General features: G+C 43.4%; 1 protein-coding gene across 1 annotated transcript; it reads right to left on the bottom strand.

Annotated features, from left to right (window-relative positions):
• Positions 1-1267: 1267 nt before the first annotated feature.
• LOC142380616 (uncharacterized) lies at positions 1268-57212 on the bottom strand. The gene is made up of 26 exons (XM_075466529.1): positions 57088-57212; positions 55605-55866; positions 55345-55370; positions 49796-50057; positions 49441-49561; positions 48747-48756; positions 47959-48253; positions 47301-47335; positions 46515-46800; positions 39702-39745; positions 39231-39510; positions 39110-39150; positions 35829-36105; positions 35070-35110; positions 34492-34765; positions 34224-34267; positions 31000-31285; positions 29822-29865; positions 29629-29702; positions 29212-29426; positions 28868-29121; positions 23602-23730; positions 22101-22239; positions 9296-9325; positions 1554-1601; positions 1268-1340 (listed from the first exon to the last, which is right to left on the bottom strand). Exons 2-26 carry the CDS (start codon positions 55855-55857, stop codon positions 1276-1278), a joined length of 3573 nt encoding a protein of 1190 aa, XP_075322644.1. The 5' UTR covers positions 55858-55866; positions 57088-57212; the 3' UTR covers positions 1268-1275.
• Positions 57213-60948: the final 3736 nt, after the last annotated feature.

Here is a 60948-nt window from a genome sequence, read left to right as displayed (position 1 = left end):
CGTTTCACAAGAACACAAGTACGGACAAGAACGTATATTGAGAAACGGCCATTATGCGTGTTACTTTAGCAGCATGTTTAGCCATGTTTACATTCAGTGACGGTGTGGTTATCTCTTTGTGTGTACGTTCTGTCAGCACGTAACTTGATATGTTAAACAGGTCGAGTTACTGTTATACGTAGAGTCTGCTAGCTTTAGCCTAAAAGCCACAAGTGACGTTGTGCAGCCCTAACCAGGACCTGTGCGTTTAGTCCGCTTACAGTAAAGTTGGGACACACGCACAGTACAGAATGAAAAATCAGAAAGCTTTAGTACAGGGTCAGATAATAAGCTATGTATTTTTGTTCTGCTTGTTTGATAGTTAAGACCATACTATTTTCTTAACACGGTAGACTATACTTATTTTTTCTTTTTTTTTTTGACTAAAACTAGACTAAAACCTTTTTGACTTTTCGTCGACTAAAACTATCATATATAGAAGTGACTAAAATGTGACTAAAACTAATAAGCATTTCAGTCCAAAAGACTAAGACTAAGACTAAATCTAAGATGGTTGTCAAAAACAACTCTGGTTCTCAGTCAGGTTTCAGGTGATCCTGACAGCTAATTCGAGCTCTTTGGTCTAACTCTGAGATACTCATTAAGTTTTGTGTTTTTTTTATATATATATGTTTTATATGTAGAAATGCATATTTGCAAAAGGGGACTTTAGTATGTAAATTTAAAAGTGGCTCTTGTGGAAAAAAATAGTGAGTATCTCTGGTTTTGAGCCTGTAAAACATTCAGAAAATGTTTGTTTTTAATGACTTTCATGCCCACAGTTTCTCCTCCTTTTAACCCAGTGAGACGGTCAGTGTGGCAGGCCACATTTCACCCGCCCAAACTCCAATTTACTCCAACTTTCTTTTAAAAAAGACAGCGAGGGGGTCACAATAAACCTGCTAAACTCCATCCAAAACCTTCGTGTGAAAGGGGCGGAGCCAAAATAGATGCGTCTCTGAGCTCCCTCCAGCAGTAAAACCTCATCTCATCTGTGTTCTTTAGCTCCACTGTGTTCCACACTTCCTCTCGTGGCCTCGTCCTGTTTTTGGTGTGTTTAGGAAGTTAAAACGAGTCATTTTTAAGCTGTGTGTGCAGTTCTCAGACTGAAACTGTCTTCACACCCTCTGCTGTGCATACGTTCCATCTATCAGCACAGACCCGGTTTCAGAAGTCTGATGAGAATCAGGCTCAGACTTGAAGTGCTGAGACTTTCCCCAATTCTTGTGTGGTGGTTTATGGAAAGAGTTCAAACCTGTTAAACTTACCATCATCTGAGGTCCAGAAACCAGATGCTCCAGCTGCAAGAAACATGTAACAAGCTCAACTTCTTCTTGGATAAGCAAGGTGTCAGTTTCTGAATCACTGAGTGTCTAAAAGCTGAGATATTAACCGATAAGCAAACATCTGGATCGACTAAAATGTACCATTAAGATGTCGATGGCTTGGTCGTACAGTTTGATCAGACCCCAATTCTGCTGCACAAAGTAAAGATTTAAAAGCTGTTAACTCACCCTCAGCTGACGTAGGGCCACAAGCTGCTCCACCCGATGATCCTGCAGCTGCAAGAAATTTCATGTGTTCTTTGAGAACTGCTTCGTGTGACGGAATAAACCCCAAAGCACATAAAACCCCCATAAAAGCAAGTTAAAACCCTATAAAAGCAAGTTAAACGCCCATAAAAGCAAGTTAAATCTCCATAAAAGCAAGTTAAACCCCCATAAAAGAGAGTTAAAACCCCATAAAAGTAAGTTAAATCCCCATAAAAGCAAGTTAAACGCCCATAAAAGCAAGTTAAATCCCCATAAAAGCAAGTTAAAACCCCATAAAAGTAAGTTAAAACCCCATAAAAGCAAGTTAAAACCCCATAAAAGTAAGTTAAAACCCCATAAAAGCAAGTTAAACCCCATAAAAGTAAGTTAAAACCCCATAAAAGCAAGTTAAACGCCCATGAAAGCAAGTTAAACCCCCATAAAAGCAAGTTAAAACCCCCATAAAAGCAAGTTAAAACCCCATAAAAGTAAGTTAAAACCCCATAAAAGCAAGTTAAATCCCCATAAAAGCAAGTTAAAACCCCATAAAAGCAAGTTAAAAACCCGATAAAAGCAAGTTAAAAACCCCATAAAAGCACATAAAACCCCATAAAAGCAAGTTAAAAACCCCATAAAAGCACATAAAACCCCCATAAAAGCAAGTTAAAACCCCATAAAAGCAAGTTAAAACCCCATGAAAGCAAGTTAAACCCCCATAAAAGCACATAAAAACCCCATAAAAGCACATAAAACCCCCATAAAAGCACATAAAAACCCCATAAAAGCACATAAAACCCCCATAAAAGCAAGTTAAATCCCCATAAAAGCAAGTTAAAACCCTATAAAAGCAAGTTAAAACCCCCATAAAAGCAAGTTAAAACCCTATAAAAGAGAGTTAAAACCCTATAAAAGCACATAAAAACCCCATAAAAGCACATAAAACCCCCATAAAAGCACATAAAAACCCCATAAAAGCACATAAAAACCCCATAAAAGCACATAAAAACCCCATAAAAGCACATAAAAACCCCATAAAAGCACATAAACCCCCATAAAAGCAAGTTAAATCCCCATAAAAGCAAGTTAAAACCCTATAAAAGAGAGTTAAAACCCCATAAAAGCAAGTTAAAACCCTATAAAAGCAAGTTAAACCCCCATAAAAGCAAGTTAAATCCCCATAAAAGCAAGTTAAAACCCCATAAAAGCAAGTTAAATCCCCATAAAAGCAAGTTAAAACCCTATAAAAGAGAGTTAAAACCCTATAAAAGAGAGTTAAAACTAGTGATGGGTCATGCCCACAAGCACCGGCTCTTTGTAGTGAATCAGAAGAGCCGGCTCGCATTCAAGTGAGAGCCGACTCCCAGTTTTTTTCCATTCGCTGCTCAGGTTTCACTTTCAGTGCTCAGTCCCAGCTCTGGTTATGACAGAGCTTTGTTATGACTGGCCAGCATGGGACAGCATGCGGCATTCACGTGAGAATTAAGCAGTTTGATTCTGGTTTTGGTTCTGTTCTGTGGATTTGTTTGAAATTTTTTGGTTCATTTGTCCAATAAAAAAGTTTAATTGAGGATATTATTAATGTTAGCTTGAGTTTGGTTCTGTTCAGTGGATGTGTTTGAAGTTTATTGTTAATTTGTGCAATAAAAAAGTTTAATTGAAATAAACAAATGTCAAAGTGGTTTTGTCACAGAATAAATGCAAAGAATTAGGCAATTATAAGGTCTCGCATAAAAACACTGAAAGCAAAAGGGTTTTCAACACATAAACCATGATTTTTTTTTTTCAAAGTTAAGGTAAATATAGGCTACAAAAGATCCTAAATAAAGAGCCGTTTGGGAGTCGAAAGAGCCGGCTCTCGGAAAAGAGCCGAACTTCCCATCACTAGTTAAACCCCCATAAAAGCAAGTTAAACCGCCATAGAAGCAAGTTATAACCCATAAAAGCAAGTTAAAACCCCATAAAAGCAAGTTAAAATGCCATAAAAGCAAGTTAAACCGCCATAAAAGCAAGTTAAAACCCCATAAAAGCAAGTTAAAACCCCATAAAAGCAAGTTAAACCCCCATAAAAGCACATAAAACCCCATAAAAGCAAGTTAAACCCCCATAAAAGCACATAAAACCCCATAAAAGCAAGTTTAACCCCCATAAAAGCACATAAAAACCCCATAAAAGCAAGTTAAACCCCCATAAAAGCACATAAAACCCCATAAAAGCAAGTTAAACCCCCATAAAAGCAAGTTAAACCCCCATAAAAGCAAGTTAAAACCCCATAAAAGCAAGTTAAAACCCCATAAAAGCAAGTTAAACCCCCATAAAAGCAAGTTAAAACCCCATAAAAGCACATAAAAACCCCATAAAAGCAAGTTAAACCCCCATAAAAGCAAGTTAAAACCCCATAAAAGCAAGTTAAAACCCTATAAAAGCACATAAAAACCCCATAAAAGCAAGTTAAACCCCCATAAAAGCACATAAAACCCCATAAAAGCAAGTTAAACCCCCATAAAAGCAAATTAAAACCCCCCAGCTCTGTAGCTCAGGCATCCTGATGATGAGATTTTGGGCTGACGAGACGGTGACGAGATAAACATAGCTCTCTGATGACGAAAACATGACGAGACGTGTGTGAGTTTTCGTTGACGAGACGAGAATGGACGAAAATGTTAGTGGGTGATCTGTCAGACGTTTAAAATGCGTGACATTTCTGCTTATTGTGTGTGTCAATTAAAACCTAAAAAGTATCTGCTGCGGCACCTTAAGGCTCGCCACAAGGATATTTTTTCGAAGGTAAGTTACAAATGCTGTTAACATAATCGATCAATTTCATAGTAAGCTAATACATTAGTACGTTTTCCACATACTCCTGGCGCAAATGGGCTGCTAACTTCAGGCTAAAGTTAGCTTTTGTTACGCTAACGTCAATTCAATGGCCGTTTCTCAATACCAAGAATGCAAAGAACAGACTTGTGTTCTTGAGGAGAATGTTCTTGCTAGTCAACCTCGGAAGAATGAACTCGGGAGATCACAAGTACACATGCTCCGTTTTCAGTTTTGAGACGATGCGTTCTTCGTGCCCGAGGCAGCCTGCTCTGATTAAACAGCTGGGCTTTTTCACCCAAGTGCTCTCTCTCGCTCTAATGTGTGTGTGTGTGTGTATTATTACTGTTATTACTATTATTATAATTATTATTAATATCATTATTATTATTAATGTTGTTCTAATAAACAGTAGCCTAACAGATACATCAGACTCACAAGTGTTCCTCTACAGAACAGACACACACCTTTGAGACGCAGAATTCTTCCGAACAAAATTGTAAATAGCTGGTATTAAGACAAATTAACGATAAAATCGGGATCTAAAGGGCTACTTTGTCGCCTCAAAATGTTTTAAACGTGGATAAAGTGATATATTTAAAGAGTTTAGAGCTAAAATGAAATCAGCTTCAGCCTGTTGATTTCGGCTCGGGTAGGAGAAGAGTGCATTGTGGGATATTTGCGCTGACAAGTTAGCACAAGTTAGCTACCGATGCATCCTCGGTAAAATGGGCGTGTCGAGAACACAGGCGCGTAGTCTACGGGGGGGACGAGTACGATGCATCCCCCTCACTTCTACTGGAAAGCCATTCCATCCCCGTCAAAACCTCACTAAAATCTACTTTTGTAATAAAATAGTAAACGTTCGCCTGTTGTAGGAAATTAAAAATGGTTGCTGTCGTTAGGCCTATATCACTGTAAATCCCAGCGCAATAGGTGCGCATCCTGCCCAAAGCGCTGCGGCGGTGCTGACCAGGGTTGCCAATTGCCGCCTTTTTTTTATTAGTCTTCGGCCGCTTCTTTTGGGCTTGTTTTCAGGACGCCGTTCGCTTATTTCGCGTTGAAGATCTGGCAACACTGGTGCTGAGTCTGACTGCTGAGAGCTCAGCGCAGTCATTCAAACAATTTCTCAGGTCGTTGTGCTGTTCGTGGTGCTGCATATACCCACTTGACGCCTGAAGAGTCGCTGAAAAGGTAGAATGTAATCACTGTTTTAGATCAGCAAAATTCACTGCCTGCCATGAAGGCAACATTTTCAGGCATCATAGGTTAAGCCATTAACAGACGCAAGTTTCCTGGCTAGTTCATGACAGTTAGGGCCATTTCAGACCAGGGCGGCAAAGCGTGGCGGAACGGAAGCGATTTTCACCGGCGGAGGTGAAAATACATGGAAACAGATCTGTCCTTGCACACCGACGCGGCGGTAGTCGGGCGGTAGCGGCGCGGAGACGCCTCCGTCCCGCGCTGCTTTTGGAAAATAGAACTCGAGCGGAATTTGGACGGCAGCGACCGGCGTAAAGACTGCCATGGTTTCGCTGCCGCCACGCCACGCTCTGGTCTGAAATCGGCCTTAGGCTAAGTTTACCTACTAGCATAAAGTTCCCAGTCATGCCGATTTCAGACCAGAGCGTGGCGTGGCGGCAGCGAAACCACGGCAGTCTTACGCCGGTTATCAGGCGGTGTGTTCAACTTGGCTTTTCACACCGGACAGTCCGCGGCCGCGGTAATTCTGCTCCAGCCCTGGCCGCATTCCCCATTCATTTCAACGGCACACCGCCGGCTGCCGCCGGCCGCTGCCGTCCAAATTCCGCTCGAGTTCTATTTTCCAAAAGCAGCGCGGGACGGAGGCGTCTCCGCGCCGCTACCGCCCGACTACCGCCGCGTCGGTGTGCAAGGACAGATCTGTTTCCATGTATTTTCACCTCCGCCGGTTAAAATTGCTTCCGTTCCGCCACGCTTTGCCGCCCTGGTCTGAAATAGGCTGGCCTGAATTAGCCTACTTTAGTTTTAAAACTGTCCTCTTTTTTCGTGCAATATAGCCAATGATGCAGAAAAGGAAAAGACAGGGGACAATAGACGGCTTTTTCAAGAAAAAACAAGTAAGTTGTCTTCTCCACTCCCCCTCTGCATACATTGACAAGCTTGCAAGTTGCAAGCGTGTCACAGGACATGGTTCCAGCAATCCATATCCTTAGTTTGTTTGTCTCTGATGAGACAATGATAAACAAATTTGCTTTCGATGGTGTCAAGCCTGTGTGGTGGTAAAAAGTGATTTGTACAAAGAAAAGTGCCCCATGCTTAAAGTCAAGCATAGTAGTGGGAGTGACATGGTTTGGGGCTGTATGGATGCCATCAACAGTAGGAAGCTGAATTTCACCAAAAGAAACATGCTTGTCAACATGCACTGTGACTACTGAAGCAGATCATGATACTCTCCATAGGATTTCAGTCAAATCAGTCTCTTTTAGCCTGGTGCAGACTCAAAATGTAAAATTTCAATGTAAGGCAAGGATGAAACGCACAACGATGACCTCCCTTTTGATGCCTTTTCATTTCATGACATTTCGGGCCAACACGGCCCATTCTCAGGGAGTTTAACATAGGGGTGTACTCACTTTTGCACCAGCATAATTTCACAAAAATGGACAAATATGTAATTTAAGTTATATTATTGACCTTTCTTTTCTGTTGTAAGCTGAACAGATGTTGTATTAAACTTACTCTATGCACGTTTTGGGAATAACTGTGTGTGTGTATTAAAATATTGTTCAAAATGTTACTTTTCAACAGGGGTGTACTCATTTTCACTGTGCACTGTATATAATATCTGAAAATGTGCCCAAACAAATTCTTGCACTGGTTTAACATGGCTATAACCTACTACATGATGTGCACACAGAAGTACAATGACAGAAGTATGACTTACTGGGTTATATAAAGGTTTTTGTACAATATATCAATCAATCAATCAATCAATTATACTTTATTAATCCCCAAGGGGAAATTCCAATATATCCAGTGTAGAATGCAATATTGACACATCTGTCATAGACTGTTACTTAGAATTATGTCAGACAAGTTTTGTTTTCAGTGACTGTATAATCTGTAAGACCAGACCATAAACACAGAAGCCCAACATTACATAGATTACATGGAGAACATTTGAACTTGAACTTGACCACTGGTTTGACTGCCTGCACTCTGTGTCAACAAGTAACAAATGCTCTAGCTAAATGTCATTAGAGCTACAATTATTGAACATTCATGCAAAAGCCTCAAGTGGCTTTACAACTAGTGACTACTGCTATTAGTACTGCTATCAATTACAACTAATAATGACACACTACTTGAAAGAACCAAATGTGTTTTGTCTCTGCTCATTATGACAAACTAATCATAATGCAATCATTTTCCTGTCCAACAGATCCTGGTGCACACACACACAAAGTCGCCCACAGTGTATCTGATCGCATTTCTTCCGTTTTGTAGGCCTTGATGTATGTACAAGTTTATATAATTGATCATCGCTATTTGGAATGATTTCTTCGCCTGTTTCAGAACACCCCCACTTTTGGAAAGCTTGATACACCCCTGCGAGAACACATCTGGGAACTTTCACCGTTCTCGGCGAAATGCGAACTTGTGTATTGGGACAGTACTTGGGCTGCGACTGATGACGTTTCACAAGAACACAAGAACACAAGTACGGACAAGAACGTATATTGAGAAACGGCCATTATGCGTGTTACTTTTGCAGCATGTTTAGCCATGTTTACATTCAGTGACGGTGTGGTTATCTCTTTGTGTGTACGTTCTGTCAGCACGTAACTTGATATGTTAAACAGGTCGAGTTACTGTTATACGTAGAGTCTGCTAGCTTTAGCCTAAAAGCCACAAGTGACGTTGTGCAGCCCTAACCAGGACCTGTGCGTTTAGTGCGCTTACAGTAAAGTTGGGACACACGCACAGTACAGAATGAAAAATCAGAAAGCTTTAGTACAGGGTCAGATAATAAGCTATGTATTTTTGTTCTGCTTGTTTGATAGTTAAGACCATACTATTTTCTTAACACGGTGGATTATACTTATTTTTTCTTTTTTTTTTGACTAAAACTAGACTAAAACCTTTTTGACTTTTCGTCGACTAAAACTATCATATATAGAAGTGACTAAAATGTGACTAAAACTAATAAGCATTTTAGTCCAAAAGACTAAGACTAAGACTAAATCTAAGATGGTTGTCAAAAACAACTCTGGTTCTCAGTCAGGTTTCAGGTGATCCTGACAGCTAATTCGAGCTCTTTGGTCTAACTCTGAGATACTCATTAAGTTTTGTGTTTTTTTTATATATATATGTTTTATATGTAGAAATGCATATTTGCAAAAGGGGACTTTAGTATGTAAATTTAAAAGTGGCTCTTGTGGAAAAAAATAGTGAGTATCTCTGGTTTTGAGCCTGTAAAACATTCAGAAAATGTTTGTTTTTAATGACTTTCATGCCCACAGTTTCTCCTCCTTTTCACCCAGTGAGACGGTCAGTGTGGCAGGCCACATTTCACCCGCCCAAACTCCAATTTACTCCAACTTTCTTTTAAAAAAGACAGCGAGGGGGTCACAGATCCTGACCAATATGGAGCCAAACTGTGTTTATGTGTCCAGAAAGAGATTCTGATGGGTTAGTTCTGTTTCTGGTCTGCCTGAGGAGGTCTTTAAGATTAGTCCCAGCACTCAGAGGTGCAAAGGGCCAAAAGGTTGATTATCTAAGGGAAAACACATATGGAGCCTGGCTGAATGACACTTTTTAAGCTTTTTTTTTAGGATCACACAGTTATCAACATCAGCAGATTTGCAGTTATAGTGAGATTACAGCAGAAAGTTTGTGTAAATGCTCTTCTTTCTGCAGCATCTTACCTTCGACAGCACCAGATTTCGGATGGTCAACTGAAATAAAACAGAGAGAAGATAAAAAATGTAGTTTTTATATTTATAGTTTTAAATCAGAGCTTTGAAACCTTGAAAAGAAATAAGGACCATGGTGGACGCGCTGGGTTTCAGCTTATTATTAGCTTATTACCTCAGAACCAGGACACAAAATTAGATGTTTTTCATTTAGGATACTTAAAGAAATGATTCTTAAAGGGACAATTAAAGCCTTTCAAACAGTTCAACCTTCAGAATCACACTGAAAAAAATGCCCCTCCAAAAATAAGTAAAAAAAAAACAAGACGTTTTTGCTTGAAATAAGCAAAAAAATCTGCCAATGGAACAAGAATAAAATAAGATGTGATGTAGGCGCCAGATGCCTATTTTATACCTAGCTTTGAATTTGCCCCGTATTATGTGTATTTGAAAACAATATATCTTATTATAATTTCATATTGATAAGATATTTGATGTTTATTTGATTTCATGATTGATACAATTAATAATTTAGGTTAAAAACATATGTACAAGGTTAAAATGTGGATTTAGAATAATTACAGGAAGTTACATAGTAGATCTTTAATCACTTTAGAACTCAGTGCGAGGTGCCTGTGACAGTAGGCATTATTAGATTGACACGGCAGGTGGAAGGTTGGTGCCTCACGGTTTTCTGACCGTGCCGTTAACGTGCGTGGTCTGTGGAGCCCTAGATTTAGATTTGTAAAAGTTTAGGAGGCATATTTTTGTTTGTATTCATTTATGTTGTTTTATTTGTTTTAAAATAAAAAATACAAAACGTGACTTCGGTGGAAGATAAGTTATCCTTTCTTTGGATCCTGGAACACGCGTCAGCCACAAAGCTCCAACCTATTAAGAATTTGGTTTAGTTTTTTGAAAATACCCTACATTTAGTCAGAAAACTGTCAGGATCTGTGTTTTGGTCACCTTCTTCTCTCCTGTGTTTTTGGTTTTCCCTGGTTAATTTGCCCCAGATGTTTTGAGTTCCCTTGATTACCCTCGTGTGTATTTAAGTTCAGTTCTGTCCCTTGTTCCCTGTCGGATTATTGAATGTCTGTGCTTCAGTTCGGTGTATGTTGGCTCCCTTTTCCTTGGATTATTAGTAATAAAATACATTCCTTTTCCACAACGAGGAGTTTCCTGTCGTTTTTGGATCCTACTCACCCTCAAACCGTGACAGAATAATCAGACCAAAAGATGGATCCAGCAGCAGGACCAGGACAGATTACTCTTTTTGAGTACTTTCGCCGGGAGGCTATGAGGTACGAGCGTCGCATGGAGAAGGAGGCAGCGCAGTGCTCACCTTTCTGGGGCACCCGGCTGGCGATCGCACCTCCCGGGTGCGGCCCCCGGCGATATTGGGACTGTCCACCTCCTCAGAACCGGCCGTCTTTGGGACGAGGAGGACGCCGGTGTAGCAGTCACAGTGCCGTGTGGATTAAGAGTTTTTCAAACTTTGACAAAACCAACATTCCTGTGGGGGATGTTTACGTATGTGGATATAAACCAGATCTTCATTTTCTTTCCACAAAGGAAAAAGAGACAGAAACTGCCTAATTTACAACACCCTTAAGAGCTTTTGGGGAGATGAACTCACTCTTGGAAAAGTGGGAGACTTACTATCTTATCTAGACCATAACTCGAAAGTTGACACTTTAACACCCCTTTTCACCAGGAATCCGACCAGATGGCTACACACATGAACTGAGAAGACTCACTTTTAGTCGAATCTTAAAACTATATTAAATGTGTTTGATAACCGTGTACAATTTCTTTCAGGTTTCCCGCTTGATCACAAGACGCATATAGAGACAATTTGTACGATTCTGGCTTAAATATTGACAAAGAACTGATTTTGGTGGAAAATGCCCAACCTGCCTGATGGAACCACATTGCCCCCTAGTGGTCTGCAGTGTTGATTAGTTGAACATTTAAATCCCAGAGGACTCAGTAAAATGGACAATATATGCAGCTAGTAACTTCTAACGATGTCCCTTCGGTATCTATTTGGTATTTGTTTAGTGTCCCCATTGTTAACACAGAAATTAGCATTGTGTAATTCACTATTCATATGTCACGATTTCATAGATATTCACCTGAATTTTGAAAGTCATAATTGTCTTTATCATGTGTGTTATTTTGATGTCTTTATATTACAAGTCCATGTTATATCTTTAATCTGCATATCTTAACAAGATGTGGTGTTTTCAGAATCACAGAGACAAATGTTCTATGAGATGGGAGTAATGGAGAAACACACAGTTCTTTGTCTCATCCAGAAATCCCCCTAGCACAGATCACCTTACAGAGACATGCACACAGTTCAAGCATGTCATTGGCTGAAAAAGTAGTGTAAGCCCCGCCTCCGAGAGTCAAAACCCGGAACAGCGGAAAACACAGGCTCTCTTGTGCTCGTTTGCTGGCTCGCTTGAGGCGTCTGCTCTCTTGCGCTCTTGTGCCCTGGCTCTTGTTCCAGAAGGGTTCCAACCCAGAGTTTCAGAAGGAGATTTGAGCAGAAAACAGCTGCTCAGAGACTTTTAGAGATGGTTTAAGCAGAAGAGAAGAGCTCGCCGGAGTTTGGGAGTTTTCCATAATCTCAGGAGAGAACGGAAGGACGTGTGGATAACGATGCAGCGGACGACCGGAGGAGACCCTCCAGAACCCAGTGAGACCCCGGAGACGAGAAAGAAAGATCCGAACAAAGAAACAGATTGAAATACTCTGAAGATGCACGTTTTACGTGTTTGTGTTCGTCCCTCGCCATCCACGTCCTTCTACGTCGCACGTCCTAACCTCCGCTGTTTCACGCCATCATCACCTTTTCCTACCAAGAAAGCCAACTCCAAGCAACCTTTTATTAATCTTCTGTGAACTTAAGTTCACTTCATCAGAGAAAGCAGCAACGGACCAACTCTGACACAACGATGGATTTGATCATCCCACAGTAAAGCCCTCGACATCATCGTCCCCGTTTCCCGGTGAAAGAAGCAACTGAGAAGCTAAAAAGGTCAGCCACCACAGCCAGGAAGGCCCAGAGAGCGGAAGAGAAGTCCCCTCGGACCCCGCGTGGCCGCTGCCTTGGTCCGAACCGACTGAACAGAACTTCAGCACAGTAAGACCGACCCGTTTTCACCTTAAAGTGGGTTTGATGGATGTCTCGAGGCTTTCACAGAATGATAAATTAATCCGAAATGTCAGTACAGTATTTAGATTCAAATAGTCAGCCAACCCAAACTATTTGAATAAATCCAGTATCTCCCCGTTCCCCATATTTTATTTTATATTCACTAAGTGTTTTATATAATCACCCATATTCAATGCATCTCCTGTTTGTTTAAAGGTTCATGTCTAAGATCATATCATTGTAATAAACAGCTCATATATCTATATATATGTTATAATCACAGATTGTGTCGTATGCTTTCTTTACGTAATGTCTGTCCAACCAAACGAGAACTTCACGAAAGTAGCGAGATATGAGACTGAATATTAATTGAATATTAATTTAACACCAGGATCGTAAGATTTCGAACAGTTTTCCGACCTGACTGTGACTTAAAACTAAGTCAAAACCTAGGTTGGTGGTGCCCCTGAATTCGAGGTAAGGTTTATTTGAGACTGTAAGAACATCTCATAAATCCTTATATTTAATAGGTATATAAATACCCGGTAACGCTACACCGGTCTGGTCGACGCTCGGCAGAGGCATCTGCAGTGGGTGACGCCTCCCAGGTCCTACGGGAGGGTCACCTCGCCAACGGCAGGAGATCTCGGGGGAACGCTCCTCACTGTTCCCGGGGAGGTTCCAGTGCTCCTCACCAGGGGGTCCCTGCCGCCGCCACAGCCCCGCGCCGCCTAAAGACACCAGAACCCGCTCCTCGTCAGCTCCGAGCACCAGAACCCGCTCCTCGTCAGCTCCGAGCACCAGAGCCCCCCATGACTGCACCTGCCCCAGCTCCTCGTTATCAGGCTGCACCTGAGCTGGAGGTGAGCTCAGGGAAGCCGCAGGAACTGCTCGGGCTATCAGCTTTCCTCTTGGGCGTCCTCCTGCAGCTCCTGGAAGAGCCTCAGCCGCTGCTGCCCCCTACGCCGAGCTCCCATGCCTCCACGTCGCCTCTGCCTACGCCGAGCTTCAGCGCCTCCAAGTCGCCTCTGCCTACGCCGAGCTTCAGCACTTCCAAGTCGCCTCTGCCTACGCCGAGCTTCAGCGCTTCCAAGTCGCCTCTGCCTACGCCGAGCTCCCACGCCTCCACGTCGCCTCTGCCTACGCCGAGCTCCCACGCCTCCAAGTCGCCTACGCCAAGCTCCAGCGTTCCCTCGTCACCGCAGCTCCGGGGGTCCATGCGGGAACCTCCGGACCTTCGTCTTGGCTTCGGTCGGCCTCCCGGCCGCCCTCCGGACCTTCGTCTTGGCTTCGGTCGGTCTCCCGGCCGCCCTCCGGACCCTCGTCTTGGCTTCGGTCGCCCCAGATGTTTTGAGTTCCCTTGATTACCCTCGTGTGTATTTAAGTTCAGTTCTGTTTCTTGTTCCCTGTCGGATTATTGAATGTCTGTGCTTCAGTTCGGTGTATGTTGGCTCCCTTTTCCTTGGATTATTAGTAATAAAATACATTCCTTTTCCACAACGAGGAGTTTCCTGTCGCTTTTGGATCCTACTCACCCTCAAACCGTGACAAAAACCTTCTGCTTCGTGTGGAAAAGGAATTGGAAGGACTCGTGGAACCGTGGACAACGTTTATCAAGGTCAGAAGAGTATCTGTGAACACTGGATGGAAGGTAACTAGCCACGAGACGAGTGGATGATCATTCTGGTAAGCTGCAAGTTGTTTTGCTCTTTCGGAAGTTTGCCATCATGGATGAAGTTACTGAACAATTAACTAGTGGAAAAAGAGAATCGAAAATGACAGAGAAAGCTGTTGAAGACAAGCTACATCGTTTAACACAGTCAAGGAAAGCTAAGCTAGGCCATCTAACTAGCCAAGTTAACCGGATTGAAACGCTGATGGAATTCGATAATAACGTGGACACAGTTAAACAGAAATTGCGTGTAGATTTTCAAGATTCATTTGAAGAGTTGTGCAAGATAAATGATGGTCTGCAACAATTAATGGATGAGGAAGAGTACGAGAGGGACCAAAAGTCATGGTTTAACCCAAATGCTAGCCGAATGCAGGGGTTCATTGAACATGTGGAAATATGGATTAAAGCAGCGGCGGCCCGCGCTGAACAAGCAAGACGCTGTGACGCTGAAATTCGTCCTTCAGACAGTGCATCTGCTGTATCGGTTGCCTCGAGCAGGAGGAGTAGAGGGCGTGAGACAGTAGTTGGAAGCAGATTGTCCACTACTTCCTCAAAGCTTAAGCTTAAAGCAGAGATGGAGAAAGCTACATTGCTTGCACAGGCAACGACTTTGCAACAAAAACAAGATTTACAGTTGCAAGAAGTTGAATTAAAAGCTAAAAAGGAACAATTAGAAGCGGATTTAAAACGCCAGGAAGCTGAAATAAAGGCTAAAAAAGAACAATTGGATTTGCAAACGCTCATTGCAGCTTCGGATGCAAAAATACAAATTTTGAAATATTATGAAAATGAATGCTCTTCTCAAGTGAGCCAAGCATCACGCCATTCATCACGCCATTCAGTAACAAGTGAGTCTGGATATATTCAACTGCCTGTAAGTCGAAATCCAGTCACTGACAATACAAGTACTCATGGTCAATTCATGCCACAGCCGCCTCAGCCTATTGCTGCACAACAGAGTCAGTCCATTGGTGCACAGCAGCCTCAGCTTACTGGCACACGTCAGCCTACGGCTACACCTGTAGCAGATGACCATGCAGTTGAAACACTCTGCAGTGTTATGACTCGTCAGAATACAATAACTGAGTTGATGGTGAAGCAACAGAAAATGATGACTCTGCCACCATTAGACATTCCCACCTTTAGTGGTGACCCCCTTGATTACAACACATTTGTAAGGGCATTTGAACATGGCGTAGAATCACGCACTGAAAGCCCTAAGGATCGTCTCTATTTTGTAGAGCAATTTACAAGTGGACAACCTAAAGAGTTGATAAAGAGCTGTCTTCATATGAAGCCAGATGAAGGCTACCAGAAAGCAAAGAGGTTGCTAAAAGAACACTTCGGCAACGATTACAAGATTGCTGTAGCCTACATGAACAAAGTGGTAAACTGGACGCCTATCAAGCCAGAGGATGCTGAATCACTGAATGTTTTCTCACTCTTTCTGACAGCATGCCTCAACACCATGACTGAAGTGAGTTACATGGAGGAGCTTGATAATATTGCAAACTTGAAGGCTATCGTTTCGAAGCTTCCTTACAAGCTACGTGAAAGATGGAGAGGTGTTGCATTTGGAGTGCAAGAGCAACCAGACAAGAGAGTCAAATTTAAGGATTTGGTGGAGTTTATTAACAAACAAGCCAAAATTGCACTGCACCCAATCTTCGGAGACATAAAAGATAGCACAACAGCTAAAGCACCTACACCTAAGCAAAACGATAGCAAAGAGCAGAAGAAAAGCATAATTAAGAAGTCATTCACTACAAGCGCTAAACAGTTGGACAAACAGGAGGCAAACACAAAGCCAAAGGAAAACACAAATTCAGAAAGGATTGCAACAAAGATGTGTCTCTTCTGTGACGGTGAACACAACTTGGACATGTGCAGTAAGCTTAAAGGCAAGCCACACAATGAGAAGATCGACTTCCTGAAGAGCAAAGGATGTTGTTTCGGCTGCTTAAAGCAAGGCCACATGAGTAAGTCCTGCAAGGCAAAAGTCAGCTGTCAGGTGTGTTCGCTAACGCATCCAACGTTGCTGCACATTAAGAAAAAGGACACCGTTGCTGAAACAGAAACGGAGACACAGAGTTGTGAAACGCAAACTATCCTCAGTGCCTTCATCACCGCAGAGTCTGAGGGTGGTGAGCTGACTGGGGCCGGGGAAGACGACTGTACGCTGGCTATCATTCCTGTTCAGGTCAAAGCCAAGAGGAGAAACGCGGTGGTGCAGACGTACGCCTTCTTGGACCCAGGAAGCTCGTTGTGATACGATTCAGACAAGAGCCTGTTGCGATCATGGCCGACGTGGAAGCAATGTTCCACCAGGTTAAGGTGTCTGAGGAAGACTCCGACCTGCTCAGGTTCCTCTGGTGGAAAGGCGGTGACTGCAACCAGGTGTTGACGGAGCATAAGATGACCGTGCACCTATTCGGGGCCACGTCTTCACCGAGTTGCGCCAGCTTCGCTTTGAAGAGGTGTGCTGAAGATCAGAATGGGCAGTTCAGACCTGAAGTGGTTCAGACCGTCTTACAGAACTTTTACGTAGACGACTGCCTCAAGTCTGTTGCTACAGAAGAGGCAGCTGTATCCATGTGTCAAGACCTAATGAAGATCTGTGGCTTCCGCCTCACCAAATGGGTAAGCAACCGACGGAAAGTGCTTGACTCCATTCCCAAGTCTGAATTGGCAACAGAAATGAAAACATTGGATCTGGATCATGACGAACTACCTCTGGAGAGGGCTCTCGGTCTCAACTGGTGTGTTGAGTCAGACACATTCAAATTCAAGATCACCATCCGAGATCGCCCATTCACCAGGAGAGGACTTCTCTCAGTCATTGGTTCAGTCTATGATCCATTAGGCATTTTGTCACCCGTAGTCTTGCCAGCGAAAGCTATCCTGAAAGAACTATGCAGATTGAAGATTGGATGGGACGACGACTTACCTGAGCATGTGAAGAAGCAGTGGACGGACTGGCTAGCTAGTCTTCCTGCCTTAGAGCACTTCTCAGTGGCCAGATGTGTCAAGCCTGAAGAATTTGGAAGTTGCGTATTTGGTCAATTACATCACTTTGCGGATGCGAGTGAGGATGCGTACGGGTCGGTCAGCTACCTTCTCCTGCGCAACGCAGACAACGAGACACTGCGCATTCCTGATGGGCAAGTCCAGAGTAGCGCCTCTTAGGCCTCCTACCATTCCCCGGATGGAATTGATTGCGGCTACGGTGGCCATTAAGATGGATGGTGTCCTAAGAAGAGAGCTACAACTGGATCTCGCAGAATCAGTTTTTTGGACTGACAGTACGGTAGTACTCCGTTACCTGCAGAATGAAACCACACGTTTCCGCACATTTGTGGCAAACAGAGTTTCCGCTATCTTGAAGAACTCTGATGTGGAACAGTGGAGACATGTCAGCACTGACGTGAATCCAGCCGACTGTGCCTCTAGAGGGCAAAGAGTGGATCAATTCCTGAAAAACACCACATGGGTGTCTGGACCTCCACAGTCCTGAAGAGAGTTGGCCCAACACTCCATTGAGCCACATACAACTTACGTCAGACGATCCTGAGATCAAAAAGGTCACAGTGAATCGAGTGGAAGTGGAAGAGAATGTCACTCCATTCAAAAGACTAATCAACCACTTCTCATCCTGGATCAAATTGAAAAGAACCATGGCGTGGTTCCTGAAGTTGAAGGCCATACTGCGAAGCCTCTGTCAAAAACGCAAAGAGCTGTGTGCAGTCAACACTGAGGACAGTGCAGTTCAAAATGAACAGCTGATTCAAAGCCAGATTGACAACTTCAAGGCGAGCATTAAACTTACTCAGCTTTCAGTGGAAGACCTGAAATAAGCAGAACTTGACAGAACCAAATTCTGTCAGAAAGAGAAATACTCAGAAGAGATTGCGGCTTTGCACAAGGCTCAGAGTGTGAAGCGCAGTAGTCACTTGTACAAGCTGAACCTAGTACTTGAAGATAACCTGTTGCGAGTAGGCGGAAGACTGAGTCGGGCAGCTATGCCAGAAAGTAGCAAGCAGCCGATCATTTTGTCCAGAGACTTTCACATAGCAGACTTCTTCCTCCAACAGATTCACTTAAAGACTGGGCACGGAGGGCGCAATCACATGCTCTCTGAGCTGCGCCAAAGATTTTGGATTCCAAGCGCCAACATGGCCATTAGGAAAGTGATTGGGAAGTGTGTGACGTGTCGCCGCTTGCATGGGAAAGTTGGAACCCAACTTATGGCTGATCTTCCACAAGAGCGAGTGATCCCAGATGACCCACCTTTCACTCAAGTTGGTGTGGATTATTTCGGACCACTGGAGGTTAAGCGTGGACGAACCATTTTGAAGAAATACGGAGTCATATTCACTTGTTTAGCCATTCGCGCAGTGCACATCGAGGTAGCCGCGTCGTTGGACACTGATAGGTGCATTAACGCGATTCGGCGCTTCATAACACGAAGAGGACAAGTGAAAGAGATTCGCTCGGATAACGGGACGAATTTCGTTGCTGCCAATCGCGAGCTGAAGGCAGCCATTGCTGATTGGAACTCTTCAGAGTTTCAGCATCTGTTCCACCAGCATGGGATCAAGTGGGCGTTCAACCCTCCCACTGCATCGCATCACGGTGGGTCATGGGAGAGGTTGATACGATCAATCCGGAAAGTGTTGAATTCAACTGTGAGAGAACAGATCCTCGACGAGGAAGGCCTTCATACGGTCCTGTGTGAGGCGGAGTCGATCATCAACAGCCGTCCGATCACCAAGGCATCCAATGATCCGAATGATTTAGAGGCTCTGACGCCTAATCATTTGCTGTTGCTGAAGACGACACCCTTATTGCCTCCAGGATTGTTTAACCAGGGCGACCTCTACTCAAGACGAAGGTGGAAACAGGTACAATACCTGTCCAACTTGTTTTGGAAGAGATGGACTAAGGAGTACCTACCCCAACTACAGGAGCGGCAGCGCTGGGCCACAGCATCCAGGAACTTCGCTGAAGGAGACGTCGTTCTTCTCGTGGATGACTGTGCGCCTAGAAACTCCTGGATTATGGACAAGATCATCGAAACAGTTCCAGACAAGAGCGGTCTGGTCCGCAGAGTCAAGATAAAGACAAAGACAAAGACTAACGTCTTGGACAGACCCATTACGAAGATCTCTCTGCTTGTGGAGTCTGACCGGGCTAGTGGTAAAGACTAAGCCCCTTCGAGGAGCCATGTGCTAGCAACCTCTGGCTCTACTCTCTCTCTATTTCTCTACCTCTTTTCTCTCTTTTCTTTCTTCACTGCAGATAGAGCAATTATGGACTTTATAGCCTTGAAACTTTAGACAAAGGAACAATGGACATTTAGTGTACTTAATTAATAGTATCTTGGTTATGTGACAGAAATTTGCATACTTCATATATATTGTGGATACTTTTCATATTTTACTTAGGAAGAAGTTGGTAATTGTTCTATGTTACTTTGTTATTAGAACAATTAGGGGCCGGTAATGTAGGCGTCAGATGCCTATTTTATACCTAGTTTTGAATTTGCCCTATATTATGTGTATTTGAAAACAATATTTCTTATTATAATTTCATATTGATAAGATATTTGATGTTTATTTGATTTCATGATTGATACAATTAATAATTTAGGTTAAAAACATATGTACATCTGTGGAGCCCTAGATTTAGATTTGTAAAAGTTTAGGATTCATTTATGTTGTTTTATTTGTTTTAAAATAAAAAATACAAAACGTGACTTCGGTGGAAGATAAGTTATCCTTTCTTTGGATCCTGGAACATGCGTCAGTCACAAAGCTCCAACCTATTAAGAATTTGGTTTAGTTTTTTTTAAAATACCCTACATGTGATATGTAGGACTTTTGAGTTAAAAGTGATCTTGAAATTAGCTTGAGGGCGGGTGTGTTCTGTGGGGGGCAGCGGATGGGTCCAAGTAGGTGGTCCCCTTTGCTGCACTCTGCAGCCCTCCGCCCTTGTTTTATTTACACCTTAGACATTACTAATCATGAGACACACACACACACACACACATTAGGTTTTGGGGGGCGATAGCACTGAGTGGTATCTGGTGGGCGGGGCTCTTTGGGTATGTAGGCTGCCCGGAGGGCCACGCTCCCAGTTCCACAAGGTTGCTTGCCCCTCAATTTTAAATGCTCACTATTAGAAAATATCAAAGAGCCAGAGGGGAGAGGGGAGGGGTCTTCCCGCACCCCTGTTGCCTGGTTGCTGCCTGGGGTGGGGGGACCTCACCCACCTGTGGGCACGTCTTGACTCCTGGGGTGCTTGCACAGGGGCACTGGGGCAGGCGCTGGCCCACTGCAGTTGGCTGTCTGGGGCGCCTGGCCCTCTCGGGTGTTGGGCGGGGCCCCTGCCGGGGGGTTTTGGTGGCGCTCGGGTTCGCGGGGGCCGGTTCCGGTGCGCGGCCCATGTCTGGGTGGCGGGGGCCTGGCGGGGCTGGTAGGCTGCCGCCTCTGGTTGCCGGGGAGGCTCTGCCCGATGCTTGTGGGGGCTCTGTCCGTCCGGGGGCTTCCTCTGCTGTCTTCTGGGGGGATGCGTGGTTGTCCCTATGGTGGGCTTCCCGGGTTCTGTGCTCCTTAGGGGCTGTTGGTGGCCTGGGTCTGGGGGCCCTCTCGGCCTGCTTCTGATTGGTGGGGGGGGGGGGGGGGGGGGGAATGATTGTGACACTATACACTGATATTTAAGCATGGTTATTATGGGGGATCATCTATGTGTATTGCATGTTCATGCACACACACTCACACTCATTAGCCCAGTAGCATGCTCACTAAGCAGTTGTTGTACTGTCCTGTGGTTTAAGATCACCTGTGTATTATATGAGATTGCTGCTGCTGCTGCTTGTGTTTTTGTTTTTTGTTTGTGTGTTTGTTTTCTGCTTGTCTGCTTACTTATTAAGGCGTCACACTTTTATGGATGACTGTTTATGAACGAGACTCCAGTTTTGTGATGAATGTTACATGAGTTAGGCCTGTTAATGTGTTCTTAAAAAGAGAGAGGAGAGAGAAATGAGTTATGTTCATGTATTCTTAAAAAAAAGAAAAATGTTACTTGTTTAAGTGAGATAACAAAGGAAGATTATTTTGATTTAGCATTTATACTATTTTGGTTAATTATTTATATTTCAAGAAAATGTTTTTTATTCTTATGTTGAATTCAACTGAGGTTAAAAAAAAGAGAGAAAGCCTGATAATTTTATGTTCAAGTTAAGGATATTAAATGAAATGATTTTCATGTAATAACCACTGCGTTGCTCTACTTTTGGAGAATCATCGCCCGCGTTGTATGTGTGAGGGGGTACTCGTGGTGTGACAAGAAGGCTCAGGGGGTACTCAGGCCAAAAAAGGTTGGGAAACACTGATCTACAGTATCAAACGCAGCGCTGAGGTCCAACAGAACCAGGACTGAAACATTACCAGAATCAGTATTCAACCTAATGTCGTTTAACACTTTGACCAGAGCTGTTTCAGTGCTGTGATGACGTCTGAAGCCTGATTGAAAGTTATCAAGACTTCCACTTTCATTCAGAAAGTCATTGAGCTGGTTAAAAACAACTTTCTCAATAATCTTGGATATATAAGAGAGGTTAGAGACAGGTCAGTAGTTGTTCATCATAGAGGCGTCTAGAGTTCTCTTCTTTAGGAGTGGCTTAATGGCAGCTGTCTTTAGTGACTTGGGAAAAATGCCTGATGCCAGTGAGCTGTTAACTATTTGTAGGAGATCACTTTCTACTGAGGTAAAAACAGTTTTTAAAACTTTTTAATGCTCTTTTTGGGAAGTCCAGTTAAAAGAGCATTACATTGATGGAGTCTGCTGGAGATGAATGCATGGATGAGTTACTCCTGGTCTTTTTGGGAGAGGAAACCTTTAATTCTGTTGATGTTTCTGAGATTGTAAATGTTAAAGGAGATTTAAGGTCAACTTATTTCTCTTATTTCTTTCACCTTTTCGAATCTCACAGCTCCAAACGGGTTTGTCCCTTTTTGAGTAGACGTAGAGCCGAAGGTCAAAGTTTTGGTACGGACGCTCGATGAACACTTCAAAGAAGTTTGGGTCTTGGCTGTCATACCTGAGAGTTAATTTCTGAGAAGAAATGTGACAAAAAGTTATTGATTGTGTCAGTCTGTCTGAATCAAACCACAGAAGCAGAGGAAAATGCATCAAAATAACCAGTCACATCCACAAATACTTTCTTAACCCATTGAGGCCGGGAAAGCATTGCCGCATTTCTACCTTTAAAGCCGGGGGCGCTGTTGCGTTATTCTACCTTTAAGACCGGGAAAGCGTACACGTCTTTTTTCCTGTATAAGGTTGTTTTGCACCAATTATTGACCTCTGCGCCAATTAAATGCATTATAATAGACACTTGAGAGTGTCGTCATGTTCCTCGTGTCATTGTTTTGAAGTTAAGTTACATCGAACAAGCATGGAGGACTTTCAGTGGGAAGACATTTCAGATGGGAGCGATTGTGAGGAGTTTCTTGGCTTTGATGATGCTGATGAACGTGCTGACCCAGTTGATGGAGATTTATGGCGAGCACATATGTTTGAGGATGATTTTGAAGGGTTTGAATGTGAGTGGAAGACTGACAATTACCACCGTAATCGACGGAGAGATTTCAACCGCACACCAGGGGGGAAAGTCAGTTTACCTGCAGATGCCACACCGTTGCAGGCATTTAATCATTTTTACTGAGGAGCTTTGGGCGCATCTCGTTTCCGAGACGAATAGATACAGTGAGCAGGTACTTCAGACTCCAGCTCGAGCAAAGATGGCAAGGTGGTCCCACATAACTGTGCCGGAGATGAAAACGTTTATTGGAATGTGTATGGGCTCCTTGTGCTGCCAGTACGAAGAGATTACTGGCGATAAAATAAATAGATAAATAAATAATTTAAATATAAAATTAAATTTTATTTTATATTATCACTGTTTTCTAATTGAAAATAGCGCTGTTCCTGCACTTTACTTTTTATTTTATTTTATTACTGTTTTTTTTATTGAAAATAGCGCTGTTCCTGCACTTTACTTTTTATTTTATTTTATTACTGTTTTTTTTTATTGAAAATAGTGCTGTTCCTGCACTTTACTTTTTACATTTTCTATTTTCGTGAAGGTGTATGTAAATAAACTCAATTTCCAAAGAAAGCCACAGGTGTATGCTCTCAAATACTTTTTGAATTTTCTTTCTATCTGCTACAGAGGCTGAGAAATCAATCATTTAGTAGGCGTTGACACAATTGCTGAATATCCAGAAAAACTTCAGGTTTTAGGGGGTCTTTCTGAAATCGCCCACAGGTTTTACAGGCATTCTTTTCCAGGCGTTTTAGGCCTAAATGGGTTAAAGTATGACATTTGTTTATGAATGAAAGTCGTGCTGATCCTTCTGAAAGTACAAACATCTGGAAAACATCTGACCATCTGAAAGAGTGCTGTGACTGTACCTTTGGTTGAATCCTCGCTGCGTCCATGGAAGCTGTGAGGGTGAAGCCTTGGTGAATCTTCAGGGGCGTGTCTGGGCGGTGCTTTTTGATGACTTCGTATCCACTGGATGATTCTTCCTTGTGTACTTTCTGTAAATATGGAAAAAAACATCAGTGCAAACCTGGTTCGACAGTCTCTACAGAGCATAGAAGTGAGCAGCAACCTTCGTGCAAACATGCAGGATCTGTTGGACCAGAAGTTAAAGGGGACAGAGAATCAAAATCATCTTTTTCACGTTTTTGGTGTTGCCAACGTTCCAACATAAAAATGACGTATGCTCCGGAACGTCTGCTCCCTCCTCCTCTCTCCTCTCCCACACTCTAGACTGTTCGCAGCAGCACACCGACTCATCTACCACTGGCATTGGCTCACACCTCCCACAAGAACACCTAAAACAGGGGTGGCAACCGGTCAGGGCCGCATTTTTTACTGTGTTGCCACAAAGAGCCACATTATTTTGAAAAATGACCGAATTCTCTCCGTTCCATCCGTCTGTTCTTGACTCGCTCTCGTCTCGGTCACATCAGCGCTGATATTAAACCCACGAACCGAGCAAAAATGAGTCAAAAACAGACGTGTTTGGAAAGCTTCTTCCCATGAGGAGACAGAAGAAGAGGCTGTGACCACCAAGAAAAAGAAAGCTGCATTTTGAACACATGTTTAAGCGTTACCATAGCGACCAGAAAGCGTTAGGAGGCAGAGAGGATGTTTTATCAGGACGCTGCTAATAAAGTTACATACAAGTACACAGTGGATTCAAGTTTATTATTATATTTACCAAATACCACAGAGTCTGTGTTGGTTGTATCATTTTATTTTTGTGGTATTTATCCGCCACGCCTGAAAGGCCGGTCCATGAAAATATTGTCTGACATTAAACCGATCCATGGAGCAAAAAAGGTTGGAGACCGCTGCCGTATTGAACTCAAACGAAGCAAAGACGCACATAAAAAAAAAAAACCCACAAACACAAATTTTGATATGAACATAAGAGCCGCATGCGGCTGAGGAGCCGCGGGTTGGCCATCCCGGACCTAAAATATAACAGATAAAGGCAAGGGGCTTGAAATAATCTTACAATTGTCACAGAACTTCACTGGTCAGGAGCTGGGCTATAGCATATGAGCAACAGCGCCTTCCGCCTCGCCATCCGAACTTTCCGTGGAACCGTGTGGCTCCAACTCATCCAGGTATGGCTAGTAAATTAGGGCATAACGCCCCTCACATTGTCCTCCAGCATTTGGTCGGACTATGCCACTTCGAAAAATGTGTCAGGATCCGAGGAGGATTCGGAGGAGTTGTCAGAATCCCTGTTGTAGCTATGACAGATGTCAGGATCGTTCCGGAGTGTACGTCATAGGTCACGTGACGGACTAATAGGAAGCTCGCCAGCAGTTCGCAAAAATCGCACTTTTAAAAGGCCGTACAAACTCAATTTCTCTATCATAATGATTAAAACCAGCTTCAAGTGACTATTTTGTATGTGTACTTTCAATGTGTTTATGTATATTACAGTATTTTCCACGTGTCATGAGGTCTTTAAGTGACGTATCTTTTGGCGCAATCGCCCCCCCACACCCAAATCCACAGCCACCCCCTTTCAGACACGCCCCTTCACGGAGTACAGTTTCACAAACCTTGCACGATTCCGAGCAGGCTTCAGTCGGAATTTAATGCTCAGTAGAGGGTCAGTTCCGACTTTGCAACAAAATCAACCCCAGCAATCAGTACAGAATGTAAGTATCACATTTTATTTTGTTTTAAATGTGTGTTGTGCCATATTCCTGTTGTAAGAATTGCACGTTAGCTCTGGCTTGTTCATCTAAAGGGAATGAGCTAACCCCTTAGCATCTAGCTATTTACACTATTATGCAGGCGGTAAGTAAGCCTGCAAAGGCCAGCTTGCTTGTTTCAATGCATAACCTTTGGAAGTCACAGTAACCGAAGTAAAACAAAACAAATGAAGCCAAAGGGAGTACTTTCTTTTCAGTGAGAGCAAGGGCAGCCAATCAAGCAATGGCAACCGAATAGCGCCAACACCTACCTGCATTTCATAATGAGGTTGCCAGAAAAGCTCTGAAACGACGCCAATAAGGGCAAACGACGCATTCTAAACCCAGCATAGTAACAGCTGTTTCAGAGAGCCTTTTAGGGAGGTTCTGAGCCATTACAGACCCAACCAATTTTGTTTGTGCTACATATCACATCACAGAACAAGGATTAATGCCCCATTCAACCTTTCTCTAGCACCTTTAAATTCATGAGCAAATAACTCATATTCATATTTACTTTATAAAGTCTGAGAGTTATGAAAATGAAGAAATGTAGAAGGGAACAGTTAACTGTGACAGGCTGCTGGGAACAAAGTGCCTAAAGATCCACTTTAAAACGGCTTCTTTGCTCAGTTGTCTGTTCTGTGTGGACTGTGAGTAGGGTTGCCAACCGTCCCTTGAAAAACGGAATCATCCCGTATTTAGAAACAAATGTGCGCGTCCCGTATTGAGCTGGAACAGGGACGCACTTTGTCCCGTATTATCGTGAGGATCGAAAATAGTCCATAAAATGTCAGTGGAATAAATGAATAACACGGCGCTTTATACGAAAATGGAAGGTAAACTTGCTCTGTGACCAATGAGCTGACAGCACATTCATAAAGGAGTACGACAATACGGAATCCCGCTCATCTCATTGGTCGAGGTTGCCTAGCTGCGAAGAAGATAGCGGAAGACAACAAAGCAGCACGGGTGACCGCGACAGAGACGCAGACGCCGGCACTGCAAAAATACAGAGAGGAATGGGAGAAGGTAAACACCTGGGTGGAAAAGGTGCGCGGTAATATATTCATTGAGTTGAGTTGTGCATTAAGTTCATAAGTTCTATTTTTAAATATGTTTACAAGTTTACAAGTCTGTTTGCACTCTTGTTATCGTCTATCTATTGTTTTATATTTATTTATACAGTTTTAAGTTTAAGACAGATTTCTGTTCAAGGAAGATATTTATTTTATTCAGTTTATTTTGTTATTTTGTAATAAAGTACATTTCTGGTTAGAGCTGCCATCGGCAACTTTTTTTTTTTAGTCTTATTAGCTTGAACTGTCATGGGATTCTGGAAGTAGAATATTAAATATGCTGTTTTATTGTCTTCCATACTGAGCGTGAGTCTGCCCCAGCTTGTGTGCGCGCACACTGGTGTGAACTCACGTGCACAACCTCGTCCACAGAGGGGGAGGGACCTGAAAGTTGTATCCATTCGAATTTTCCGACTTTAGACTCGGAATTTTGAAAACCTGCCAACGGCAGCTTTAAAAATTTGTTTTTCATGTGTTTATATCACTCAAAAATATACATTTTAACAATTCAGGTTCCAGTCAAATAGTTAAAAAAATCATTTCACTTACAAAAAAAAAAAAAATCACCACGCCAGGAAGCGTGTATCCCTTTTCCAACCCAGTTTAGACAAAACCACGCCCACTTCCGCAGTACGGTATGCCGACGCGAAGCAGCAGGTACCCATACGCTATCATCGCTCCCCCGCCATCGTAACTTTACTGTGTAAAAGCAGTCATTTAGTAATGTTTATTTATTGTCATGAGCGCATATGTCATTCTGATCACAAATGCGAAAAGACGCAGCTCGCCTATGTGCTAGGCTATCGGCTATCGCATATCTTTAGTGTGTGAAGCAGTCAGTTTAGTAATGTTAATTTATTGTCATGACAGTGTTGTTTCACGTGCTTGACTGGTCACTTTCTGTTAAATATTCTAGCGATTATCTCCTATCATACCCGAATATTTTAGTAATGTTAATAAATTATCATGACTGACAGCGTGGTTTGGCCACTCTGTTAAAGATTCTAAGACACGATTATCTCCCATCATATTTTTTTATATTCTTGAATTCGTTTTGGGAGGCAATTAAAAGATATTAAAGGCAAGCGTTAAAGCATTTAAAAGAAACAGACAATAAGTACAGTATATCACAGAAGTAAGTCCAACGTCGACATTTTTTTAACAAAATTGAATCTGTCTTTTCATGGGACAATCCTTAAGAAATTACACTTTGCTACAATGTAAAGTAGTGACTGTGCAGCTTGTATAACAGTGTAAGAGTGTAAATTTGCTGTCTCCTCAAAATAATTCAGCACACAGCCATTAATACCTAAGCCACTGGCAACATAAGTAAATACACAGGGTATATGACGACATTACAGAGCTGGTGGATGGTAGAGACTTTGCGCTGCGCGTTCTCGTACTAGTTTCTATTGGGTTAGTCTCTCGCGTCCCGACTAGGCTTCCGTACTGCGGGAGGGGGCGTGGTTTTGTCTATACTGGGTTGGAAAAGGGATACACGCCGCCAGGAAAGGGTCGGCCGTTCCTGCCAATGAGGTGTCCCTTATTTTTTTTTCAAGGAGTTGGCAACTCTAACTGTGAGTGAAACAGCAGCAACGACCTTTAGAAAGCTGGAGAACACTTTAAAAGATTAAGGCCCCATCTACACGTAGCCGGGTATCTGCTAAAACGAATATATTTTTCTACGTTTGGACCTGTCATCCACATGAAACCGCATCATAAACGAATATTTTTAAAAACTACGGGCAAAGTGAAGATTTCTGAAAACTCCGTTTATGCAGCTGCGTGTAGACAGAGATAACCGGAGTTTTGCGTTTTCGAACATCACAATATGCGCCAAAACAACAACAAATCTGCTCTGACGTCAAACGTGCGACCTTTGTTTACTGAAGAAGCACGGATGCCTTGAGAACTGTGGTGGTTATTATTGTGCAGGCGCTGTTTACTGCCTTGATTTTACACGCCCAACTACTGCTCCAAGAGCATAGGCGACGGGCAACATTGCGGTCGGTGATTTACCCCCTTATAACAACTCCACTTAGGCATGTTCTTCGCCGAAAATCGTTGACGCCGGTTTTGGATCAGACCGGGACGCAATTCGACATCTACAGGTTTGGATGCTTATGAATGTGATTGAAAACGCAGATGTTCGTTTATGTGTGGAAGTTTTTTTTTTCGAAAACGAGGTAATCTGGATACAAATTATTTTATAAACGGAGGGGGGGAAATATTCGGTTTTAAAAATACCCGGCTACATGTGTACATAGCCTAAGTCCTAAAGAAATGAGGGCTGGATCAGGACTTTAGTGCTGGACCGAACATGTTTCTGTTCATCAGTCTCTACACACATAACTCCGGATCGGACATTCAGTCACCTGTTGAAGAGCAGCATCATGTGGGATCAGGTAGACGCGGAGTTTGAGGAACTGCTCGTTGGGTTGGTAATATATCAACATGTTACAGTTGATTTTCACACGAAAGATGGAATTTATCAGGGCTGCCAACGAAGTGAAACTGGGCTCGGCTAACGTGACGTGCGTCGGTGTGACCTCGGAGACTTTTTCCAGGACTTCTCCGCAGTCATTTATGTGCAGCACTGCAAAATTATGCAGTAAGTTCGGGATGTCATCTGCACAAAAAATACACCAGCGCAGTTATTTAGAACAACAGGCCAGCATCTGTTCAACCGTTAGAAATGTAAAAGGAATGAGTTTCCTACCGATGCAGATCCAGTGGGGCAGGTGCACCTCGTCTAACCTCCCAGCAGTGACTGTGACGTCCATCAGAGGACCTGCAGGTGAGTATCGTCTGCTTTCCATTCGCTCCATGTGTCCGTCCCAAGAGCCGAACTGGTAGCTGAAGCCAACCTTTTCCTTGCAGACCCAGCGCAAACCAGAGATGCTGCACTCAAAGTGTCCCACGTCAGACTGAAGGCTGAAATGGGAGTTAAAAAACAAGCTTCTAATAAAAACATGGAGGGACCCAACAGAGGAAATGTAAAAGTAGCTGCCCTGGTTACATTTGACCAGCAGAACACAACTAACACTTTTATTGTGATCCATCAGAATCACAGTTTTTCTTCTGAAAATGAAATTCAAGCTTAACTTTTTCCTGTAGTTGAGGATGTTATTTTTACCTGTAAGTCGGAGCCTCGTCTGTATCTGAACTGTTCACCTCAGGTTCAAGTTTAGTCCAGCCACCGGAGCCCTGCTGCAGAGGATAATCATTTATATACACAAGTGCAGAATATTCTCACCGACTCTTCATTTAAATTCGTAAATCAATTAAAGATCAATAACTTGATCTGATGAATAAATGTAAGGAAATACCATGCCACTTCCACGGCCCTCTGGCTTCAGACTTCCTGAAGGTCCTTGTTAAAACACAGAGTTTGATTACAATATTAAAGAATCCAATAAAATTGTGTTAAAGGGACAGTTCGCCTCTTTTGAAATGAAGCTGTGTAACATCCCATATCAGCAACATCATTTCTGAACATCTTCTTACCCCCTGCTGCGTCCTGTGAGCAGAGTTCCAGCCTCGTTTTGGTGTTGATGAAGGTAGTCCGGCTAGTTGGCTGGGGTTTAAAAAATAAAGCGTTTTGCTTCTCAGAACAATATGCGTTCAACAGAGTAATACATTTGCATCACAAAATCATTCTCCAGGAAAAAGTCAGAGCTCACAATCGCTTGGCCCTATTTTCTCTCCCTTCGTATCACTGCCTGCAAACACCGTAACAGGCACGGCTGTCGGCAGGCGGCTGAACGCATTTATATAAAGGGAGGCAAAAATAGCGCCATATTATTTTGAGAAGCAAGACGCTTTATTTTCGGGACCCCAGCAAACTAGCCGGACTACCTTCATCAACACCAAAACGAGGCTGGAACTCTGCTCACAGGACGCAGCAGGGGGTAAGAAGATGTTCAGAAATGATGTTGCTGATATGGGATGTTACACAGCTTCATGTGAAAAGAGGCGAACTATCCCTTTAACTGTCTTCATGTTTGATCATCAGCATGTTCAGTAGGACACGCTGCTGACCGAAGCCTCAGAGGAGGAAAAGGAAGCTCTTCATATGCACTCTGTTCTGTAATAACACCACAGGAAAGCTAAAGTCCTGACGACTTTAAAAACGCGAGCGATGCTGTTTTACATTATCACAGCAAATGGACCACATGCACACCTAAAGTGTTGGAAAACACAAAACCACTGACATGCTGGTTGTCTGAGATCAAAAGTGAGAGAATAACCAAACCCACTCAGGTTTGATCCTCTGAGAAACACCAATGTTTGCACCAAAGGTCCCTGCAGTCAGCCCAGCTGTTCCAAACTCTACTGAAAATTAAACCGACGAGAAGAAAAGTCTACGCTCAAACACAGTCACTGTGGTTCAGCTTCTTTGGACCTTCAGTGTCTTCGCTAAATTTCATGTCGTTCAGAAACATAAAATGATCCAGATGACGTTCTGAGTACCAGCTTTTCCACATTTGTTTTCCACATAAGTCACCTTTGGATGCTGAGCTGGTCTCTGATAGCTTCTGGACCAGGTCAGTCCTGTTCATGTCCATGAAAACCTCTTTGGTCACCTCCACCCACTGCTGGCCAAGCTCCACCACCAGATTCACTATTTCAGCTGTCATGGGACGGTACTCCAGCTTATAGTGAGGGATTTCTGGGACGCCCCTCTGGAAACATGTCAGCTCCAGCAACCATGTGAATTTTAAAAGATCTGTTTTACTCAAACTCTTCAGAGTCTCCAGAAGAATCTGTTTATCAGCTGTCTCTGCTGCTATCTGAAAAAAACAAAGAATTCATTCTTAAAGGTGCATTTCCTCAGATGGCAAAGTTAAAGCTGCATTTCTTCACGTTTTATCAGTATCAGTGTTTTAATCTGAATGTTTGCATGATGACCCATGTCCATAAAAAACACCAACATTCCCAACAGCTGATTCTCTGACTGGTGTTTCAGGGCCCTGAGTTCCCGCTGCCTTAGCTGGTAGGTGTGATTAATCCCAGAGCGTTCATTCTCAGGTTTTCTTCTGTTAACAACTTTTAATTCAATCACTTTAGTTTTATCCAGATAGAACCAGTTTACAATAAAACAAACACCTCAGGGCCCTTTGCATAATAAGCTAAAACAAAGTCTTTGGCTGTGTTCCAAACCGCATCCTTCTCCTACTACTCATACTAACTTTTTGAGTTAGTATGCGAGTTTGAGTAAGCAGAAGTTCCCGGATGCATACTAGTTTCTCCGAAATGTTGGGTATGCATCATGAGGTTACTACTCATACTCAAACTACCCAAGATGCAACGTAACGTGACGTCACATCTCTGAATGGGCCCCCCCCAAAAACGTCACGTTTATAACCCATTCGTTACGTTCAACTCTATCTAAATGGCATTTTCACACGTTGCCATGTCTATACTGGCTTATTTTAAACAAAATAAGGTTAAACCAGAGCCGCGTTACACTGGCTGCCATTCAGCTGACCAGATCAAATCAATTCAGCCTGATTGGTGTGCGTGCCTGAAACATTTGGACATATTTGCGGACTAATGCACATATTCCTTTTTTTTTTGGGCCCCCCCCCCATTCCTGGGCCCGGGACAAAATACCCGTTTGTCCCCCCCTATCGGCGGCCCTGGTATGTAGTATGCGGTTTCGAACACAGCATATGACTCTGCTTCGCTTTGAACAACCAGAACCAGCCTGAGGGAGTTCCTGTCTGACTGGAGATGTGTCAGGAGTGCATTACATGAGCCAGAGATTTGTCCTTCTGTCGACAGCTTGGATGCAGACCTTCAGAGAGACGGGTCATGTTCGTTAGGAAAGTTCTGGAAAACACGACTTCAACATGGTATGATCCCCTCCTCTCTGGATCAAGGGACCCTTCCTCATCCGAGTCAGATCAGAAGGACCTAAGGTTCCAAAAGTGACGGCTCAGTTCTGATTTCACAGTCAATAATTACAGCTCCGACAGATCCAGTGTAAACAAAGCCTTCTCCCTGGTGTGCACAAGGTTTCCTGTTGTTTCAGGGCACTCAGAGGTGTGACAAGAGCATCAACAGCAGGAAGGGATGACACCTGTCAGAGAAGAGAGGCCATCCCAACAAAGTGTTCAACCAGGGACACGCAGGGACTCGAAAAAGCATCAATGGAGCGTCTGTCCACAGGACTCTGGTAAGTCCCACACTCCTCAAAGATGGACTTTATGAAAGAGTGCTCAGAAAAAAGAAGATAGAATATTTAGAGTTCACCTAAAGGCATCTGGGAGACTCCTCAAAAATGGGTAAGAAGGTCCTCTGGCAACATGAGAATTAAGTTGGATCAAAGAAAAACACCACATGTGGCACGAATGGTACAAAGTCAGCACCCTGAGAATAACATCACCACAGTAAAGCACGGTGGTGGAACAATCATGCTGTGGGCTGTTTGGCAGGGCTTGGGAATGTGGTCATGACTGAAGGAATGATTCATCAGGCTAAATGCAGGTAAACTGTTGAGGAAAAGCTGAGGTTCCCTTTTCAGCATGATGACTCAAATCACACCACTACAGAAACAAGTGTTTCATGGAAAGTTTGAACTTCTTGGAATGATGGTCAAAGCCCTGACCTCAGTCTGACTGAGAATCTCTTATGTTATGATTCTGGCTCGTCCACCTGCCTGCTGCTGCTCTGCAGAGCAATCAGACTCCTGACTCACCTGTTCATCAGCCCTTATATTCAGCAGATGACGCCAGATTTTTGAAAGCCTCGTGTTAGTAGATAACCAGCGTTCTCTCTTTGCCTGACCTTGTTCTTGATCTCGTTCTTCCCCACGGATTTCCCTGTTCTGCCTGGCCCTCGTTGGATATCTCTGTTCTGGACACCGACCCGGTTTCTGCCTCTCGACCATCGTCTCCTGCCTAGCCCCATGAAAGGATTGTTTGCTTCTGCCTCCCTGGTTCTGACCTTGTTTTCGCCTCTTGGATTTCGAGCTCTGTTCTGCCCCTCTACTGGACCCCAAAGGTTTTCTAGGCCTCGCCTCTGGTTCACGCCTAACCATCCCACACAGGAACGGAACCTCTGCCCACAGCCACGAACAGATTCCGAAAAGGTTGGTGGCAACCTTTCAGAACTCTCCATCATTGTTCTGGATCTTTGCCACTAACCTGTTTCTCTGTCCCCAGTCCTGCTGCTGGTGGTTCCTGTCCAGAACTCTTTTGTCACAATAAACCTTTTAACCCTTTGTTGGCTGTCTGGCTGAAATTCTCTGTCCCATCCATTACACTCTTATATGCCTGAAAGGTTTCCATCCTTCCAAGAAAGCTCCTTTCAGCTGCTTGTGATTGGAATCTAATTCATTTGGTCCCACAGATCATGGCCCTATGAAAGTAGATCAGTTCGTGGTTGGACAGCTTCGCCTTTCGGCTCAGCTCTCTCTGAACACAACAGACGAGTTCAGCATCTGCTTCAGTGCAAACGCTGAAAACAACACTGGCAATCCCACGCTCTATTCTACCCCGCTTCTTAAACAGCATCCAGAGATACTTAAACTCCTCTACTCCAGGCAGCGACTCACTCCCAACATGGAGCGGGAAATCCACTCTTCTCTGCTTTGGACCGTGGCCTCAGACTGGAAACTTTAAGAGTCGTCTAGTTTCAAACACGAGTTTTGTTTGCGGCCTCATTTAAAATGTTAAAGGTGAGATTGATTTTCATGCTGAATGAAAGCTGTGATGTCACACTTACTGCCTTCAACAGCGCAGCTCCATGCTCATCCCCAGAGAGTTCCTCTGAGAAAAAACAGATCATTATGATGTCATCTCACATCCAGATGGAGTCGTCTTTGGTCAAAGTTAAACATGCACATTATACATGCAGAACTAAAGAATCCAGCTAAAAACACTGAGCAACAAGGAGACGTGTGCATTGAGTCAGATATTTCCGTACAGCTTTATGAACCTCGTTGCTTCTGTTTAGTACAGGTGATGATCCAGTTTGAACTAGTTCAGCTTACCTTTGAGTACTGAGCTTCTGTCTGTGAGTCTTTGCACCAGATCAGTCTTCTTCATCTCCATGAGAGTCTCACTGACCACCTCCACAGACTGCTGGTTCAGCTCCTCCACCATCACATAAGCTATAAGTAACCTGTCTGCATGCAGCCATGTCCATGACATGTGTGAGAGATTCTCCTGAGAGATCATCAACTCTCCGAATCTGTTCAGCTCCTCGTCGCTCAAATCATTCAGAGTTTCCAAAAGCAGATGTTTCACAGCTGTCAGATATGACACCTGGAACAGTCAGTACATCCATTATATATATGTGTGTGTGTGTGTGTGTACATAGAACAGAACATATTGATCTATTTGTCTCATTACGTTTTTTAACATCAAACTAAATTCTCCACAAAACAACGAGTCCTTTTCCTTCTCTTTTAGATGCTGAGACACGGTTATTTTGTTAAGTTACAGACTGCAACTCTTCCACGGCGGGTCAAAGGGAGGCATCAGTAACATGTTCAGAGTGAGGACTTAGCCTGCATCTGCTGAATGAAAGCCGTCACGTTCTGAGTCAGACTGATGTCAGGTTACTCACTTTGTGGATCAGACCTCGCTGTTCACCCACAGAGAGTTTCTCTGAGGAGGAAAAGACACAAAAGACACTCGTGAACGACTGATTTCATAATTATATCTTAACTCTTTGTATCAGAAGCATGATTGTACAACTAAACAAAACTCAATTTGAACCTTCTCAGCAATGATAAAGAATATGAGCTGTGTCTCACAGCCCCAACACTGACACTCACACCGCCATTTTCTTTCCTTTGATAATATAAATACTGGAAAACACACTGGAAAAAATGCCCCTCCAAAAATAAGTAAAAAAACAACAACAAATACAAGATGTTTTTGCTTGAAATAAGCAAAAAATCTGCCAATGGAACTACTGAAAATCGGCTTGTCAAGATTTCTTGAAATAAGACGTGATATTTAGGACTTTTGAGATAAAAGATCTTGAAATTAGCTTAAAAACCTCTTTAAATGAAAAGAAAAAGCTTGTTTCATGTGAAATATGACTCAAAACAAGATGTTTTCAATGCTTTTTCATTTAACAAGATATTCCAGATGTATTGTATTAAAACAAGTCCCTATATCTGGCTGAAATGGTGCTTGTTAGGCAGTTGTGTCTTATATTAAGTGTAATGAGATACTCAATGAGACAAATATACTTGGTAAGATTTAGATTTTTCCAGTGCAGACGTCTTCTTTCTTCAACATTACAAATCTTACTGAGTTTATCCCCCAAATGTTAGCATCCAGTTTATTTCTCAGATTTCTGTTGTTATTGTCCTACTGTTTGGTGCTGAGCTGGTCTCCAAGAACCTCTGGACCAGATCGGTTCTGTTCAGGTACTCGAGAACCTTTCGGGTCAACTCCACAGACTGCTGTCCAAACTCCATCACCATCTCATCCACTGTGCCTGTGCTGCTTTCTGTACGACTCCAACTGGCTGAACCAAAAGTCAGGAAGGTCACCGGCATCAGAAGTCTTCTGAATTTCAGGAGCTCCTCAGGCTTCAAATCATTCAAAGTCCCTAAAAGCAGCTGTTTGACAGCTGCCACCGTTGCCACCTGGAACAGTCAGTACATGCATGAGACAGATATTCAACCCACTGAGACGGTTACAAACATGTCAGCAAGATCACACACGGCCCGATGCATTTGGTACATGCTGCAGGATGGACTACAGAGGGCTGTTTACTGTTTCTGATCATCAGCAAAACAGGCTGAAAAATGACAAGAGGAGGAATAATGAACTTTTCCTCCTTCAGCTTCTTAACCCATTTTGGCCGGGAAAGCATTGCCACATTTCTACCTCTAAAGCCGGGGGCGCTGTTGCGTTATTCTACCTTTAAAGAATGTTATGCCTTTATTATAGGACAGCATACATATAAAGTACTAGCGATTCAGACTTGAGTAGAAGTACAAGTACTCTATCAAAAAAGTGACTTGAGTAGAAGTAGAAGTGCTCTTTAAGCACCGTATTTGAGTGGAAGTACTAAAGTATTAAACATGTTTTGTACTTATGTATTGCAAGTAGTTTATTCTTAAAATTACTACTCAAGTACTGAAAGTAAAAGTATTGTGTAGTGTAGTTATTAAAGAAATCAGTCGAAAGTTTGAAAATTAAATTGTTTATATTATTCAAAATGTTTGGCTGTAACAGCAGTACAGCGGAATGTACAAGAGCACCTTTAAACATTGAGCTTAACTCTTTTGAACAAAAGAATATGTATTGGCAAGTATGTCCCTTCCCCCTTTAAAGCATCTCCCATCACTTCACACATTACACATTTTCTTTTCATCCTTGTCATTTTCTTTCAACTTGTTAAAAAAATCTCAAGGCCAGTAGGCCACATACAAATACAAAAGTCATGTAAAAACAAAAAGTGATTAGAACACCTGAAAACACTGGGCTTAACTATTTGTGAACAAACAGATCAAGCATGTCCCCTCTCCATTTAAAGCATCCCTCCCCTCTCTTTCCTGCTTGTGCTTTTTTTTCTCTACAACTTTTCCCCTTTTTAAACTATGTGCATGCTTGTGTGTCTCTGTGTGTGTGCTTTTATATGTATGTTTGCGTGTTTGTATGCGTGTGGGTGTGTTTGTGCATGAATGAGTGTACGTTTTTATGTGTGTGTGTGTGTGCGTTTATAATAACGAGTAACGATGCAGCACATAAAAAATGAATCGGAGTAAAAGTACTAAATTCATTGAAAATATGTACTGAAGTAAAAGTGGAAGTAGGAGAAAAAAATAATACTCCAGTAGAGTACAGATACAGCATTTTAGTACTTAAGTAGAGTAGTGAAGTAGTTCTACTTTGTTACTATACATCTCTGTAGGACAGTGAAGACCAAAACACATGCAAGAGAGAAACGATAGCGACATAACTCCGATCCCCCATCCCACAGGTCGAGACCCCCTAGTGGCCTGGCGAACTTCCGTTGTGTTTTGAAGTTTGCAGCGTTTCTCTCTTGCATGTGTTTTGGGGTTTGCAGCGTTTCTCTCTTGCATGTGTTTTGGGGTTTGCAGCGTTTCTCTCTTGCATGTGTTTTGGGGTTTGCAGCGTTTCTCTCTTGCATGTGTTTTGGGGTTTGCAGCGTTTCTCTCTTGCATGTGTTTTGGGGTTTGCAGCGTTTCTCTCTTACATGTGTTTTGGGGTTTGCAGCGTTTCTCTCTTGCACGTGTTTTGGGGTTTGCAGCGTTTCTCTCTTGCATGTGTTTTGGGGTTTGCAGCGTTTCTCTCTTGCATGTGTTTTGAAGTTTGCACCGTTTCTCTCTTGCATGTGTTTTGGGGTTTGCAGCGTTTCTCTCTTGCATGTGTTTTGGGGTTTGCACCGTTTCTCTCTTGCATGTGCTTTGAAGTTTGCAGCGTTTCTCTCTTGCATGTGTTTTGAAGTTTGCAGCGTTTCTCTCTTGCACGTGTTTTGGGGTTTGCAGCGTTTCTGTCTTGCATGTGTTTTGGGGTTTGCAGCGTTTCTGTCTTGCATGTGTTTTGGGGTTTGCAGCGTTTCTCTCTTGCATGTGTTTTGGTGTTTGCAGCGTTTCTCTCTTGCATGTGTTTTGGTGTTTGCAGCGTTTCTCTCTTGCACGTGTTTTGGGGTTTGCAGCGTTTCTCTCTTGCACGTGTTTTGGGGTTTGCAGCGTTTCTCTCTTGCATGTGTTTTGGGGTTTGCAGCGTTTCTCTCTTGCATGTGTTTTGGTGTTTGCAGCGTTTCTCTCTTGCATGTGTTTTGGTGTTTGCAGCGTTTCTCTCTTGCATGTGTTTTGGGGTTTGCAGCGTTTCTCTCTTGCATGTGTTTTGGGGTTTGCAGCGCGTGTGCTCCGGTCGTTTTTGTTATTGCCGCATTTTTCTCTTGCAGCATTTTACTGTTGGATTTGTTTCAGCGTTTGCAGCGCGTTTGCACGTGTCGGCCACCGTACTTATACAGGAAAAAAGACGTGTACACTCTACCGGCCTTAATGGTAGAATAACGCAACAGCGCCCCCGGCTTTAAAGGTAGAAAGGTAGAACATAAATTTTATTTACAGCCTGCAGCTCTCAATGTTTATTGCTGCTTCACTCTCAGAAACTAAAGTACAGAATTGTACCTTTAGGGGTACGATGGCTTGTCCTTGGGGCAGTACCCTCAGAAGGTATAGTTTTGTACCCTTGTGGTTTGTACCTTACAGAGACCAATCTTTACCTCTGGTGGCAATTTTGTGCCCTTATACTGAAGTAGCCTAACACAGAAAAAAGGTACATATAGGTACCTTTAGGTCTAATGATTAACCCTAGGGGGTACATTAGTATAGATTGTACCTCAGGGGACAAAAAAGGACTCGTACTGTGCCCCTATTTCTGAGAGTGTAAACACAGAAATCCATAACAGGATCTCATATCTGTGTCTGTGTTTAAGGTTGTGTAATTCATTTCTATCCCTCGATTCATTCCTCCTGTGCTCCTTACAAACATCTGGCATTAAACACGTGTTTGCATTGAATCAGTAACATGTTCAGAGTGAGGACTCAGCCTGCATCTGCTGAATGAAAGCCGTCACGTTCTGAGTCAGACTGATGTCACGTTACTCACTTTGTGGATCAGACCTCGCTGTTCACCCACAGAGAGTTTCTCTGAGGAGGAAAAGACACAAAAGACACTCGTGAGTGGCAAAGTTTTATGATTTGCACATGTTTTGTCTTTGTTGTCTTACTTTCTGGCCCAAAGCTGGATTCTGCCAGCTGATCAGTCTCCTTTATTTCCTGTAAAATCTTCTCAGTTTGCTCCACCGCCTGTTGGCCGTAAGTCTGAACCATTGAAAACACCAAATCCTGTATGTTTGGCACATCCAGCAGCGTCCATGGTTCTACATAATGAGGCCCGACTTGTTGAGTTTTACGAAAAAATGTGATCCAGAAGTCTTTGAGCGAACGGTCACTCAGCTCAGCCAACTTTTCCAGCAGCAGCTCTGTAACAGACTCCATCGTTTTTATCTGGTAATTCAAAGGAAATGTTGTTTAATTCAGTCATCAGCTGTGATTTAAACTGATCTGTCTTTTTACTTCTCACTCATGTTTTAGAAATGCAGACGGAGAAAGATTATTTCAGCTGGACATGTTGGAACCAAAGATAATGTGTGTAACATCTATTCAGTGAAAGCCAAATGAACTGCAGTCAGACTCACTTTGTGGATCAGTGCAGGAAAACATTCACCCCCAGCGTGTTTCTCTGAGGAGAAAAGATTCAGAAGTTACTGATTCAGCAGCAGGTGTCATACTCAGAACACATTTAAATGAACACTGTTAACCTCTTAACGCCTATTGTCGCATATATGCTACAAACCGTAGCTGGAGTAACCGTTGACTCCAAATTGACCAGGATAACTGTTGTTGCAAATTTGCAACATACAAATTATTCTATTTATTTTTCGTACAAAAGTGAAATAAATAATCTCAGCATTATTTACCATCTACTTAAAGACTAAAACACATATAGCTGTATTTTTTTTATATACAGCTATATAAATTCAGGCGTTAAGGGGATAAATCTTTAGATTACCCACATCCCTCCCACAAGGAAAGAAAGCAGGAGGAAGCACGTTCCTTTGAGAGAAAACACAGATCTTTGTCAGGATTGTTTTTCTGTTTCTTTCTAAAACCGCCTTCTTCTTCAGAAAGCTGGTTACCTCATGATTGGACTGCTGGTGTGCAGCTTTCATCTATTCTCAGTTCTCTTATGATGTTTTAGCAGATACCTTCCACCATCCAAACGTGCTGCTGTGCATTATGACCAAACATCATTTGTCTTTAGAGAGAAGAGGCTTTCTCCTGCAGCCCTTCCACACAAGCCATACTTGCTCAGTCTGTTTCTAACTGTGCCGTCATGACCTTTAACCTTTAACACGCTAACTGAGGCCTGCAGAGTCTGAGATGTAGCTCTTGGGTTTCTGACCTTGGGGTGACCTTTAACCTTTAACATGCTAACTGAGGCCTGCAGAGTCTGAGATGTAGCTCATGGGTTTCTGACCTTGGGGTGACCTTTAACCTTTAACATGCTAACTGAGGCCTGCAGAGTCTGAGATGTAGCTCTTGGGTTTCTGACCTTGGGGTGACCTTTAACCTTTTACATGCTAACTGAGGCCTGCAGAGTCTGAGATGTAGCTCTTGGGTTTCTGACCTTGGGGTGACCTTTAACCTTTAACATGCTAACTGAGGCCTGCAGAGTCTGAGATGTAGCTCTTGGGTTTTTGACCTTGGGGTGACCTTTAACCTTTAACATGCTAACTGAGGCCTGCAGAGTCTGAGATGTAGCTCTTGTGTTTTCTGACCTCAGCAAAGTAACCCTCACAGTGGATGATCTGAAAGAAGCTGAATTAGAGATCATACACCACTGTCAGAGAAAAAGGTTCCAAGAGGAAATCAACTCCTTAAAAAAGGGTGAACCTATCAAAAAAGAATAGCCGCATCTACAAGCTAAACCCGATTCTTCAAGACGGTATTCTGAGACTTGGAGGCAGGCTAAAACCGCGCAACCATGCCAGAAGAATCCAAACATCCCGCTATCTTGGCCAAAGACCTACGGTATTATCTTCACCTGCTTAGCCATTCGGGCCGTCCGCTTAGAAGTGGCTGCATCTCTAGACATAAGCCCCTTTTCACATTGCGACCCGCTACCTTAGCGGGTCCAAATTGCACCTTCGACCCACGTCGAGCAATGTGAACGCTTGGCGTGTCAGGGTGACCCGTGTCGCCTGAAGCCGAGTTCAGGGGGCGTGGCCTAGTGGCAGAGCGTCACATGAAACACATAAATGCTGGGCGTGTCCAATGACGTAGGCACAAGCCATGCGTCGGAGGTAGGGTTAAATAGAGTAGAGTAGAGTAAAGTACTATTTATTAATCCCGAAGAAAATGAAGGTAGCAAACATATATCAATACAAAAAACACAAGGCACTATACACAACATTGCACATATAACAGCCATATAACTCTTCCATATATTACACATATATCAGCCATATAACTCTTCCATATATTACACATATATCAGCCATATAACTCTTCCATATATTACACATATAACAGCCATATAACTCTTCCATATATTACACATATATCAGCCATATAACTCTTCCATATATTACACATATATCAGCCATATAACTCTTCCATATATTACACATATATCAGCCATATAACTCTTCCATATATTACACATATAACAGCCATATAACTCTTCCATATATTACACATATATCAGCCATATAACTCTTCCATATATTACACATATATCAGCCATATAGCTCTTCCATATATTACACATATATCAGCCATATAACTCTTCCACATATTACACATATATCAGCCATATAACTCTTCCATATATTACACATATAACAGCCATATAACTCTTCCATATATTACACATATATCAGCCATATAACTCTTCCATATATTACACATATATCAGCCATATAACTCTTCCATATATTACACATATATCAGCCATATAACTCTTCCATATATTACACATATATCAGCCATATAACTCTTCCATATATTACACATATATCAGCCATATAACTCTTCCATATATTACACATATATCAGCCATATAACTCTTCCATATATTACACATATATCAGCCATATAACTCTTCCATATATTACACATATATCAGCCATATAACTCTTCCATATATTACACATATAACAGCCATATAACTCTTCCATATATTACACATATATCAGCCATATAACTCTTCCATATATTACACATATATCAGCCATATAACTCTTCCATATATTACACATATATCAGCCATATAACTCTTCCATATATTACACATATATCAGCCATATAACTCTTCCATATATTACACATATATCAGCCATATAGCTCGGCAAAAAGACGCGGGTCCGACGCGGGTCGAAAGGCGAGTCGAGTTGACGCGGCAGCCCGGGTCGGCAGTGTGAACGCAACAGCGGACACGCTAAATTCGCGGATTAAACGCGGGTTATTCGGCAGTGTGAAAGGGGCTAGAGACTCCTTTATTAATGCTCTTCGCCGGTTTATCGCACGAAGAGGTCAAGTTGTGGAGCTACGTTCTGACAATGGGACCAATTTCGTTGGGGCAGAACAGAGCTCAAGAAGGCTATTCAAGAGTGGAACACCTCAAAAAAATAGAGGACACATTGCTTCAACGAGGCATAAAATGGATGTTCAACCCCCCAGCTGCCTCTCATCATGGAGGAGTGTGGGAGCATTTAATCAGGTCCACCAGGAAAATCCTCAATGCCACCCTGAGGACTCAGAATCTGGATGAGGAAAGCCTCCAAACACTTCTGTGTGAAGCTGAGGCCATCATTAATGGTCGACCCATTACTACCCCTTCCAGTGACCCCAACGACCTAGAGGCACTCAGCCCAAATCACCTCCTACTGCTGAGGACCAAGCCATCTCTACCTCCAGGACTTTTCAGGCTGGAGGACCTCTATGCACGTCGAAGATGGAGGCAAACCCAATATATGGTGGACCTTTTTCCGAAATGTTGCGTGAGAGAGTACCTGCCTGAGCTCAAGACGCGCCAGAAGTGGTCAAGGGTGTCACGCAACTTTGTGCCAGGGGACATTGTTTTGTTGGTGGATGAGACTGCACCAAGAAACTCATGGGTCATTGGCAAAGTCATGGAGGCATTGCCAGATGAACATGGACTTGTTCGCCGGGTTCGTCTAAAGACTAAGACCAGTGAACTAGTCAGACCCATCACCAAGGTCTGTCTGTTCCTAGAAGCAGTATGAGACGGAGGTAAAGACTGTTCTCGGCATGTCTGAAGAAAGAAGACAAGACTTAGGATTGTTCTTAAGATGTTAATTGCCCCATGGTTATATCATTCATGTTGTTTGTAATTGTTTCTAAGTTTAGAGAACAATTAGGGGCTGGATATGTATGAGGCAAGTACAGATTTGCCGATTTCTTATTTCTGCTTATGTAATTTAACTATTTTCTTTATTCTTAAAGGAGCCATGGCATGACATTTTCACTTTTTAAGGTTGTTTAACATTAATATGAGTTCTTCTAGCCTGCATGCGGTAGCCTGGGTGCCAGCCGAACTTAGCCCCGCCCATAAAAGTTTTGGTCGGGAAGTTCGGTCTGGCTCTGCTCAGTTGGGAAATCATTATGCCCAACCAAGAATCGGTCGACCCAATCAGATTGCCAGGGCGGGCTTTATACGATGATGGACAGATGATCAACAGGGACATTATCGACTACGTCACTAAAGAGCGCTTGGTTTGACTTCGTTTGAAACAAACATGGCTGCCGTTGGAGAGCTAGGGTGTGTAGATTCTGCCATCGAGTCTGTTCTACAGGATCTCCACATTGCATTCATTTTGAAAGACGAACAGAGGAACACGATAAAGGCTTTTATCGATAGAAAAGATGTTTTTGGCGTCCTTCCTACAACAAGTGTGTGTTGCTTAATCTACGTCACATACTACGTTGCTGTGATTGGTTGTAGATCTATCCAATTGAGCGAAGAGGCATTTTTTCTCCTGGTTCGGTTGAAACACGCCCCATACTCAAAACTCTATTGAGCGGTATCAGACTCACATTCTGACTAGAATCGTGAGTATGACGTAGTCAGGCTATGCCTGCGGTCCTCCAGTGGCTAAAAATGACGATAGACCTAAACCATGCACTGGAAATTATTCTCCGCCTTTGGTAATGTGATCATGCAGATGGCCTGATCGAGAAAGCTGCCGCTTATGACGTGGAGGTTGTTTCCACCCAGAGCCCATATATGGCTATGCCAAAACTGCCTTTCCCCGCCCACAGCTCTTTGGCCAGCTCATTGCGCTGTACATGGATGTAAAAAATCTGTTTAGAGCTCCTGCATAAGAACCTCTAAAGAGCCAGTGGACAGATTTAGTTTTTTCTGGGAAAGTGACGACAGAACCGAAGAGATTTGTGTATGTGTGCGCCAAATATTTCACCGACGAATGTTTCCAGAAGTTGGGCCAATACCGAGCCCAAGGGAGAGCCCAGACACCCTGCGGAGGAAACTCATTTCAGCCGCTTGTATTCGCGATCTCATTCTCTTGGTCACTACCCACAGCTCGTGACCATAGGTGAGGGTAGGAACATAGATTGACCGGTAAATCGAGAGCTTCGCCTTCTGGCTCAGCTCCTTCTTCACCACAACGGGCCGGTGCAGAGCCCGCATCACTGCAGACGCCGCACCGATCCGTCTGTCAATCTCCTGCTCCATTCGCCCCCTTACTTGGGGAAGGATCTCATTCCGTAATTCAACGCTCTATTATTGTGTTGCTTTCCTGTATGTACAGTATAGTTACATAGCTTTTTACCACAGGAAAGGGTTTGTATCGTTAGCTATGCAGCTAATAGCATCTGCAAGCACTTATCTCTGTCAACTGGGCTGTTGGAGGTGTTTGCATGCTCATGAGATGGTTAGCTCGCTCATTTTAGACCAAACCCCCCCTACTTCAAGCTTCCTGAAGAACAATGAATCCGCAAATTCAGTGCATTTCATCAGGATAATGATTAATTCATGGTTCCAGAGTCAAAACGGTCAGTCTGTCTGTGTCGTTAGCTCTGCAGCTAATAGCTCGGTCACTGTCGCTAATGTAACGGTAAATAGCATGAGGTATGCGAGTGGACACCTCATTTACTGTAACGCGAGTGTTGTGTACTTATTTGTTGTTTTGATAGCCGTCCTGCTGTTGGTGTTATGGCGCGCACGATATCTGCCTTTCCCCTGATTGAAATGACTCGCGCTACGTGCATCTTTGCAAACCAGAGCAATCAGATGAGAATGTCAAAATCCTGCTTTCCCCTTCACGCACGCCTTTTTTTGCTGTGCCTTGTGTAGCACTTGCTTGATGTTTGACTGTGTTAGGAGAGTTGTTCACTAACTAGTTCGTCATATTGTCAAAGTAAGCTCATTTCAACAGGTTTCGCTAGTTTTAGTCGCTAGCATCTTTGCCCCACATTTCTCCTCCTAATTTGCATTTAAAGCTGCAGACCCTAAACAGCTCATTCTGAGGATCCTAAGGAAAGCTCATTTTTGGGACTGGCTGTAATTCTGCACCAAGGCAGAATTTTGGGGAAAAAAACTCAGATACAGTATTAGGGGACCACTAAAGCCTATAAAAATATATAAAAGCCTCCATTTATTTTCATGGCATAGGACCTTTAAGTTTGAATATTGGTCTAATAGTCATTGATTAGAAAGTTTTATTGAATATGGCTGTTTGTTCATCTTTTCTGTTTAGTACGGGCTATTTCATTTAAGTTTAATACTGGCGGTACTGTAACTTTAAGAGGCTGGGAAGGTTACACCTGTGTTGTGAACGTCAGACCAGCAGTGGAGACACACGTTTTTTTACCGTGTCCCGTCCTATATTGTGTTGAAAGCCAGGTGTATGGATACTTGAGTGACACTTGTGGAATAAATTTCTATATTTTTTCTAATGTTACCTGGTTCATGTGGATTTTTAAGGAAAACAGTTTTTTGAACACGTGTAAGCCAGGAATATCTGCTGCTAGTCGACTTTTGCACCTACACCACTTGTGAATAATCTTTCTCTCTGTAGAATGATGGACTCCAGATAGTTTGGAAACGGCCTTATAACCTTTCCCAGATTGATGGGCAGCAGCAGCTGCTTCTCTAAGATCAGTGCTGACGTCTTTCCTGACTGATGATCAATTAATCAGTGCATTGGTCAGCAGCTCCTGGCTGCTTCTTACCCTCTTAATTCCTGTGGAAGCTGTAAATAAACAGAATTTTGTGGCCTCATCTACTTTGTTTCATCAGTTTTTCTTTATCTGCTGCCACAGCTTGTGTGGAGATGTGATTTAAATTGAGTTATAATGCTACTAAAGTCTATTTAAACAGCAAAATTTAAGAAGGTTCATAAACTTTCAAGTACCCCTGTGTTTATCATGATACAGTACATCATTGAGAAAGATGTTTACTGTACCTTTGGGTCCAAAGCTGCTCTCTGGCAGCCTCTGTGCCAGATCAGTCCTGTTCATATCCATGAAGGTCTCCCGGGTCACCTCCACACAATGTTGACCGTATATATTCACCATCAGATCCACTATTTCTCTGTTGTTTGCATCACTCAGTTTGCTCCATGGGATTTGTGGAAGATCCTTCTTGAATTGGGTCAAATGTAGAAACCACCTAAATCTACTGAGCTCATCGCCTTTCAACTTCATCAGTGTGTCCAAAAGCAGCTGTTTCACAGCTAACATGGCTGCCATCTGGAAAACCAACAGTGTTTCAGAGGAAAATATCGATTTAGTTCACAGAGAATCAGACGGTGTTGTAGTTTATCATAACATATCCTTTCAATGTCATTACTTCAGACCTTTTGATGTTTAAAGATGTTTTTCTCTCAGGAGAACACAAATAACTGAAGCATCTTTACAGAGCAAAAGATGAACGAACATACAGCACGTAGGTGAATTCATCTTTAGTATTAACAGTGTTTTCAGGGTGGAACTTTTTAATAGTGATACCAAAACTGACCTGAACACCAAATGTTCTTCATTAATTCACTTTAAGCCAGCAGCACAGTGTAGCAGAAACATATGAACCAAATCCTTCTTATTTAATCTAGTTTCATGTGTAAAAGAAAAAGCTTTAAAGTCCAACTCAGTTCTGTGAAAACCATCCAAAATGCATGATGAAAACGTGATTTTAGGCTCTTTTTGAATAAAGGCCTTGCTCTGCAGGGTCAGACAGGTGAGACAGTACTCACTTTGTGGATCAGAGCAGACTCATGCAGCTTTTCTTCTGAGGAGAAATAAAGAAAAGAATTCAAACACCAGGAGAGGCAGCTCAAAAAGGAAATGCTAAGATGCTAAGAGGTGACAAAATGTCAGCACAGAAAGGTGGAGGTGGACGTCTTCCCCAACACATTTTCCTCTGCTGAGGTGCACGTGCACCTTTTAACTTTAACTTGGAACTTTTTTACTATTTAGCACTGTTTTGAGGGAGTTTAGAACATTCCAGACATAAACGCAGAGAGATCAGATGTTTGCACATATCGGCTTTTATCTATTTCATTACTGTTCATCAGGATGGTCAAAGTCAACAAACGTTCAACTGAAACCTCTGAGATCTGAAGGCCATCTTTTCCATCAAAGGCCCACTTATAAAAGCCTTCTTATGACACACGTTCTGCTTCTGATGGAGATTTATTTCTTATTTCACACTGATGGCAAAGCTGAGTGTTAAACTGCCTCACCAAACACAGCCGACTACCAACTGTTCAGAAACCGGCTCACGGTTCATCATCCTCTTTCCTGTATCCTGACCCATTCACCATCTTGTTTTAAACCCATAAATGAAGCAGGCCTGCCGCTCATTTCCTAAACATTTATAATTCTTTTATTTCCACGTTTTCACTCTCTTACTTTTGGGGTTTGACAGCCTCTGCACCAGATCCTTCTTCCTCATCTTAATCAAAATCTTCTTAGTCTCCTCCACAGACCTTTGGCCGTAAAGCTGCACCATTGAATACACTGTGTTGTGCAGGTCTGTCATCTCCATGAACATCTGGTTGGTCATTGAATAACGGGAAAGGTAAAGATGACTTGACTCCTTAAAGTCCTGGAGCTGCATTGAGTCCTTAAAGGCCCGGAGCTCTCCATCACTCAGATCAGCCAGTGTTTCCAACAGCAGCTCTAAAGTGGACTCCATCATTTCTACCTGGTAAATTCAAACAAAACGTTCATGAGTCACAGTTCAATTCGTCAGCTGTGACACGATGGGAAGAAGCCAGAGTTCCCAGAGAGAAGCCACACATAGACATGGAGAACATGCAAACAGAAAGCTGGGATTTGAACCAGGAACCTTCTTGCTGTGAGGTGACAGTGCTGACCACCACACCAGCTTTTACATATCAGGACATGATGACAGTAATCTGGTGCTATCCAGGGCCTAAAATGAGGTGAATCCAAGCTCAGATGAACAGCAACACATGACATATTACACTGTGTCTTTATTTATGGAAGGAAAACTGAGACAGAGCCCAGAAACAGTGAAAAACTCAGCACATCTACTGATAACACAGCTGAACTGAATCTTCTCCTCAACTGATTCCTGCTGAACCGAACAGCTGAACAGTCATGACAACGGACTCAAGACAGAATATTTTAGCAGCTGGTGATGTTCAGATGAAGCTTTATGAAGATATCATCACATGACTGTCACTGAAAACAGATGGAGAGACGACACAAAGTGTGGATGTGAACTCTGGTCAGTGAAGCTCAAACAAAGTGAAGCTCTTCTTTCTCACTGCAGACTTCCCCATGATGGTGTCGTTAGTTATTATGATGAGGAAGTCATGTGTTCAGAATGTGTTCTCAGGATGATCTTTGCTAAATTAGACTGAGGAAAGCTTTAATAATTTAAGGTGACGCTGACTTTAAAGGGATAGTTCGCCTCTTTTGACATGAAGCTGTATGACATCCCATATCAGTAACATCATTTATGAACATCTTCTTACCCCCTGCTGCGTCCTGTGAGCAGAGTTCCAGCCTCGTTTTGGTGTTGATGAAGGTAGTCCGGCTAGTTGGCTGGGGTTTAAAAAATAAAGCGTCTTGCTTCTCAGAACAATATGCGTTCAACAGAGTAATACATTTGCATCACAAAATCGTTCTCCAGGAAAAAGTCAGACCTCACAATCTCTTGGCGCTATTTTCTCTCCCTTCGTATCACTGCCTGCAAACACCGTAACAGGCGCGGCTGTCGGCAGGCGCTTTATTTTTTAAACCCCAGCCAACTAGCCAGACTACCTTCATCAACACCAAAACGAGGCTGGAACTCTGCTCACAGGACGCAGCAGGGGGTAAGAAGATGTTCAGAAATGATGTTGCTGATATGGGATGTCATACAGCTTCATGTCAAAAGAGGCGAACTGTCCCTTTAAGTGTTGATCCTCTGTTTCAAAGCTGAACTGTGTGCAGTGGACTGATGTGATGTTACTCACTCTCTGGCTCCGCTCAGGTCGTTTCTCTGAGGAGGAAAGAGACGGAATAAAAGCTGTCAGCAGCTGGTTCATTATCAGCTTTTATCCGACACATTTTACCCTGAAGTGAAACCATGCTAAATGCTGTTGAATGTATTTGTGTGGAATCTGCTAAACTGTGACAGATCTGATGGAAACACTTTAATAATCTTCATGCGCTCCTTTATTTCCAAGTGAAGCTCTGAAATATACGCAGTGCTCCGGTACGTTTGTTGCCTCACCTTTGGCTCCTGAGTCGGCGCCCGACAATCTCTGCAGCAGATCAGTCCTTCTCATCTTCCTGAAAGCCTCTCTGCTCACCTCCACACACTGTGGGCCGTACGTCTGAGCCAGCAGCCGCGCGGCATCCTGCGTGTTTGCTGCCTTCAGGAAGAGTAATGAACCTTTCTTTGTCCAAATCAGTGACTTGAATTCATCAAACTCCTCTGGACTCAACTGATTCAGAGTTTCAACAAGCAGCTTCTGAGTCGTCATAGTTTCCACCTGGAAAATTACAAGAAGATATCAACCAGTACACAGAGGACAGGGAGCTGCAAACATCCAGTCATGTGACAAAGAAAGCAGCTGCACTGCACAAATATTTTGTTGAAATCGGTAACTGTGTCTCAGACCAAATGGCTGTGACCTGTGGGGTTCCCCAGGGGTCAATCCTGGGACCCCTATTGTTCAATCTGTACATGCTTCCATTAGGCTAGCTAATACGCAGCTATAATGTGTCCTACCACAACTATGCAGATGACACTCAGATCTACGTGTCACTGACAGCAGGAGAACACGGGCCTGTAGATACACTGTGTCGCTGCATCGAACAGATCAGTGTGTGGATGCAAAACTAATTTCTCCAGCTAAACTCAGACAAAACTGAAATCATTGTCTGTGGCCCACAGAAACACAGAGAAAGTGTTATCAGCCACCTTGAGACTCTCTCTCTAAAACCGAGTAATCAAGTTAGAAATCTCGGGGTAATATTGGACTCAGACCTGAACTTTAACAGCCACATTAAATCTGTAACATCAGCAGCTTTTTTACCATCTAAAAAACATTGGCAGAATCAAAGGAATAGTGTCTAAACCAGACTTAGAGAGACTGATCCATGCGTTTGTCTCCAGCAGGTTAGACTGCTGTAACGGCCTGCTCACTGGGCTCTAAACGGGCTGTAAGACAGCTGCAGTACATCCAGAACGCTGCTGCTCGAGTCCTGACCAGAACCAGGAAATACGACCACATTAGTCCAGTGCTCAGGTCTCTGCACTGGCTTCCTGTCGCTCAGAGAATAGACTTTAAAACAGCTCTGCTCGGGTACAAGTCTCTTCATGGTCAAGCGCCAAAGTACATCTCTGACATGTTAGAGCCATATGAACCAACTCGGGCTCTGAGAACCTCAGGGAGGGGTCTCCTGCCTCAGGGAGGGGTCTCCTGCCTCAGGGAGGGCCTCCTGCCCCAGGGAGGGGTCTGCTGCCCAGGGAGGGGTCTCCTGCCCCAGGGAGGGGTCTGCTGCCCCAGGGAGGGCCTCCTGCCCCAGGGAGGGGTCTGCTGCCCCAGGGAGGGGTCTCCTGCCCCAGGGAGGGGTCTCCTGCCCCAGGGAGGGGTCTGCTGCCCCAGGGAGGGGTCTCCTGCTGGGGCCCAGAGTCAGGACTAAACAAGCTGAGGCTGCGTTTCAGTTTTATGCTCCTAAAATCTGGAACAGTCTTCCAGAAGATGTGAGACAGGCCTCAGCTCTGATAATGTTTAAATCCAGGCTGAAAACAGTTCTGTTTAGCTGTGCATATGACACCTGAAGGTGTTTTATCTGCACTCTTTGCTTTTAAATTAAATAATTAATTAATTATTAATTATTTCTTGTGTTTTTTGGAATGATTTTATTGCCTTCTTGTGATTTTATGTAGCTGTAAAGCACTTTGAATTGTGCTCTACAGATAAACTGGCCTTGCCTTGCCACTCTGTTTCAGGCCCAACACTTACCGATCAGGACAGATGTGTGTGTGATGAGGGTGTAGCAACATTCCACATGTGTACAAGGTACCAGCTTGTAGTAAAACTCAGTACAGTGTGTGAATATAAGCACAGCTCTGACCCTGGTCAGGCTCAGCATCCAGCGGGAGAACAGGGACTGTGGATACAAAGCAGTGGAAATGTTCTTCCATCTGTGCGTAATGATCAGAATCACCCAGCTGGTTCTCTTCTAACCAGCTGTTTCACCCTGACAGCTGATGCTCCGGAGCAGGTTGGGTTGGCAGACAAGCACCCGATACCTGTAAAAGCCCCGCCTCCTGACCAATCAGCTCTCTGACAGATTTAAATAGAAAATAGAAAGCTGCAAGCAGCTGTATGCGAGATGTGCGCACGTTGGGGCATGCGCTGGACGCCGTAGTCGCGCAGCTCTGCCCACACGCACGATACCCTCTGCGTACGTACGAGCACATAATAACCCCAATGCGGAGGGGGTTTTGAAATTTTCTAGGGGGCGCCACTGAGCCATTTTGCTCCGCCCACACACGATACCCTTTACATACATACAAGGTTGTCAGGGTGGACGTGTGTGCCAAGTTTCATGACCCTGCGATGATGATATTGCTTTCATATCACAAACGCCATCACACGATTTTCACCGCCTGGCCACGCCCACACCGTTCAGAGTTTGGAAAGGTTTCTTCATGATTTTTTCCCCCCATGTCTTAAGAGTAACCTGGCCAAGTTTGAAGTCTGTAGCATTAAATCTGTAAGACGTGGAATTGGTAAAAAATGGGACGAAAACTCACTTTCCATCCAAAATGGCCGCCTTCCTGTGGATGTGGGACCATGGCAGCAGAGACTTTTTTGTGCGTCTGGGCACGATGAATGAGTGCACCGAATTTTGTGGTCCCACGCGAAACTAATCCTATTAAGGGGACCATTTTTAAGCTTCGTAGGGGACGCTACAGAGTAAATGAGCGACTCCATAAAATATAAATTTTAGATTCTTTCATGTCGTCGACTGGCAGGTGTCACAAATGTTCATAAATGATGTTGCTGATTTGGGATGTCATACAGCTTCATGTCAAAAGAGGCGAACTATCCCTTTAATACCCAGGGGGCAAAACCCCAGTTTTTGGGAAAACAGACACGGAGCGTTGTAAAAGGTTTGACACCAGAAATGATATCTAGGACCTTCAAGGATCACAATCTGGTCAACTAGCTGCTGGAAAGCTACAGGGGGCCAAAGACCCTCTTTTTGGGACATGTTCCTGGCGGAATTATGTAAATGCATATATATAGGCACTACAATGGCATAAATAGTCACACACCTATAAAATTTGGCAGAGAGTATCCTGACACATAGGGGGAAGCAGGAAAAAAAGATTCTGGGGCTTGCTGCCACTCCATTTTAAGATATCACCCTCAACATCCCAAAAAAGACAAAAAAGTACTGTTCGTCTGACAAATTCTCATGAAAGTTAATATTTTTCAGCGCTTTATGGTGAATATTTATGCCTAATATGTATATAGAAAACTTCCCTAATTCATAAGCTTCCATTTGAGTCCAAGATAGCCTTTCTATCTCAAAGATTGCACTTGCTGTTGCCAAAAGTCTTCTCTATATCCCAAATCGAGAATTGTACTGAAACTGAATTTCCAGTCAGTGTTCTACCAAATGGGGTTCAGTGCTGTTTCTTAATTTCTTCTTCTATCATTTGTGCAAATCAACACTTCAGTGTTTATGAAAAATATCCTATTTTGATAATGAAAGAAACAAAATTCTTGGCAGCAAAACATTTATTTTCATTTAAATTTTCATAAATTGAACATAAAATAACTATCTTCTTGGCCAGAACTAGAAAATAGGATTGTGATTAAAATAAATAAAAAGTAACCTGACATATACATGTCCAAATTACAGCAGGTAGAACAGGTTTTAGTATTAGTATCTAGCTCTCTGATTCACTGCTGCTGTCACTGAACTCCAATGTGGCAGTGTTTAATCTGTTGCATCTGGTTGCCAGTCCCTGGCAACGGCACCCTAAGTAGCATGGAACTCCCTTCTTTGCACAGGAACAGTTCTTCTGGCAGCCTTTGACACATCCACATGAGATTGTCTTGTTCATTGACACAGGCCAGGCTGGCTTTGTAGAAGGGATGGGAACTGCTTTTCCATTATCCATAGACCATCCAAATTCTGTGCATAAGGGAATTTCTGGTTTGGAAATGTGTGCGCTCTTGTCAATGAGTGTCGCTAGAGCAGCGCTTTTCAGGTGCAGGAGAAATGCATCTTCTGTTGGGGGTAGTAGCTTTAAGAGTGTTGTTCAGGAACTTGTATGCTCTAAGTTTTCCCAGATCTGAATCCTCAAAGTGATCTGCTGTGGCTGTATACACAGCTATGGTGAGGTCTCGTGCCTGGTTAAGGAGGTCATCTGTTATGGCATCGGTTGGGTTCCCACCAAATTCTGGTGCATGTTCCTGCTCTGGAGTCTACACAGCAGGAGGCTGACACCAGGATCACACTGCACACCCTCTACAGTGTCCAGAAAGAAGGAGTTGACAGAGTTGTCATACATGCAAATGACACTGACGTCATTGCCGTGTGCCTGTACTATGGTGCAATGCATCTTAGTGATCTAGCAGAGCTATGGGTGAGAACAGCCCAGAATGCATACCTGCCTATCCATGAAATGGTTGTGGCACTGGGACCTTCACAGTGTTGTGCAATGCCCTTTGTCCACAGTCTGAGTGGCAGAGATACAACTAGTTACCCATATTTCACTGGAAAGAAGTCATGGTTTAAGAGCAGCATGATTCTGGACACACCTGCACTTGAAGAATTTGGTGGGAACCCAACCGATGCCATAACAGATGACCTCCTTAACCAGGCACGAGACCTCACCATAGCTGTGTATACAGCCACAGCAGATCACTTTGAGGATTCAGATCTGGGCAAACTGAGAGCATACAAGTTCCTGAACAACAGATCAACACTCTTAAAGCTACTACCCCCAACAGAAGATGCATTTCTCCTGCACCTGAAAAGCGCTGCTCTAGCGACACTCATTGACAAGAGCGCACACATTTCCAAGCCAGAAATTCCCTTATGCACAGAATTTGGATGGTCTATGGATAATGGAAAAGCAGTTCCCATCCCTTCTACAAAGCCAGCCTGGCCTGTGTCAATGAACAAGACAATCTCATGTGGATGTGTCAAAGGCTGCCAGAAGAACTGTTCCTGTGCAAAGAAGGGAGTTCCATGCTACTTAGGGTGCCGTTGCCAGGGACTGGCAACCAGATGCAACAGATTAAACACTGCCACATTGGAGTTCAGTGACAGCAGCAGTGAATCAGAGAGCTAGATACTAATACTAAAACCTGTTCTACCTGCTGTAATTTGGACATGTATATGTCAGGTTACTTTTTATTTATTTATTTTAATCACAATCCTATACAATCCCAAGCCCCAGAATCTTTTTTTCCTGCTTCCCCCTATGTGTCAGGATACTCTCTGCCAAATTTTATAGGTGTGTGACTATTTATGCCATTGTAGTGCCTATATATATGCATTTACATAATTCCGCCAGGAACATGTCCCAAAAAGAGGGTCTTTGGCCCCCTGTAGCTTTCCAGAAGCTAGTTGACCGGGTTGTCCACCCAGGTTGTGATCCTTGAAGGTCCTAGATATCATTTCTGGTGTCAAACCTTTTACAACGCTCCGTGTTTGTTTTTTCGCTTTGCCCCCTGGGTATAAGTGTTGATCCTCTGTTTCAAAGCTGAACTGTGTGCAGTGGACTGATGTGATGTTACTCACTCTCTGGCTCCGCTCAGGTCGTTTCTCTGAGGAGGAAAGAGACGGAATAAAAGCTGTCAGCAGCTGGTTCATTATCAGCTTTTATCCGACACATTTTACCCTGAAGTGAAACCATTCTAAATGCTGTTGAATGTATTTGTGTGGAATCTGCTAAACTGTGACAGATCTGATGGAAACACTTTAATAATCTTCATGCGCTCCTTAATTTCCAAGTGAAGCTCTGAAATATACGCAGTGCTCCGGTACGTTTGTTGCCTCACCTTTGGCTCCTGAGTCGGCGCCCGACAATCTCTGCAGCAGATCAGTCCTTCTCATCTTCCTGAAAGCCTCTCTGCTCACCTCCACACACTGTGGGTCGTACGTCTGAGCCAGCAGCCGCGCGGCATCCTGCGTGTTTGCTGCCTTCAGGAAGAGTAATGAACCTTTCTTTGTCCCAATCAGTGACTTGAATTCATCAAACTCCTCTGGACTCAACTGTTTCAGAGTTTCAACAAGCAGCTTCTGAGTCGTCATAGTTTCCACCTGGAAAATTAAAAGAAGATATCAACCAGTACAGAGAGGACAGGGAGCTGCAAACATCCAGTCATGTGACAAAGAAAGCAGCTGCACTGCACAAATATTTTGTTGATATCGGTAACTGTGTCTCAGACCAAATGGCTACGACCTGTGGGGTTCCCCAGGGGTCAATCCTGGGACCCCTATTGTTCAATCTGTACATGCTTCCATTAGGCTAGCTAATACGCAGCTATAATGTGTCCTACCACAACTATGCAGATGACACTCAGATCTACGTGTCACTGACGGCAGGAGAACACGGGCCTGTAGATACGTTGTGTCGCTGCATCGAACAGATCAGTGTGTGGATGCAAAACTATTTTCTCCAGCTAAACTCAGACAAAACTGAAATCATTGTCTGTGGCCCACAGAAACAAAGAGAAAGTGTTATCAGTCACCTTGAGACTCCTGCCTCAGGGAGGGGTCTCCTGCCCCAGGGAGGGGTCTCCTGCTGGTGCCCAGAGTCAGGACTAAACAAGCTGAGGCTGCATTTCATTTGATGCTCCTAACATCTGGAACAGCCTTCCAGAAGATGTGAGACAGGCCTCAACTCTGATAATGTTTAAATCCAGGCTGAAAACAGTTCTGTTTAGCTGTGCATATGACACCTGAAAGTGTTTTATTTTAAATTAATTAATTAATGATTATTTTTTATGCTTTTTGTAAAGATTTTATTGGCCTTCTTGTGATTTTATGTAGCTGTAAAGCACTTTGATGATCAGAATCACCCAGCTGGTTCTCTTCTAACCAGCTGTTTCACCCTGACAGCTGATGCTCCGGAGCAGGTTGGGTTGGCAGACAAGCACCCGATACCTGTAAAAGCCCCGCCTCCTGACCAATCAGCTCTCTGACAGATTTAAATAGGACAAAGACGTCGGCGCATGAGCAGTGAGTCCACCTTCATGTTTGTGAGAGATGTGTCATCAGAAAGGAATGTTTCTGCAGCCTAAAGCAGACTCTGATCTCTCCAAAGTTTGTTCCTGCGCACGTTTAAAGATTTGGAACTAACGCTAATGATGTTATTTCATTTGTTTTTACAACGAACTATAAAATATTTCCTTTCCTCTTCTTCCGTAGTGCGTTTCTGTGCGCGCGCGTCTGTATGCGTTTATCTGATTAAATCTTTCTAAAACTGATGCTCCCCTCAGGGTGCTGCAGGGATGTGCTGTGTGCAGGTGTGCCGCTCACCTTCTCTGAGGAACCCTGCAGCTCTGCCAGCACTCTGCTTCAGGACTGAAACACAGCCACGTCTCCAGCTTCTGAAAGCCAGAGCAGGGAGTTTATGGGCTTTGAAAGTACTTTCACTTCCTCCTCAAACCAACGCCCAGATGGCGGAACTGAGAAACATCGTCCTGTGGGTGGATCCTTCTACACAAGCGATGGAATCTGGGGGACTTTGATCTCCTGATTACAGGAATCAGACAATAACCAGTGCATTCACTGTAAAATAGATGTATTATTCTTAATGATCCAGTTTATTTACTGGGTACAGTAAACAAGGTCCTGTATGGAAACTACATTAGTTAGAGTGCTCAAATCTGGATGGAATTATTCTAAAGAGGTTGTAGAATAAAGTCCAGAATGTATATTCACTTATGCAAACTGAATATTTGCACAAGGTAGGTCGGTGTTCAGACACGCGATAAGGGACTTTCAGTTACTGGGCGTGACATTTTCTTCCCTCCTGGAATCTGTGACAACAGGTTCTGGCGGACTGACACAAAGAACCACTTCTTCTGCAAACTGTCATAAAAACATTCAATGAAATAACTTTAAAAACGTGTGTAGACATGAATAAAAACCAGATTCAGTGGATCTGCTCTGTGAGTTTCTCTTGCTTTGCATAACGTTTGGCTGTTACAGTCCAGTCCAACAGCGCGATGACGGCAGAGGCTGGAAATGAAACAGGGTGTACTTACTTTTTGTGTGCTGGTGAATAATGTCCTCATTTTCTCATGAAGCGGCCTCTGGAAACACCGCTCAAACTGGATCAGTAACTTTGGTTTACTTTGAAATGCAGAAGTGTTTGTAAGTTCACCATCCCGCAAGTTTCTGAAGTAATTTAACTCATTTGTTCTTATTTTATTTTATTCTGTGGCATACAGAGGAGTGGATGTAGGGGAAGTAGAGCCAGAAATGACGGAGTAAAGTACCTAAAAACATGTTCTTTGGGTCAGAAATGCCTTTAAAGGCGAACTCCGTCCAGCCCGAATGGGCAGAGCTTATTGGGGAGTAAACAGGGAGCAGAGGTGGAATATAGGTGCATATAGAAATAGTTTATGTTAGTTTGTTAGTTAGTTTGTTTGTTGGTTTGCAGTTCCTGTAACAATAAAAGCTAAACAGTACAAACTCAATTAAAACAGTGAAAGTAGGCTGATGCCCTTGAAGCATGAGGCCTAAACTTGCACTGTCAGCATGAGAGCTCTATGAGGAAGTTACCCTTACAGAGCTGAAAGTTAAGATGAATCATGCAGAAATGATTAGAGCATCATATGTAATTGTTGAGCCCTGTGATCCGGGGTGTACCCTGCCCAGGGGCGGATCTACGGGTAGGCCTGGGTAGGCCAAGCCCACCCTGATTGGGAGCTGGGCCCGCCCAATCACAAGCTCAGAATACAGTTTTCCGTATGCATCATTAAACTCAAATGTTGACCATTATCCTTTAATATAGGGTTATTTGTTTGTGAAAATCAATGGAAATAAAGTATAATTTATTTTTATGTATTTATTTTAAGATTTGTTCAGTTTTACAACAGCTTAACATAATGTTACATTTATGGAAAAGCCATTACGTTGTTGCGTTTCACGTCAATACATTGTTGAGAACGTTCGAATTCCCGCTCATTTGAGGTAAACATTATGATGGCTCTGTGTTGTGTATAAATGTGGAATTTCGTTGTGCTGCTGTGCTATGGCTACACAAATTTCACTTAGTCGGTTTAAAATAAAAAGGAGTAGTGAAGTCGGTCAGGGAAATGGTCCCAATACAAAAGTGCCAAAGGAAGGTCCACCCAGAGAGGAGACAGCTAGTACGGTGGAGACGGCTACATCGGCTCATGCTAACCTGGCTCGCTTGCATTCGCCCCCTTCGGAGCCCTGTGCACCTGCAGACCTTCCTGCTTTGGACGGCAAACTGCGCAGCTTCAACAGTAACTGGTATGGAAAGTTCAAGTGGCTTGAATACAGCCCATCAGTGGACTCTGGTTTTTGTAAGCCTTGTAGACATTTTCTAGCCTAGAAATCTAGACGCCCCTAGCGACCGCAAATTGAATTTGCTCCCGGGCTAGTCTAGTCACTTGTGGTCGTTTTGCGAGGCTGCAAATCGAAACTTAATCGGGCCAATCAAATCGTGAGGAGCGGGGTCGGAGGCGGGGCTACCTAGTGATGACAGAGGTGCTACGTTTCAGTGTGTAGTTCCAGAGAGAGGTAAACAGTGGCTGCGCCCAGCGAACAGTCTTTTGATTTGGCTTTGGCAGCGACTCTAGAAGATTTAAATGTACATTTTAAATCTTTTAAAGACGAACAGATAACTGCACTTAAGTTTTTCTTGGAAAAAAATGACGTTTTCGGAGTTTTGCCCAGTGGATACGGTAAAGGTTAATTTACCAGCTTGCTTCGTTGGTCCGTCGCGCTGACTACGTAATCCTTCTTCATCACTCTGATTGGTTGCTGCGCCATCCTATTGCGTGGCGTTGAGTGCAGAGGCAACTTAACAGACAACCGTTTATCCCGCCCACACTGCTATCCAGCGTCACTAGACCCCTGTACAGCTTTTTGCTGTACGGGTCTGGCTTGCTAGGCTAGACATTTTCCCGATCCCCACCTGGAAAAAACCTTTGTCAGAGATGGCTTCAAAAACCGGAAACGTATTGGGCAGGCTTGTGAAAAGCATCAGTCTAGCAAGCAACACGCATCTTCTCTGATTAAAATGCGGTCCTACATTCACAGTCACGCACCGCAAGGCAGTGGTACTGTGTTGAACAGACTTCATGGTGATTCGGTTTCACTGATAGAGCGCAATCGTGAACATGTGAAAGTTGTGCTAGATGTTGTCTTACTATGTGCAAAAATGGAGGTTTCGTTAAGAGGGCACCGAGATACAGAAGAGGCAAGCAACAGGGGGCATTTCTGGCAACTGTTCGAGCATACGGCCAAATATGCTCCTGAAATCAAAGAAAGACTCGATGAACTGCCACGGAATGCAACCCTTATGAGCCATCACATACAGGATGATCTGCTGAAGGCAGCCAAGACGCTGCTTCTTCAGAAGATAAAGACAGAACTGCACGAACAGTCCTGGGCCACCTACTATGATATACTCGGCGACGAGTATAAGGATACATCGAAACGCGAGCTAGTGGCTGTCTGTGTCAGATTCGTTCATAATGGGTCAATCAAAGAGCGAGCAGTTGGATTCGTTGAAACTGCAGATATGTCAGCTCACGGAATATCACAAAAGATCCTAGAAGTGCTTGAGCCCCTCGCATAAGACCCTCAGCTATGCATTGGATTCTGTTTTGACGGCGCATCAGTCATGTCTGGGCACCGAGGGGGGGTGCAGGCTATTCTAAAAGAGACATTTCCGAAAGCTGTACACGTTCACTGCAATTCCCATCGGCTTAATTTACAAAGGGGTTGCAGAGTCCATCATTCTGCGTGTCAGACAGCATTTCTTTGATCGAAACATTGAAAGCTACTTTTGCCACTTTCCGCGACGATTCAAATGGTGACTTCGACAAGGTGCTTAGACTGACGGATGAGTTGATGGAGAAGCATGAAATGGGAGGCTGCTGGGATGTAACTACTTCACGTGAGCGTAAGCTGCCTGCAAGGTACCAGCAATCAGTCATAGCCACGACTTTAGGCAAATCTACCTCTGTCAAGAATGACAGTGATCTAAGGGCACTCTGGAATTGTGTACTGGACTGTCAGATAACTGAATTGAACAGTCAATTTCACAGCGATGCGTACGGAGTAATGCATGCCGCAGCATCCCTCTTCCCCGGAGCTACCACATTTGGTCAGAAAGAACTGTTACAAGCTCCATGC

Source organism: Odontesthes bonariensis, chromosome 5 (genome assembly GCF_027942865.1).
Source record: "Odontesthes bonariensis isolate fOdoBon6 chromosome 5, fOdoBon6.hap1, whole genome shotgun sequence".
Lineage (NCBI taxonomy): Eukaryota > Metazoa > Chordata > Actinopteri > Atheriniformes > Atherinopsidae > Odontesthes > Odontesthes bonariensis.
The sequence above is the reverse complement of the archived record's forward strand: the minus strand, read 5'-3'. Positions and strand labels throughout refer to the sequence as shown.

Bases quoted from the DNA above. Each gene is read 5' to 3' on its own strand.
- LOC142380616 (XM_075466529.1), bottom strand. From the start codon at position 55,857: ATGACGACTCAGAAGCTGCTTGTTGAAACTCTGAAACAGTTGAGTCCA. The intron at 39,151-39,230 runs GTAAGACAACAA...TTTCCTCCTCAG, and splicing joins ATCCAGCTTTGGGCCAGAAA to AGAAACTCTCTGTGGGTGAA. The intron at 22,240-23,601 runs GTACAGTCACAG...ATTTCTTCTCAG, and splicing joins CAGCGAGGATTCAACCAAAG to AAATTAACTCTCAGGTATGA.